The sequence below is a fragment of the Anas platyrhynchos genome, chromosome 32, assembly GCF_047663525.1.
Source record: "Anas platyrhynchos isolate ZD024472 breed Pekin duck chromosome 32, IASCAAS_PekinDuck_T2T, whole genome shotgun sequence".
NCBI classification, from domain to species: Eukaryota; Metazoa; Chordata; class Aves; order Anseriformes; family Anatidae; genus Anas; species Anas platyrhynchos.
Genome location: NC_092619.1, coordinates 3,908,007 through 3,978,277, shown reverse-complemented (window position 1 = coordinate 3,978,277; position 70,271 = coordinate 3,908,007). Strand labels below are relative to the sequence as shown.

Sequence of the window (70,271 nt, the reverse complement as noted above, 5' to 3'; positions counted from 1 at the left end):
CGCGAGCTGCTGCTCCTGTACTTTGGGCTCTTCCTGGGCATCTACCTGGCTGCCCTCCTGTGCAACGGCCTCATCCTCACCGCTGTAGCCTGTGACTATCACCTCCACACCCCCATGTACTTCTTCCTCCTCAACCTCGCCCTCCTTGACCTGAGCTGCATCTCCACCACTCTGCCCAAAGCCATGGCCAATTCTCTCTGGGACACCAGGGCCATCTCCTATCAAGCTTGTGCTGCACAGGTCTTTCTTTTTCCTTTCTTTCTCACAGCAGAGTATTCCATGCTTACTGTCATGGCCTATGACCGCTACATTGCCATCTGCAAGCCCCTGCACTACGGGAGCCTCCTGGGCAGCAGAGCTTGTGCCCAGATGGCAGCAGCTGCCTGGGCCAGTGGCTTTCTCAATGCTGTCCTGCACACGGCCAATACATTTTCCCTGCCCCTCTGCCAAGGCAATGCCCTGGACCAGTTCTTCTGTGAAGTCCCCCAGATCCTCAAGCTCTCCTGCTCAGATGCCTACCTCAGAGAAGTTGGGGCTCTTGCATTTAGTTTTTCTTTAGCATTTGGGTGTTTTGTTTTCATTGTGCTGTCCTATGTGCAGATCTTCAGGGCTGTGCTTAGGATGCCCTCTGAGCAGGGCCGGCACAAAGCCTTTTCCATGTGCCTCCCTCACCTGGCCGTGGTCTCCCTCTTTGTCAGCATGGCCTTTTTTGCCTACCTGAAGCCACCCTCCATCTCTTCCCCATCCCTGGACCTTGTGGTGTCACTTCTGTACTCGGTGGTACCTCCAGCAGTGAACCCCCTCATCTACAGCACGAGGAACCAGGAGCTCAAGGATGCAGTGAGAAAACTATTTCTATAGGTGCTTCTCAAGCATAAGTACTGATACCATAATTGTGATTCATATCACAACGTTTTTCTCATTAGCAACATTACCATAATATAACCATTAATAATAACCCTGTCAACATGTTTGAGAAACTGACGTGCCAATTTTCATATTATTTTGTGCATTATTATTTTCATAAATTTTGATATTGTTTGAAATGGTCTTATTATTTATATGTATACTTCCTCTTAATTAATTTGACTAAATCTTCTAATTTACCTATAAAACTAGGCTTCCAGTGTACATAAAGACAATAAAGAATCCATCAGAAATTCATTGATCTCATCTGCCCTCTCTTGTCATCAGCTCTGGAGCTGGTGGAGCAGCCCCAGCACACAGGAGGAGCTCAGGACCAAGAGCACAGCTGCCACACAGAGGAGCAGCCCCTCACTGCGCACTGGGCTCTGCCTCCCTGGGTTGGGGCTGCTGCTTCTCTGGAGCCATGGCCATGGCCAGCAGCAGGACATGGCCTTTTCACTGCTGCTCTCTTTTGTCTTCCACATTGTTCCTCTGTGCTCTTGCATTTCTCTTAGCCCTCAGATCTCATGTACCTTGGTGACAGTCCTGTTGTCTCTGCGGTGGCATCCCTGTGGCTGCAGGCAGCAGCAGGCAATGTGCAGCCCTGGGTCACAGCTGGCCTCCCTGCTAGCACCACAGTAACAAAAGGGGCTGCTCAGGGCAAACCCAGAAGCCTGGACACCTCTTCCAAAGCTGTTGTAAGACATACATCCAGGGAGTTACTCCCTGCTTTTCTGTTTTCTGGGATTTTTCCCAGAGTGAAGGACACAGGCTGGAAGTCCCAGTGTGGTCTGTGAGGAACCAAGGGCTGGACCAAGAGCTCCCTTTGTGGTAGCACATGCCGAAGCAGACGACAACTGGTCTTGGAATCATCTACATTGGAATGTGTCCCGGGAGTGGGGCAGATAGCCAATGCCTGCCTGGAGAGGAATTTGGATCTGCCACGTGGCAGGGGAACCCAGGGAAAATGTGCTTATTGGATAGTGATTAGAACCTCATAAAAGGAGTGACCAAGAAGAGTCTGGGAAAGGAAAAGAAAAATGTGAGGTGTCCAGGGGCTAAGGAAGACTCTGCAATTCCTGCTGAGGTGGTGAAGAGCCAGCAGGTGAAGGCCCATAAGAGTAATTGAGGACACCCTCCTTGAAGCCTCATGGGCCAGGTCTGGTACAGCACTCACCTGCCCTTTGTGCCCTTAGAGACATCCCATGGCCCTACCAAGCATGGCCCTATAGTTCTGAGCCATCAGGGGAGCTGGAAGGGGGCTCAGCAGCAGAGATCCCCATGGAGTTGGGTCTGATGACCACCTGGAGCAGAATGGGTGTGGCGGAGTCCTCCAGGGGACCCTGGGCACCACAGCCCCCTGGATCTCCAGAGCAGAATTGCCAGCTCAGCACCTACCATTTCCTGAGCCATGGCTCGTCCCAGCCTGGGGGCTTCTGGGGTGGCCCAGAGCCACCTTTGTCCCAGCAGCTGTGGTGCCTTGCAAAGGGCTGGAGCTGTGGTGGCCATGCCCAGAGCTGTACAGCAGGCTGTGGTGGGAACTGCCCTGGGGCTAGCCTAGACTGGGCTGATGGGCTGGGCTGATGGGGGGGGGCTGGGAAGAGGGCAGGGAGGTGGGGGGAGGTGGGCAGGGGCTGTACTGGGCTGGGCAGTGCCCGGTAGAGGGCACCAGCAGCATGCGGGGGGCGGTGGGAGCATGCAGGGGAGGGCTCCCGGCAGGGTTTGGTGCTGCAGAGCCAGGACTGCACAAAGGGAGACCAGAACTGCAGGGGAGAGTAGGCCGCACTGGGCCCTTGCTGGCCTGGGCAGAGCAGGAAGAGAGCCCAGGGCATTCGTCCCCTCACCATGGCCTGCCAGAACGTGCAAGGTGGTCATGGAGCGTCCAGGGCCAGGCTCTGCACTATGGCAGTGAGTCCTGCCTGCCCTCCTCCTGACACACTCTGTGCACAGACTGTAGCAGAGGAAACCCCTAGCCAGTCCCTGCATGGGGCTCTGCCTCCTGCTTTGCCCCAGCCCTCTCCAGCACCCTCCTTGCTGCTCTCTGATGCACACCAGGACTTCCCAGTGCATGCCAGCCAGCACATCTGCTGAGGGCCAGCGCAGCTGTTGCAGGGGCAGGAAGCTCAGCATGGCACATGCAGCCACCTGGGCCTGGGCCTGCCTCTCCCCTTGGCCTAGGCCCCAGCCTTGTCTCTGCTGGCAGGAGGTCTCTTGGCATGCACTTCCTGGCTTCCCCTCACCTGCGCACAGCTGCTGCCCACTCAGGCTGCTGGCACAAACATGTCCTCACAAGCAGCAGCATCCCTTGGGCTGCTTCTCCTGGCCTCCCCCACCACACTGCCTTGACTCCTTGTCTCTGCTGGGTCCCCTCATTGATACCCAAATGTGTCCCTTGGTTGTTGGCTCCATCTGTCCTGCCCCACAGGATGGTAAATATGGGGTGGGACATGTTACTGTTACATGTGGAAGTGTTTTTGTAGTCCTAATTTGTGATGGCACAAAACCACAGTTCTTTCACCAGTGATCTACATCCTTCTTCAGGTGAATTCTCAGGATCTCTATTCATCACAGGAGAAGAAATACTGATGGTCACAAGCACTTGCATTTCATTGCTTTCTCCATCATGGTGTACTCCCACATCTTCCAGGCACTTCCACCCATCTTGAATAAACAATCCTTGTTGAATGTCCCTTTTCCAGATGCCTGTCTGGACCTATGCACTTCCCATGGTTCTCCTGCTTCTTCCTCCCCTTATTCTTTGATCATTCAGACTGCTCTCACTGACCCAGTTGCTGCTTTGAGCTTCATTGAGTTCAAGCTTGCCCATCGATTAGCGGTCTGCCTAATTGTTTCTGTTGTAAGCTCCTCAGCATTTATCATTGAATTAAGATCATACGGAATAATACTAATCTTAATACCTATAATTTCTTATCAATTAGTATAAAATACTTAAACTACAGTCATCCTTTTGTGAGGATAAACCAGTGAGGTAAACCTGACTGGAGACATACAAGATGAGGAGCTTGCTTTGCTGTTTGGAAAATTGCTGCATGTTTTCTTGTTGTTTGTTTTAAAATAAGGAAAAACCCTTCTGTGCTTGTGTGCAGCCAGTTCTCTAAGGAAAGCAGGTGGGAGCTGCTGCAAAGGGGCTCTAACATCCAGCTGCAGACTTCAGTGCAGAAGTGTGGTGTAAGGAAAAGTGATGCAAGCACCAGGTGGCCAGTGAGAGAAATGTCAGGGTTGGGGTGGTGAGGAGCAAGGTTGTCCATGCACTGTCACACCTCAAGAGTCTGCTTTTCCTCCCTATGGACGTCTCCATTGGAGACGCCCTGGATTAATATCAATTGAAGAAAGATGCTCAAAACTGAAATGCAACAAAATTCACCCTTTAAAATGAGAAGAGATTTTTATTAAGTGCTTTTTGAAATCTTCCTCCTTAACTGCACCTTGAAATTCTCCAAGTAGCTGTCCAAGTCTTGAAGACTTGAATAAAACTATGGAAGACATATGGTTCCTTATGTGTTTCTGCATTTTAATGAATTCCATGGTGGATTTTGGTGCTCAGTCTGTGAATGTCAGATACTGACAGGAGAATGATGCAATTGCTTGAGAAAATAAAGTCAGAAGGAAAAGTTGAAGTGACTTGGAGAAGTAGTGGACCCCATTGAGGGCCGTTACCAAGAGATTCTCCTCAGGGACTTGTTAGAGCAGACAATTGGAGACCATGATCACAGATAGGCAAAGCACTGTGCTGAGAAAAGTCTCGTTTTGTTTTGGTCAGACAAAAGCAGAAAGCTCAAGGCCTGACCCCAGCCTGGAGGAGAGATCCTGCAACCCCATATCTCACTCAGGGCTGTTCCTAGGATCTGTGAGGTAGGGGGTGATTCCCATGATATCATGTGAAAGACAATGGTATGACACCTTACAGCATTTGAACACAGTTGAATGGAGAATACATGGTCCCAATGCCATGAGTATAACTTGTCCCCTCATAAGCCATGGCTGTGGGGACAAAGATGTCAGTGCTACTGCAGCCATCCATTTTTGCCAGAGCACTCTGCCTTCTCCTCTGCAGGCTTTCCTATTCTGTCCCACTCCACTCTAAAAGCTGAAGACAGCCACTTCTCTTCTCTACCTTGCTCTCACTCTTCTATTCCCATGATTTCACTGATGCCTCTCCATTCTTGCCAGCTGTCCCTTCAAACACAAGGGCAGGGGCTGATTCAAACTACCCGTGGGTGATCTCTGGACCCACAAAACCAGTTCCAGTGCCTCACTTCCAAGCCAAGAACTTCACCTGAATATCTAATCTAAATCTACCTTCTTTCAGGTTAAAAGCATTCCCCTTATCCTATCACTGCACACTCTGAGAAAATCTCTCTCCCCTGCTTTCCTGTTGCCCCCCCCTTAAGTAGTGGATGGATTCTATGAGGTCTCCTCAGAGCCTTCTCTTCTCCAGGCTGAACAACCCCAATTCCTCAGCTTGTTTTAATAAGTGAGGTGCTCTAGCCCCTTGATCACCTTTGCGGTCCTCATATGGACTTGCTTTAATAGCTTCATGTCATTCTTATATTGGGAGCCACAGAGCTGAATGCTGTACTCCAGGTGGGGTCTTGGGAGAGCAGAGTAGAGGGGGAGAATCACCTTACCCATTCTCCTCCCAGCCTGAATTTGTGCTTGGGATTGCCGTGGCCCAGATCCAGGACCAGATGATGGTTGGACCAGGTGATCACAGAAACATAGAATCATCTAGATTGGAAGAGACCTCCATGATCAACGAATCCAACCTCCAACCTAATACTAACAAGTCCTCCACTAAACCACATTGCTAAGTTCTACATCTAAACGTCTTTTGAAGATCTCTAGGGATAGTGACTGAACCACTTCCCTGGGCAGCCCATTCCAATGCCTAACAACCCTTTTGGTAAAGAAGTTCTTCCTAATATCCAACCTAAAACTCCCCTGGCACAACTTAAGTTCATCCCCCCTCATCCTGTCTCATCCTATCACCAGGCACGTGGGAGAATAGTCCAATCCCCACCTCGCTGCAGCCTCTATTAAGGTATTTACAGAGAGCTTATTATACTTATTAGGTTCACGTTGTCCCAAATCTCAACCTTGTCCAGGTCCTTAGGATGCCATCCTTTTCTTCTATTGTATCAACTGCAACATTCAGCTTGGTGTCATCTGCAAACTTGCTGAGGGTGTACTCGATCCCACTGTCTATATCATTGATAATCAACAGTACCAGTCCCAGCACAGACTCCCCAAGGTGCACCACTTGTCACCGGCCTCCACTGTGCTCAAGAAAGGGGATATGGTGGGTGCACACCACACGTCACCCAATGGTTTTACTTGCATGACCGTGGAGAAGACACGAGAAAATGGGATAGGAAAACTACCTTGACCCTAGAGGTATGGACATGTGAATTTCAAGGAAAAACAATGGCCAAAGACGGGCCTTCTGAGAAAATTGCTGCTCCGGTTTCCAGTAGGCAGTCCCTGAGACACAGTAACAAATACTGTGACCAGGGCTAGAGGGGCTCTGCTTCCAGCCAGGTGGAGGGAAGAGACAGTTGGGTTTATTGGACTGTGTGGATTTGATGGCCTTGAACTTCAGACACATAAGAGTGAAAGGCTCAAGTGGACACTGGTACAAAGTGTACTGTAATGCCATCAAACCACAAAGGGGCAAGTCCATTTGCATTTCTGGAGTGACAGGGTGATCCCAACTGGTAACGGTATTGGAGGTAATTGGGACTGGCCTGGAGGCTCTGTACATCCTTGGCATAGACTACTGCAGGAGAGGGTACTTCCAAGAGCCAAAAGTTTTCGGGGTGGGGGGGTTGGCATATCTGCCTTGGAGACAGAGGACATCAAACAGCTGTCTGCCTTGATCTGGTCTCTCACAGGACCCTTCTGTTGTGGATTTGCTGGGGGTCAAAGAAGAGCAGGTGCTGATGGCTACCCCAATGGTACACCTGAGGCAGTATCACACTAACTGAGACTTCCTGATTCCTATCCATGATGTGGCTCTTCAAGTGGAGAGCCAAGGGGTGAACAGCAAGACTCTCTCACCCTTTAATAGTCCCATATGGCCAGTGGACTATCGTGGCCTGAATGAAGTCATGCCACTTCTGAGTGCTGCAGTGCCAGACATGGTAGAACTTCAATATGAACTAGAGTCAAAGGCAGCCAAGCGGTATGCCACAACTGATATTACTGATGTGTTTTTCTCCAGCCCTTTGTCATCAGCATGCAGACCACAGCTTGCTTTCCCTTGAAGGGCTGTCCAGTCCACCTGGAATCGACTGCTCCAGGGGTGGAAATACAGCCCTTCCATTTGCCATGGAAGGGCTGTGCTTTATTTATTTATTTATTTATTCAGTACTTTCTTCTCTTAATCTGTCTACTTGGCAGTAGAAGATGTCACCTGTATTGGTGATATTCTACACTTCAGAGACTGATCATTCTCTGGATGGGGATGTTAGTAACAGCAGAATATAGTGACTTTTTATTCCTCACTCAATTCCTGCATTTAAGAAGCTCAGAACTTTTCAAGTTATGAAAGTTCAGTGAAATTAAAAATATTGAAATGACCTCCCTCCCTCCCCCCCCCCCCCCTTTTTTTTTAATCTGTGGTTGCCCTTTTGCCTTTCCACTCCTTTCAGCCTTTCCACATCTATGTCACACACAGAGATGTTTTTGTGCCCTGCAGGCACATACCTCTATTCAACCAAGAGCCCACTCCAGCATCCTAAGAGACCTGAAGCTGCTGCAGGTCCATGCCCCTGGGTCCAACAAGAGCAAGGCTGAGTGCGTACACCCGGCAGGCACACACACAAGCCCACACAGACAACATGTAGGCATCAATACATGGCTGGACATAGGTGAATGCAGGCATGCACACTCAGTGTTCACACAACCACAAACAGCAGAAATGGACTTATCATGATCGCCTCTCTGGCTGAGCAGGACAGAGGCCCATTAGTAGGAAATGTAAAGTGGTGGTGTCTGTGTGTGAATGTGTGCATGTGTGTGTGTGTGTACAAGGTAGTTCTCTCCAGCAGCTGTGATCAGACACTCAGCCTCCCCAGGACAAGTCCCTGGCTCCCAGTCTCTCCAGTTGAAGGCACTTGGACATATGCTGTTCAAAAATGCATCATGATTAGGGGAAAAGCTGTGCTGATGCACGGGCCATAACTTCCTTCAGGGCCAGCATCACGGCCTTGTTTCTAAGACTGTAGATGAATGGGTTTAAGAATGGGTACAGGACAGTGTTCAGCAAAGCTACAATGCTGTTGGTCTCTAAAGAAATATATCCTGAGGAGTGTGCATAGAGAGCAATGCAGCTTCCATACGCAATGGCCAAGGTGGTTAGATGGGAGGAACATGTAGCAAAAGCTTTTCTCCTCGCTGAGGCTGCTGGCATTTGTAGAATACAGAAAAAGATGTGCGTGTAAGATGCCAGAGTTAAACACAAAGAAGACAGCACAATAAACGATATGAAAAACGAGTCTATTTTCCAAAGCAGGGAGACATCAGAGCAGGACAGTTGAAATAAGGGGGTGCTGTCACAAAAAAAGTGCTGGATCTTGTTCGAACCACAGAAAGTGAGCTTGGAGAGCAGCACCAGGCGGTAACTCAAGAATGTGAAGCCCATGACCCAAACAGCAGCAACCAGCTGGATACAGAGCTGATGCTTCATGATGGCAGCATAGCGCAAAGGCTGGCAGATGGCAATGTAACGGTCAAAGGACATGACAACAAGGAGAGCTAATTCTGCACCACCCAGGGCAAAATAGAAGGAGGACTGGGCAAAGCAGCCGCCTACTGAGATTGTTCTCCTGCCAGAGCTCAGAATTACCAACAGTTTGGTGCTTGTGGAAGACGTAAACCAGATTTCCAGGAATGCCAGATTGCCAATGAAAAAGTACATGGGGGTTTGTAGGCGGTTATCCACACACACCAGGAAAATGATGGCTGCATTCCCCATCACCGTTGTCAGGTACATGAGTAGAAGGACCATGCAGAAAAATAGCTGTAGCCTTTGTTCAAGCTCTGTGAAGCCTGAGAGGATGAATTCAGAAATGACAGTTCCATTGCCTACTCCCATGCCCAATTTCCATTCATCCTGCTGAGGCAGGAACATGGCAAAACCAAGTAAAATAATTTCATGGTCTGGATGCAAGGTTATCTCCTTCCTTCTCTCTTTCCTTGCTTGCAGGCTTCCTATACAACAGAGAGAGGAGACTCTGTTGGACCTTCCTCACACTCTGACCTTTCCATTTCACATATCATGCAGAGTCAACAGGGAATTTCTTGTCTTCTTTCCAACCTTGTCCATCAGCCACAAATTATTCTTTCTCAAGAACACAGGACTAATAAGGGGTTGTTAGCGATTGCACCCTGTTCCCGGGAAGGTCCTCATTTACTCAGAACAATTGCAAACACCAGTTGTAACAATGTTTCAAAAGGAAATCTCATCTTCTGCACAAATATTTTCTATTATGTAGACGCTAAACCATGAATTCAAAGATGTATATTGAAAGTTATTCTCTCTCCTCTTCAGTACTTGCCTTTTTGGACTACCAGCAGCTGAGGATCCACTGGTTTATTTCAAGACAAAGAAATTTCAGGTCTTTCTTTTGTAGTGCTGTGATTTCTTCTTTGTCATCTTCCCTTATTTCTTTAGGAAAGAAGGAAAATGGGGACCAAGTGTAGCTTGCCTTTTTCAGTACTGTAAAGTAAGGCCAAAATTCATTATGGTCCCACCAGGTCAGTAGAAACAGATCTGTCACAATCTCATCTGACTTCATTCTGCACTGAAAAGCAAATATATCCAGAATTGCTCTTTGTTCTTACTATCAGACATTCTCAACTAAATGCCTTGCTTTTCTGAGAGGTGGAAAAATCTTGTCCTCTTCAAAAGCTTAAGGATAGTCCTTGTAGTACAAAGAGGAAGTGCCTAAAAAAAGCAAAGTGCCAAGTACTACTGCGTAGGTTTATGTTTCACTTGTCTAAAAGTCACATCCTTCAGGTTGAGCTCTTTGACTTACTCCCATCCCATCAATGCTGAGAGAGAGAAGAGCATCTGAAAGAGATCCCTCACCTTTATTTTGCATGGCAGTTCTAGGCTGGGATGACCCAGACACGAGCACTTTTTCTTGCCTTCATTGATTGTTGGGGGATCCTCAGGAGAACAAGTTCTCACAGGCACCAGGAGTGAAGTAGGTTAAACTCATTACTCAAGTCTCTGATGATTGTAGTAAATTACTCTCTTCTGTAAATCAAACTACTCCTCTAACAGGAAAACAAACAAAACTAAAACAAAAACCACAAGAGAAACTTGTTCAGCAAAGACAGACATTTTCTCCTTCACCTTTCCCTATGTGTTTAGACATAGAAAGGATCAGAACAGATGACTGCAAAAAGTGACCACCTCAAAACACAAGGGTGGGGGAGGAGATGATGGGTTTGAAGCAGTGAAGTAGTTTCTCCGTGGGCTGTGTTGTCCCCTCAGGACCTGTCCCAGGACAGAATGGGTGCACTTAGGCAGGAAAATGGGAAGCTCAGAAGTGGGGAGTGTTAAGGACTTTTAAGCATGGGGCTTGGGTTGGTCTTAGACCCCAAGTGCCCTGCCTTGCTCTTTGCCTCTACACTGGCAAAGAGGAATCTGTGCACTGGCTTCATCTGGAAAACTTGTTGAGATTAACCCATTAGCTGTAATACTTTTAGCAGAAGCTCAAGCCCAGTCACCAACAGCAATATGTTGTGGTTTAGCCCTGACGATCAGCTAAGCACTGAGGGGATCTGATCCAAGACATTTTCCCATGCAATGAGGAAAAATAAGAATGGGAGGCAGTGACGGGAAACAAGTCTGGTCAGTCACATTAATCATAAGATCACAAGAAAATAGAAAGATTTAGTTTCAAAGGCACCTTAAAGATCAACCAGTTCCAACTGCCCTGCCATAGGCAGGGGCACCTTCCACCAGACCGGGTTGCTCAAAGCCCCATTAAGCCTGGCCTTGAATACTTCCAGGGATGGGACACCTACAGCTCCTCTGGTCAACCTGTTCCAGTGCCTCACTCTCAGAGAATACAATTTCCTCTGAATATCCGATCTAAATCTACTCTCTTCTAGTTTAAAAGCTACCTCTCTTCTGAATGGAAATGCAGGATGAGGAGACCCAGTGGGCACAGTTGTTTGTGCTGGTGCTGCTAAGGACAAGAACTAATGATCCCAAATTTTCTCAGGAGCCTCACATTGAAATGTAGGTGCATGGGGTTCACGTCCAAGCCTGATATATGACCTCCTCATTCTGGTGAAGATGGTCAAGGAAGACGAACACTGTTTTGCAAGCACCCAGCAGAGAAGAGAACAGAAGCTGTCCCAGTCCATGTCTTTTCTGCCTCCTGCAGCTACTGAAATGGGGGACAGTCACCTTAAAGGCCTATGTTATATTTTCTGATCCATGCAGAATTTTCAGATAACCAAAGGCATCGGAAATGGCCCCAGAAACCAATGTCCGGGTTATCCCACCTAGTTTTATTCACAGACTCTCATCTGCATGGTATCTCTTCTCCAGCTGGACCCCTCTCTTCACATCTAATTCCTTTTCCAAGGAGCCCCCAGTAGGCTGCATCAGCTCAGTACTTTGGCAACTTGGTTATATATGTTGCACTTGGGCTATTGCCCATGGTGGGGGTTAAGAGAAGCTCCTTTCCTCTTCTTGTCTCACACCTGGCTTTCTCATCTGGAAGAAATCTCAGCTGATGAGCTACAGGCTTCAGAAAAATTATGTCTCTCTGTGAAACTCCAGAGAAATATCCTCATCAGTCAAAGTGTTCATGGAGCAAGGATCTGTGTGGGTTGTGTTTGCTGAAAGCTGAGAATCAGACCACTGTAAAATTGTGATCTCTGGTGGGCTAAAGCAGCCCTGTGTTTCAGTTCTCCTCTGTGCTGAGGAAGGATGCTGCCAGCTGGCACTGAGAAAACCAGAACCTTTGTAGGTTCTTTGTATGTTATAGGATGTTCTAAGGAAAGTAGGAGGGATTTGGGACAAGGGAACTACAAGGTGCAACTGCAGACTTGAGTGGAGAAATCTGATGTCAGGAGAAGTGATGCACGTCCTAGGGGATCAATGAGAGAAATGGTGTGAGCTGGGGAGGTGAGGAGCAAGGTTGTCAGCACAGTGTCCAACTTCTCCTACCTGTCCAGACCTCCTTAAGAGACTCTTAGGCCTTTCTGTGTCTTAAGAAGTCCCAAGGTGTAGTTGCTGCTAAGTCTATTGACTTCAGCTTCTGAGAACAGACTGATGAAATGTCATGATGAATATCATGATGACAGCCAAAGACAGAAGCCAAACACCTAAGTTCTTGAAAGCATTGATTGGTTCCAATGAGGGCCATTTCTGACAAAACTCCATGGAGTCCTTAGAGCAGGCAACCGGAGGCCATGATTACAGGTAGGCCAAGGCCCTGTGCAGGTGGCTCTGAGGCTGAGAAAGTGCTGGGTTTGTTTCATCAAGCAGAAAGGCCAAGGCCTGCTGCCAGCCCTGGGCAGAGAGCTTCTGTCTCTCACAAAGGAGCTCCGGGCACTTCCTCAGACAGTGGGATGTGGTATGCAGTGCCAAGTGAAAGACAGCTCCAGGCCTCTGTCAGGAGGTACAAAAAGGAGAGGAGCCCCAGTTGTATTGCCATGTTAGAGAACCACATCTCCTCCTAGGCCTTGGTGGAAGAGACCTGCCATAGCCAAGGACAAGACCTTGGTTTTCTTGGCTAAGCTTTGCCTTGCCAGTGCCCTTGTCCTTCTCCACTGCTGGCTATCCTATACTGTTCCACACTTGTCTCTGTTTTCCTGCAGGCTGCAAACATTCATCTGGCTTTCCCACCTGACACTCACATAGGAATTTCTGTGCATTCATTGATGTCTGTACCCTCTCCAGCTGTTCCTGAAACACAAACCCATGGACTGAGAATGGATTTCCTCCAGGATACCTCTGACACTATAACACATCCCCTCCACTAAAGTATCTTCCTTCTCATGTCCACGCCCCACCATCAAAGCTTCACTTTGAGTCAGGTTTCCTCTTCCATGCTGTTTCCCGTCAGAAAGGAAAGTTCCAACATCTCAGAAACCATCCTTCACACAGGCATCCACACTCACAGAATCACAGAATCACAGAATTTCTAGGTTGGAAGAGACCTCAAGATCATCGAGTCCAACCTCTAAGCTAACACTAACAGTCCCCACTAAACCATATCCCTAAGCTCTACATCTAAACGTCTTTTGAAGACTTCCAGGGATGGTGACTCCACCACCTCCCTGGGCAGCCCGTTCCAGTGCCTCACAACCCTTTCAGTAAAGAAATTCTTCCTAACATCTAACCTAAAACTCCCCTGGCATAACTTTAGCCCATTCCCCCTCGTCCTGTCACCAGGCACATGGGAGAACAGGCCAACCCCCACCTCTCTACAGCCTCCTTTAATGTACTTATACAGAGCAATAAGGTCACCCCTGAGCCTCCTCTTCTCTAGGCTGAACAAGCCCAGCTCCTTCAGCCGCTCCTCATAGGACTTGCTCTCCAGGCCCCTCACCAGCTTCGTCGCCCTTCTTTGGACCCGCTCAAGCACCTCGATGTCCTTCTTGTAGCGAGGGGCCCAAAACTGAACACAGTACTCGAGGTGCGGCCTCACCAGAGCCGAGTACAGGGGGACGATCACCTCCCTAGCCCTGCTGGTCACGCTGTTTCTGATACAAGCCAGGATGCCGTTGGCCTTCTTGGCCACCTGAGCACACTGCTGGCTCATATTCAGCCGACTGTCCACCATCACTCCCAGGTCCTTCTCTGCCTGGCAGCTCTCCAACCATTCCTCTCCCAGCCTGTAGTTCTGCTTGGGGTTATTGCGTCCCAGGTGCAGGACCCGGCACTTGGCCTTGTTGAACTTCATACAGTTGACCTCAGCCCATCGGTGCAGCCTATCCAGATCCTCCTGCAGAGCCTTCCTACCCTCGAGCAGATCGACACACGCACCTAGCTTGGTGTCATCTGCGAACTTACTGAGGGTGCACTCAATGCCGTCATCCAGATCATTGATGAAGATGTTAAAGAGGACCGGCCCCAGCACCGAGCCCTGGGGGACGCCACTAGTGACTGGCCTCCAACTGGACTTGGCTCCATTCACCACAACTCTTTGGGCCCGGCTATCCAGCCAGTTTCTAACCCAATGAAGCGTGCGCCAGTCCAAGCCAAGAGCAGCCAGTTTCTTGAGGAGAATGCTGTGGGAGACGGTGTCAAAAGCCTTGCTGAAGTCAAGGTAGACCACATCCACAGCCTTTCCCTCGTCCACCCAGCGTGTCACTTTGTCGTAGAAGGAGATCAGGTTCGTCAAGCAGGACCTGCCTTCCATAAACCCATGCTGGCTGGGCCTGATTGCCTGCTTGCCCTTCAAGTGCCGCATGATGACTCCCAAGAGGATCTGCTCCATGAGCTTCCCTGGTACTGAGGTCAAACTGACCGGCCTGTAGTTCCCCGGGTCTGCCCTCCGGCCCTTCTTGTAGATGGGCGTCACATTTGCTAGTCGCCAGTCATCTGGGACCTCCCCCAATAGCCAGGACTCCTGATAAATGATGGATAGGGGCTTGGCCAGCTCCTCTGCCAGTTCTCTCAGTACCCTTGGGTGGCACTCATCAACATTCCCATGGCCTGTCAGCTGACCAGACACAAGGAACCTCACCATGATCTTCCAGGCTATGTGGCCTTCCTGATGGATTTTCATCTCCTCAGATAGACACAACCAAGCCACATACCTGCTGCTCTCCGCTCATGTACTCAGGCACAAGACACTTGAAAACCCACAGCCAAGGCAGGTTCTGCATGGGCCGTTCAGGTATTTGGGCAGAGGGCATCACACAAGCACCATGCCAGCCAGGTGCCTTCTGCTGGCCTGTGAGAGACCCTGGAAGATGGGAGCCTGAAGGACCATCTGCCAGACAGGAGGCAAGGGTTGGGTTTACCTGGCAGCTACTTCAGAAAGACGGGACCTCCCAGTCCCTGGCCCAGCTATGCTCCTGCTGCTGGCCTATCAGCTCCAGAGGCAGAAGTGATTTCACAGTCCCCACCAAAGGCAAATGCTTCCTACAGGAGAGAGAGTTTCTAAGGCACAATTGAAACCCTATAGGAACATACGAACCTGGCACCCTCCTTGATGCCCAGCACCTAACAAGACAAAGGAAAAGTCCTTGTCATCCTCCAAGGCCATACATATCCAGATGGCCTTTCAATTTCTCAAGAGATTGGACAAACCTATGCGCAAGCTCTGTTAGGTACTAGGGCAGGACTGACCTTGAAATAAAGATTTACACTAGCTGCATGTCAGCAGCTCCTCAGTTCCTTATGGCATCTAAAATGACACCCTCAGAGACCAGCCATGTACCTGAAGGGGGCCTATTAGGCCATCAGGCACAAGTGCCCTGACACCCACCTGCACAGCCATGGGCCTCCTGCTGCCTCCTGACATCCTGAGGCACAGCTAACCTCAGCAGAGCATCCCCACCCATGTCCTCCTTGATCCCTATGACCTGACCAGATCCACATCAGCCTCATGGGGCCAAACCAATTTGATTACATGAGTGCAGGGATTTAGGGGTTAGGTTTTCAGGTTAGGCTCTAGGGATTAGGTCTTGCCTTGCAGTTTTAGGGATTCAGCAGAGTCTTAGAGCTTTGGTGTTCTGCTTTGGGTAACCAGTCAGTGTTTAGGGTATGGGCTAGATTTTTGGTCAGGGTTTTATTATCCGCTTTGTTCTGGGATGAGGGCAGGTATTAAAACTGGCAATATAGTGATAGGAATTAAGGGCCTGGGATTTGGATGAACAATATGTAAAGACCAATGGTAACAGCAAATGTGTTTGGAGTTTGAGTTTGAGGTATGATCTGATGTTGGAGATTAGAACAGTGGATTCCTTTCAGGCTGAGGGACGGCATTTAAGGTAGGACTAGGTTCTCAGGGTACAAATTAGAAATATTGACTAACATGAATATTTTGCAGTATCAGCACCCTTATGTGAACCATTTTTCCCTCTTCCAAATCTTTCCTTAATGTTAGCGAAGTCAATCTTCTCTTCCCCAGGTCTCCCACCTTTATTCTCCCAGCTTTCCCCTGGCCTCCCCAAATGTGTCATCCTGTTGGGGGCAGCTTTTTGATGGCCTTTAGGACCTCAGAGGTTCTGCCTCCCTGCTGTTGTCCAGCCAGGGGCTGGGACAGAAGTGACCTCACAGCCAGCATCCACAGGGCTACAAGAAGCTGTTGTGCTCAGGAGGCCTCTTTCCAACACACCCAGGAGCACTGGGTGCAGGTGATGCCCTGCACAATCCCTCAGCTACTCTACCTGCCAACCAGCTCATGCTTCAGAAGGTCATCCACACATCCAAAGTCATGTTTCTTCATGCAGCCTTTAGCAACTCCTGGGCATCCTGAAGGAAATGGTCACCTCTGTGTGGAAAAGTGAAACAAGAACAGAATATATATTTTAAGAAAATGTTGAGAACTCTGCAGAGAAGGAGTTGCTGTGAAAGTCCTGATGAGTAGCATTGGTCATATCCATACCCAGTGAACAAGGACCCAGCCCAGACTGCTCTGTGGTTCCCCCTTGTCGCTTCCAGGACGCAAACCCAGCCCAGACCCTCCTCAGCTTTCCACACCTCCATCTTCTCTCCCAAGCCCAGCCCAGCAGAGCAGCCCAGACTGTGCTGGTCCCAAAGAAGCAAATGGAGAAGTGGAGGTCAGTGGGGTGCCCACAGATAGCCAGCCTTCTTGACAGACAGAGACTCATGGAATAGCCCGAGATGGAAAGGACCCACAAGGATCATTGAGTCAAACGCATCTCCAATGTCAGGAGATGATTTGGGGTGATTCACTCAATCTAGTCTATGAAATTTCACTTCTTGAATAACTAATAATTTTCCCGACCCCTTCCCATTGCCTCATGTTACAGGACTCTAGCAGTTTCAAAAGAAAAGAAAAACGAAACAAAACAAAAATATCTTGGTCTTTAGTGAGTTTCATTATCAGCGATATGCAGAAGACAGACATTTAATTGCTTCTGAAAAACACCCAGACATAACTTTCCACACTGCATCCTTGAGTTCCTGGTTCCTCATGCTGTAGATGAGGGGGTTCACTGCTGGAGGCACCACTGAGTACAGGACTGCCAACAAAAGATTCAGGAATGAGGAGGAAATGGATGGGGGCTTCAGGTAGGAAAATGTGCCAGTGCTGATGTACAGGAAGACCATGACCAGGTGAGGGAGGCATGTGGAAAAAGCTTTGTGCCTGCCCTGCTGTGAGGGGATCCTCAGCACAGCCCTGACGATCTGTACATAGGACAGCACAATAAAAGTAAAACACCCCAGAAGTGAACATGCAGTAACCACAATAAGTCCAATTTCCTGAATGTAGGCATCTGAGCAGAATAGCTTGAGGATCTGGGGAATTTCACAGAAGAACTTGTCCAGGGCATTGCCTTGGCAGAGGGGAAGGGAAAAGGTATTGGCAGTGTGCAGCACAGCATAGAGAAAAGTACAGCCCCAGGTAGCTGCTGCCATGTTGACACAAGCTCTGCTGTCCATTATTGTCCCGTACTGCAGGGGTTTGCAGATGGCAACATAGCGGTCATAGGCCATGATGGTGAGAAGAGAAAACTCTGCTGTGACAAATGTGACAAACATAAAGACCTGGGTAGCACAATCCAAATACGGAATGGTCCTGGTGTCCCACAGGCAATTAGCCATGGCTTTGGGAACAGTGGTGGCAATAGTGCCCAGGTCGATGAGGGCGAGGTTGAGGAGGAAGAAGTACATGGGGGTGTGGAGGCGGTGGTCGCAGGCTATGGCTGTGAGGATGAGGCCGTTGCCCAGGAGGGCAGCCAGGTAGATGCCCAGTAAGTTCCCAAAGTGCAGGAGCTGCAGCTGGCGTGTGTCTGCAAATGGCAGGAGGAGGAACTCTGTGGGGAAGCTGCTGTTGGACATTTGCTGGCTTTGGGTGTAGTAGTCTGTCCATTGAGAAATTTAAAGAGGAATTTTAGATAGTGTTTTCTGAGCAAAACCTAAACCAAATTTCCCTGAAACCTTCTCAGCAAGAATCACAGTCTTTTCCTGTGAAGAATACATGCTACTGCTTGTAAAATATCTAGTTTTTATTTTTATTTTATTTTTTTCCCTAGGGATACAATAATTATCAGGTTAATCCTCTGTGTCCTTTGTGGGCTTCGGAAGTGTCAGTACTACCCTGCTGTATATAGTAAAGAATATCAGGGACTGATCCATTACAATTCTCCTTACTGTCCTTCATGGCAGCAAAACAGAAGCATAGACTCCTGACTGTGCCTTTCGTTTAGGTAGTGCAGGCGTTGGTGCTCACCATCAAGAATTTCCCCCAAAGATGGCCTGGGGGTGCTGTGGACCTGTTAGCAGCCTGCCCCAGGCAGCAGTCTCTGGGCACCAGCAGGACGCTGCCTGTCCTATCTGTTTCAGGGGGCTCCTTCCAAGTGCAGCTTCTCCCCGCAGTGCCCTGGGCAGCTCCCTGGGCAGGCTGAGTGCTGAGGCTGGCAGCCAGCAGAGACCCTGCCCTGGCTCACAGCCCCTGAGGCACAGCAGGGACCCTGCTCTGCACCACAGCCCTGGGCACCTCTGCCCGCACCCTGGCTGCGCAACCTGCAGCCAGCCCTGTGAGAAGGAATCCTTGTCTCCTGTACCTCTGACAGCTTTGGCAGGTAGTCCCTGTTCTGGAAATTGTTCTTCTATCTTAGGAACTCTTAAGTGTCCTCCAGAAAGATACCGTGTGCTGTGGGATGTGCCAGCAAATCTGCAGATGGCACCAGGAACAACAGCTGCATTGCCCTGCAACCAGAGACTTACCCTGTTCAGGGCTGTGAAGATTTCTCTTGCAGTGAGCTCTCAGCATCCCCCCTCCACATTGACTTTAACATCTCCCTCCCTTCTCTCAGCCACCCTTGTCCCCTGCAGGCAGTGCCCCCAGCCCTGCTGCACTGTGCAGAGGAGCTGCTCCTGGGCAGAGCTGTCTCTCTGCAGTGCTGCCCGCTTGCTAGGAGCTCCCCTTGGGCCCAGGAGCCCAGCCCAGCTCAGCAGCACAGGGAGCTCTTGACAAGTCCCTGGACCTCCAGGGGAAACAACTTTGAATCAAACAGATGTAATCACTGCTCTTCCTTCTGTCAGCTAGAGAGAGACACCTACTTCCAGTTATATTTTTTCTCCTAAATCAAAATAAGAGTTCATTATAGGAATCATTTTTCCTGTCTTTTTATTAGTTAGGACACCCACAAATTGACTGAGAGCTGTATTCTGTTTCTTCCAAGCACTTGTTAACTTTGAGGAGAAGGAATCTTTTTCACAGCAAATGAAATCCCTCTGTCTACACAGAGTACACAACCAATTGTTGGCCAGCAAGCTCATGGAATCATAGAATGTTTGGGGTTGGAAGGGACCTTATGGTCTAGTTCCAGTCACTCTTAAATGGGCAGAGTCACTTCCCTCTAGACCAGTTTGTTCAAGGTTTCATCCAACCAGACATTGGACTCTACCAGGAAAGAGGCATCCACCACTTCTCTGGGCAACATCTTCCAGTGTCTCACCACCCACTGCGTGAAGAGTTTCTTCTTTATATCTGATCTAAATCTACTCTTTTCTAGCTTCAAAGCACTGCCCCTTGTCCTATCATTACACTCCCTGATACAGTTTCTCCAGATATTTCTCCCATCTTTCTCTCCCTGTTCTGTTAAGAGAGAGGAGGGAGAGAGTGGCTGTGTGGTGCTTGGCTACCTCCTGGGGATAAAGCACAACACATCTGGGGCACAAACCTAACCAACAAATGATAAAGGAGGCAGTGAAGGGAGCCAGACCTGGTCAGTCACACTGACTGGTGAGAGCATGGGAGAGAGAGAAAATGCTTCTTCCAGTGAGGTTATCTGACCATGAATCTTGTCAGTTGGGAAACCAAGGGAAAACAGGGAATACTAGTAAAAGGGGATGTCCAATGATGAAAGGCTGAAGAAACTTGGGTTGTCTAGTCTGGAGAAAAGAAGGCTGAGGAGTGACCTCATTGCTTTCAGCCACTGTCTTAGGAGGGCAAGTGGAGAGGGAGATGATGACCTCTTCTCAGTGGTAACTGATCAGAGAAAGTGTGGGAATGGCACATAGATGCACCAGGGGAGGTCCAGACTGGAGAGTAGGAAAAATTTCTGTACTGTGAGGGTGATCAAACACTGGAATAGGATTCCTTGAGACCTGCTTGCAGTTCTAGGCCTGTCAATGTTCAAGAAGCATTTGGACATTGCCCTCATTGACATGCTGTAACTTTTGTTTAGCTCTGAAGAGGTCAGGTAGTTGGACTAGATGATCTTTGAAGGTCTCTTCCAACTAAACTACTTTGTTCTAGTCTAGTCTAGTCACTACACATGTGGGTAGGCCCCCTTTATGCATTGGAAGACCACAGTAATATCTCCTGGAGTCTTCTTTTCTTCAAGGTAACCCCATCTCTCTCAGCTGCTCTTCACAGGTGTATTTGGTGTGCACGGCATGCTTTTGGTAGTCAGGTGGTAGGCTGCAGGGGGTTTCTGGATGGTGAAGAACATCAGTTTGAACACTTTGGGTTAGCTCTCCTGGCTGTGTCCCATTACCATGTCCTGCACAATTCCAACCTACATGGCATGGGGTACAGTTTGAGAAACAGAAACCCTTGATGCTTTGTAGACACTCTCCATGACTGTTTCTAAACACTCAAAAACATTTACCCTCTGCACTAACACACCTTATCCCTGGAGAACCCCAGTGCAACAGCTGTCTGGAAGAGTGTTTTGTTTTCATCTTTCCTTTAACATGTGACCGAGTCTTAGAAGACGGAAGAGGCTACAAAAGTCTTTGTCTGGAAGGCAAAGTAGAGGCTAAATGAGTCTGGAAAAAAAAAAATGTCTGAGACATAAGTAAAAAGATATGCATTTATCGAGCTATTTAAACAACACTAAAAGTTTTTTTTGTTTTACTGATGGTGTGGAGAATGTTAGGAAACATTGCATTTGCCTTTGCAAGTAATACTTCTTGGAGCTAGGATGGACATTCTGCTACTCACCAGGAATGATCCAAGATGACCAAGAGTGGCCTCGCAAGGACATCAGCCAGCTCTCTCTGCTGTCATGGGTGAATCCCGTCAGGTCCCATAGATATGTGTATCCCATTTGGTCAAGTATGCCCTGACCTGATCCACTCCCACCAAGTGTACATCTTCCTTCCAGACTCTCCCCATTCTTCGTGACTAGGGATTCCTGAGGGGCAGTCTTGCCAGTACTGACTGACGTGAAAAAGGAATTCAACACTTCTTGTCTTTTCCCTGTCCTGTATCAACAGATCCTGGGCCTCATTCAGCAGTGGGTCCACATATTCCAGAACCTTTCTTTTGTCACCTGTGTACTTCTAGAAGCTCTTTTTACTGCCTTAGACATCCTTGTCCTAATTCCACTGGAGTTGGGCTTTAGTTTTCCGATATTCTTCCTTACATGCTCAGACAAGGCCTTTGTATTCCTCTCAGGGTATCTGTTCTTGTTTCCACCTTCTCTATGCTTCTTTTCTGCGCTGGAGTTTGGTGAGAAGCTTCTGGTTCATCCATGCAGGCCTCTTGCCATTTTTACTTGCCTTTGTTTTTCTTGGGTTGGACTGCCCTTGATGTTGGAGGGGGTGGTCCTGGAATATTAACTACCTTTCTTGGACTTCTCTTCAATACAGGGCCTTACTCCAAAGGACTCTTCCAAGCAGATATTGAAGAGGCCAAAGATGGCTCTCCTGAAGAGCTATGCTGCCCTCCCGCAGGATCAACTCCACCATGGTCCCTGCAGGGAACATTGTTAACTTATCCTGAGCTTACCATGAACCACAGCCCCCAGATCCCTTTTTTTCAGAGTTATGCTCCATCCACTTGTCCCTCAGTCTATATGTACATTCAGGAATACGTGGTCTGATGTACAGAATCTGGCATTAGTTCTTATTGAATTTTATATTGTAGCGACTGACCAATATTCTGATCTATCAAGATGTCTCTGTAAGGCCCCTCTACCCTCAAGGCAATTGATAGAGCTTCCTAATGTACTAGATGTAGGGCAGTCCACTCATGTGCCTAAGCTCTCAAACACCTTTTAGAAAGTACTGTCTCTAAATTACCACTTCTCCATTAATCTACTCCCAATTTTGGGGAGGAGAGGGATATGTTAAAGGGGAGGTTTATATTATTTAGCTAAATGACAAGGGACAGCTCCCAGGTATGTGACAAGGCACAAAGGGAGGCCACATTTTTAGGCATTCTGCACTGACAAAACTCTAATACCTACATTCCCAGTCTCTGAAGTCCTAATTTAAAGGATTACCGCTAGGACAGACATCTTTGTGCACCTCAAATGTCAAATGGTGTTTATATTTGAACAACTCACTGCTCTTCTCTGTCTCCTGTAATTACTGTGGGAGTTTAGCCTATATTATTTTTTACATTTTTTAGCAGAGGTGAAAGAAATCCAAAATTGTGTGGGTTTGTGGCTGATAAGGAAGGTTCTGGGCCCCATTACAGGCCTAGGACATCAAACTCAGAATGAGATGCATCAATTGACTCCCTGTGATCACTTCCCTCAGCTTGGGAAAATGTGACCCCTGCCAGTCACATTCTGGGTGTCCTGCCTAAAAGTGGAAGAAGACAAGGTGATGATGAATCTTCTCCCAGTAGGAGAAATGACACTGCTGGAAGTAAGTGTCTCTCCCCAGCTCAGAGAGGGAACATCAGGGATTGTTTCAGCCTGATTCAAAATCATTTCCCTGGAGTTCCCTCAAGTCAAGAGCTCCCTATGCTGCTAAGCTGGGCGGGGCTTCTGGGACCAAGGGGAGCTCCTGGCAAGTGGGCAGCACTGCAGAGAGACAGCTCTGCCCAGGAGCAGCTCCTCTGCACAGCGCAGCAGGGCTGGGGGCACTGCTTGCAGGGGACAAGGGTGGCTGAGAGAAGGAAGGGAGATGTTAAAGGCAGCGTGGAGGAGGTGATGCTGAGAGCTAATGTCGTCTACCTGTAAAGCTATCACTGCTCAGAGAAGATGATGGTAGTGGACACCTCCAGAGGTCCCTTCTGACTCATGGGAGAAGGGGCTGGACTGTGCAGTCACTACCCTCAACCAACTAGCAAAGCCATGCTTGATGCACCCCAGGATACGGTTGGTTCCCCTGCCTGCCAGGGCACACTACTGGCTCATATTCAGCTTGCTGTTAACCACAACCCCCAGATCTCTCTCTGTGGGGCTGCTCTCCAGTGTCTCGTCCTCCAGTCTGTAAGCATAGCCAGGGTTGCCCCATCCCAGCTACAGGACCCAGCACTTGCTCTTTTAAATCTTCATGCAGTTGGTGATTGCCCAGCTCTCCAATCTATCACTGCAAGGCTTTTCCACCTTCAATGGAGTCAACAACTCCTTCAAGTTTAGTATCATCAGCAAATTAGCTCAAAACACCTTCTAGTCCTACATCCACATTGTTTATAAAAACATTTGGGTAGACCCATGTGGAGCTAGGAGTTGGACTCAATGATCATTATGTGTCCCTTCCAACTTGGGATATTCTATGATTCTATAGTAATATTCATAGTTATGAACATAAATATACATTACTTTGGGCATATATATAGGAAAAAATAATAATCCGTGATTAATTTCTGGCAATTTCCAAATGCCTCTTGAACACTGACAGGCATGGGGCATCAATGGGGCATCAGCCAGGTATCTAGGGAGCCTGTTCCACATTTAACCACCCTCACAGTACAAAATTTTTTCCTGATGTCCCATCTGAACGTCCTCTTGCGCGGCTTTGTGCCATTCCCATACCTTCTGTAGTCAGTTACCAAGGAGAAAAGATCATCACCTCCCTCACCACTTCCCCCACTCAGGAAGATGTTGAGGACAACGAGGTCACCCCTCAGCCTTCTTTTCTCCAGACTAGACAACCCAAGTGTCTTCAGCCTCTTCTCATATCCTTTAACCAGCATTCCCCCTTTTCTATTGGTTTCCAGACCAACAAGTCCCTGATCAGATAATCTCACTGGAATAAATATTTTCTCTCTCTCCCGTGCTACCTTCAGTCAGTGTGATTGACCAGGTCTGGTTCCCTCACTGCCTCCTTTATCAATTGTCAGTCAGGTTTGTGTCCTCAGATGTTTTGTGGTTTATCCCCAGCTGTTAGCGAAGTACAACGCAGCCACTGTCTTCCTGACTCTCCTTAACAGAACCGGGGGAGAAAAATAGGAGAAAGATAGGGATAGAATCTTTATCAGGGATTGTAGCTCTAGGAAAGGGGTAATCCCTTTAAACTACAAGACAGTACATTTACATTAAATCTAAAGAAGAAAATCTTCACTGGGAGGTTGGTGAGGGAGTGGAACAGGTTGCCGAGAGAAGTGTTGGATGCCCCCTCCCTGATAGTGTCCAGGGCCAGGATGGATGGGACCTTGAGCAACACTAGTAGGATTTCTTCCTGCCCAGGGCAGGGGGGCCTGGAACTTGATGGTCTTTGAGGTCCCTTTAACCCAAAGCATTGTATGTTTCTTAGACTCTGTGGGCTGACAAATGGTTTTGTAGCATATGTAGACAGAGAGATTTGAGTTTCTGCAGAAAAGTCATGTCATCTCTTCCCCCACACACACTCCACAGCATCCCACCAATATCTACAAGTGCTTGGAAGAGGTGGTGTTCACCCTGCCTTTCACGTTGAGGGTGTCTGGTCACATAATGGGACAAGAATAGATGATTCTCCTGCCAACATCTTCTATGGAATTAGGAGCAAAGACAGCACTGGAAATAAGTCCCGATCAAAACTTTAGAGAAGTGATTGTATCCCAAAAGACTGCTTGAGTGTGATTCAAAGTTGATTTCCCTGGAGTCCCAGGGACTTGTCAAGAGCTCCCTGTGCTGATGAGCTGGGCCGGGCTCCTGGGCCCAAGGGGAGCTCCTGGCAAGCGGGCAGCGCTGCAGAGAGACAGCTCTGCCCAGGAGCAGCTCCTCTGCACTGCACAGCAGGGCTGGGGGCACTGCCTGCAGGGGACAAGGGCAGCTAAGAGAAGGGAGGGAGATGTTAAAGGCAGTGTGGAGGGGGGATGCTGAGAGCTCACTGCGGGAGAAATCTTCACAGCCCTGAACAGGGTAAGTCTCTGGCTGCAGGGCAGCACAGCTGTTGTTCCTGGTGCCATCCCCAGATTTGCTGGCAAATCCCACAGCCTATGGGATTTTTCAGGAGGACTCAGGATTCAGGAGGATTTTTTTTGGATAAGAGGAGAATGACAAGTTCCGGAGCAGGGATTACCTTCCAAAGCTGTCAGAGGGACAAAACATGAGGTTTCCTTCTTGTGGGGCCAGCTGCAAGTTGTGCAGCCAGGCGTTTAGACAGAGGTGGCCAAGGGCTGTGGTGCAGAGCAGGGTCCCTGCTGTGCCCCAGGGACTGTGTGCCGGGGCAGGGCCTCTGCTGCCTGCTAGGCTCAGCACTCAGCCTGCCTGGGGATCTGCCCAGGACACTGCGGGGAGAAGCTGTGGGAGGAAGGACACCACCCAGAAGGGCAGGGGGGAGTCTTTCTGCTTCCCAGAGCCTGCTACCTGGGGCAGGTACCTGTCTCAGAGACCACCACCAGTCCCTGGTGGTCTTTATCATGTACCTACAGGGCAGTACTGACCCTTCCAGAGAGCGAAGTTGACTAACCTGGTCTCTTAGGCATTCTTAGGCAACCAGATCAAAAGCTCCAAGCAGAAGCATGTATTCTTCCCTGGAAAAGGCAGTGTGTCTTGTTGAGGATGTTTCAATGAGATATGGCTTAGGTTTTGCTCAGAAAACACTATCTAACTTGCCTCTTTAAATTCCTCCATAAATAGGCTGCTATGCCCAGAAGCAGCAAATGTCCAACAACAGCTTCCCCACAGAGTTCCTCCTCCTGCCATTTGCAGACACACGTGAGCTGCAGCTCCTGCACTTTGGGCTCTTCCTGGGCATCTACCTGGCTGCCCTCCTGGGCAACGGACTCATCCTCACAGCCGTAGCCTGCGACCACCACCTCCACACCCCCATGTACTTCTTTCTCCTCAACCTCATCCTCCTCGACCTGGGATCCATCTCCACCACTGTTCCCAAAGCCATGGCCAATTCCCTGTGGGACACCAGGACCATCTCCTACTCGGAATGTGCTATACAAGTTTTATTCTTTTTCTTTTTCATCTCAGCAGAGTTTTCTCTTCTCATCATCATGGCCTATGACCGCTACATTGCCATCTGCAAACCCCTGCACTACGGGACGATAATGGACAGCAGAACTTGTGTCAACATGGCAGCATTTGCCTGGGGCAGTGGCTTTCTCTATGCTGTGCTGCACACTGCCAATACCTTTTCCCTCCCCCTCTGCCAAGGCAATGCTGTGGACCAGTTCTTCTGTGAAATTCCCCAGATCCTCAAGCTCTCCTGCTCAGATGCCTACCTCAGAGAAGTTGGGCTTATTGTGCCTAGTGTGTGTTTAGCCTTTGGGTGTTTTGTTTTCCTTGTGCTTTCTTACATGCAGATCTTCAGGGCCATGCTGAGGATCCCCTCACAGCAGGGCCGGCACAAAGCTTTTTCCACATGTCTCCCTCACCTGGCTGTGGTCTCCCTGTTCATCAGCACTGCCTTTTTTGCCTACCTGAAACCCCCCTCTATGTCCTTCTCCTCCCTTAATCTTGTGCTGGCAGTTCTGTACTCAGTCGTGCCTCCAGCAGTGAACCCACTCATCTACAGCATGAGGAATCAGAAGTTGAAGGAAGCCATGTGGAAAGTGATGAATGGAGTTTTTTCAGAAGGAATAAACTGCCTGTGTTCTTAATGTTATCTGTATACAGACCCAGAAATCGTTTTATTTGTTTCTATTTTTTTTTTCTTTTTTACTTTGCTTTACTTCTCATAGTGTTCCCCACAAAGAAATATCATTGGTCATACCTTCCTACACTGTATGTACCTGTCTCACGTGACTCCAAGGCTTTGTATAAATGGTGGGTCAGGCTTTCTGTGTATTTTAATAAAAGAAAGGACCATGCATTGACTTACTTGCCTGATACCCTTCCTTGTAGACCTGTGGTGGAGCTTCAGGGGCACATGGCAGAGGTGGAGGGGAGAAGAATCCTGCCACAGCAGCACTGCCAGGGTGTACCTGTGATTGTTCCCTATTCTTGGATAGCACCACAGAGACAGTGAATTCACCTGCCTCTGTAAACAAGAGGCGAGAGGGAAGATGGCAGGCAGGCGTCTTTCTGGAGGGAAGTAGGAGCTGTCAGGAGAGCCCAAGCGCTTGGCAGTGACAGTTTGTGCCCAGGAGTCAGTAGCACATGGAACCCATAGAGCTCATATTCTTATATTCTCCATATGAGAGTGCACAAGATGTGGGCGTTGAGAGATGATTACCAGTGAGCAGAAATTCCATAAGATATTCCCTAGGAGTATACTGTGGGACAGACAGTGACTCAAGGTCACCTTCCTTTTAATGGCAATGTGCCCTGGGAATGCACTTGAATGAAACAAATCTAGACATGAAGACTTTCTCACCTACCACAGAGAGTTTTGAACACTTCCCTAACATGTGCACTCAGTACTTGATAATTTTTTTGCATATTGAGGTGGTCATTTCCTTCAGGATGCCCTGAAGGAGCTGAAGAACTCCCAGGGAAATGTGAGGCCAGACATGTGGCAGGTGTTCTGAAGCATGAGCTGCTCGGCCCACAGGGTACCTGAGGGATTGTGCAGGGCATCCCCTACACCGGCTATTCCTGGATGGGCTGGAAAGAAGCCTGCTGAGCACAACAGCTCCTTGTAGCCCTGTGGATGCTGGCTGTGAGGTAACTTCTGTCCCAGAAGCTGGCTGGACAACAGCAGGAAGGCAGAGCCTCTGAGGTCATAAAGGCCTTCAGAAAGCTGCCCCCAACAGGGTGACTCCTTTGGGGAGGCCAGGGGAAAGCTGAGAGAATAAAGGTGGGAGATTTGGGGGAGAGAAGAGGGACTTGGCTAACAGAAAGGAAAGATCTGGAAGAGGTGAGAGGGGTTCAGGCAAGGCTGTGCTGCTGCAAGACTTACTAGGAAAACATCCATGTCAAGCCCTGGCAGTATTTTGAAGCAGTAACTGTAAGCCCTACTTACCCCTACATCTAAATGCTATCCCTCTCTCTGCAAGGAATCCACTACTCTTACCCCAACCTCAAACCTCACCTGGCATGGGTTAGCCAAGTCCCAAATCCATAAGGATCCATAAGGCCTTACCATACACTCTTAGCTCAGTTCTCATGCTATTCCTCAGCCTTTCATCCCTGTCATTGAATTCCAGCCTTAACATGATTCCTCAACAGAGCCCTGCAGAAAATCCCAACGTAACATAACATAGTCTCTACACTAGACACAGACTAGAATCCAAAGAAGTAAACAGGCCTCCCTCTAACACGCTGCCCAACCACTAACCCTGGAAGGCAAGATCTAATCCCTAAACCCTAACCTGAACACCTAATCCCCATATCCTGCATTCTTTTGGTTTAGTCACTTAACTGAAGCAGTTTGGCCTCATTAAGCTGAGAGAAACAACCCTGCAGACACCAGGGTCAATGAAGAAATAGGGTGTGGAAGTGCTCCAGGTGGTAGAGCAGAAGTTCCCCTGCAGCCCATGGTGCACCATGTTGGAGCAGATCTCCACATGGCAACTGATGGAAGACCCCATGTGGGAGCATTTGGATGTGGCCTGAAGGAGCATGCAGTCCAGGGAGAGGCCCTGCAGGAGAAGACTCCAGGTCAGAACTGTGGAGAGGAGCCCAGCTCTAGGCAGCCCCTTGTGATGGGGCCTTTCTTCTGAGGACTAACTTGTATCGACCCTTTGATAGATGTTGCACAGGCAAGGACAGGACTCAGGAAGGCATCGCCCTTCAGGAAGGAACTTCCTTTGTGATTCCCTTGAAGTGTGGAACTCCTGGCTGTGTCACAGCTTGAGCCACTGAACTGTGCAGGCAGACCAAAGTCCCACTGTGACAGAAGCAACCTCGTGCTTCCCCTGAAGCCACTCCCATCCCAGTCTTCCTGAACTACCATTGACACCGCAGACCGTAGTGGGTTTACATGGCAAGGTTTTGGTAGCAGGGGGCCATAGGGGTGGTTTCTGTGAGAAAGATCTAGAAACTGCCCCATGTTTGGGAAGGGCCCCATTGTTTTCCAGATCTGAGCCAATAAGCGATGTTGTTTTGCGCCTCTGTGAGAGCATATTTAAGACAGGGAAAAAAACGCTGCGCCACACAGCAGCCGGGAGAGTCAAGGGAGTGAGAAACAGCCTTGCAGGTGCCAAGGTCAGTGTAGAAGGAGGGGGAGAGGTGCTCCAGGCGCCGGAGCAGAAGTCCCCTGCGGCCTGTGGTAAGGACCATGGTGAAGCAGGATGTCCCCCTGCAGCCCATGGAGTACCACGGTGGAGCAGGGTTCCACGCTGCAGCCCGTGGAGGAGACCACGGTGGAGCAGGTGGCCCTGCACCGATGGAGGCTGCCGCCTGTGGAAGACCCCTGCCGGAGCAGATTCCGGGCCGGACCTGTAGCCCGTGGAGAGGAGCCCACGCAGGAGCAGGTGATCTGGCAGGAGCTGCTGCCCGTAGGGGAGCCAGGTTGGAGCAGTTTTCTCCTGAGGGATGAACCCCGTGCTACGGACCCATATCTGGAGCAGTTCTGGAAGAGCTGCTGCCTGTGGGAAGCCCACTCCGGATCAGTTCGTTAAGGACTGCATCCCGTGGGTGGGACCCCACAGCACAGGGGACGAGAGTGACCGAGAAGGAGCGGCAGAGAAGAAGTGCTGTAGACTGACCATAACCCCCATTCCCCCATTCCCCTGCGCCGCTCGGGGGGAGGAGGTGGAAGAGGGTGGATGGGGGGGGAGGTGCTTTTGGTTTCTTTCCTTTGTTTCTCACTTCTTTAGCTTGTTAGTAATGAGCAATAAATCTTACTATCTGTCTTCTTATGCTGAGTCTGGTTTGCCCATTACACTAATTATTGCGTGATTTTCTCGTCCTTATCTCAATCCTTGAGCCCTTTTCACATATTTTCTCCCCATTCCTCTTTGAGGAGGGGGAGTGAGAGAGCGGCTGTGGTGGAGCTCAGCTGCCCACTCGAGCAGAACCACAACACAGACTCAAGCAAACAGAGATAAAAGGGAGTGTGAGAATGCCAGTGCTGTACAAACTCAACGACAATGATACATGATATAGCAAGTAACTGGAATACGACCTGAGCACCAGCTCATCACAAGCACCAGATTCATGCTTAGTTGATTTGAAAGGACTGAGAACAGGGCATTAGAAAAAGCATAAAAGAAGGAGCTACATCTTAGTATGCACTCAGCCTCACCAGAAGTAGCCCTGCAGAATGACAACCCATCTGGCTGCTCATGGCTTGGACAAGTGTACAGTTTGCTGGTTGAAGAACTTTCTAAATGGCCATGCTCAAAGAGTGAGGGAGTGAAGGGAGTTCAGTCCAGTTGGTGTCAGTTGTCCAGATGTCCAGTTTAGTCATCAGTGACATTCCCCAGGGCTTGGGATTGATTCTAGTTTTATTTAATATTTAGATCTACGACCCAAATGAGAGGATCAGGTACACCCTCAGTAATTTGCAGATGACAAGAAGTTAGGTGGGACAGTTGGTCTGCTTGAGGGTAGGAAAGCTTTGCAGAGGGATGTGGAAAGGCTAGATTGATGGACTGAGTCCAATCACATGACATTCAACAATGCTTCTGCACTTGGATCATAACAACCCCATGCAGTAGCATAGGCTTGGGGAAGAGTGGCTGGAAAGCTGTCCAGAAGAAAAGCACCTGGGGATGTTGGTCAACAGCCAGCTGAACATGAGCAGCCACCGCCCATCATGGACAGGGACACTGACATCTTCCAATAGATCATCTGTGCTTATGAGGTCACTGTCAGCTGAAGATCTGATAGGCCACGAGCAGGCCCATGGCAGGTGAATGTTCCTGCGATGCCAGTGGTGCCTGGGTAGCTGACAGGCCGAGAGCAAACAGCGTGTGCTAGATGCTGGGAGGACCCTGGTGCCTGAGAAGCCAGTAGGCCAGGAATAAGCACATGGCTTGTGTGGGTCTTTGGGAGCTTATGATGTCATGTCAGCGATAGCACCCCATGCTTGATTTCTCCTGAAATCCACCAGAAACCCCAGGCACCTGTCTACTGGTGCATCACACTACTTCATTGGGAACAGAAACCAAACAGGTGTCTATGTGGTGCTCAGGTCAGTGGTGCCTGTGGAGCTGACAGACCAGCAGCAGGCCCACAGTTCTCGTAAGAGCTTGTGAGGGCACCGGTGCCTGAGAAGATGACAGGCAGGAAGGAGACCCATGCCTGGGGAATGTACTTGTGATGCCACTCTTGGCTGAGTAGCCGACAGGGCAGGAGCAGGTGCAGGCCAGGAGAAGGCCCATGGCAGGTGAATATGCTATGGCATCACCTGGAGCTGTGTTGGGCAGAATCATGAGATAGCCTGAGTTGGAAAGAATCAAGGATCAGTGAGTCCAACTCCAGCCACCAGACAACAAAATAGAATATATATGTATCTAAAAAACTATACAAACGGTAAATATATATTAAAAATATTAAAATATATAATGTATATATTTATGAAAAATAAACTTTTATGTATGTATAATACATGTAAAATTAATGTAATGAAAAATAAAATAAAATAAAATAAAATAAAATAAAATAAAATAAAATAAAATAAAATAAAATAAAATAAAATAAAATAAAATAAAATAAAATAAATAATTAATATAATATACTGCATAATATAACATAATACTGTATAATATACTGGAATACTTTATGTAATATAAATATATATCAAATAAAAATATAATATAATCTATAATATAATATCAGTAATTATATATTATATAATATGAACTATATAATAATACATTCAATATATAAGAATAATATTTAATCTAATGAAATATATAAAAATATAATATAATAATGTATAAGTAATATATATATATTGTATATATTCATAAAAATGTGTGTTCTATTAAAAATATAAAATGTATATATATATGTGTGTATTTATATTTATATATATATATATATATAATAAACTATATGTCTGAGAGCATTGTCCAACACTTCTTGGACTCTGCCAGGCTTGGAGCTGTGAGGAGGCTGGGAGGCACCGCAGGGCCATGCCTGGGCACGGGGCCAGGAGGAAACCACCGTCTTCCTGCCCGGGCGCCATGTCACGTGGGCTGCGGTTTGTGCACCTGCAGTGGCAGGCAGGCTCCAGCTCCCGACCCGCCGCGGGGAATAACGGCCCCTGGGTGACACGCTGAGAGCCAGGGAGACGCCTGAGGCTCTGGGCTGCAGCTCTGCTGCCAGGGCAGACCCTGGACCAGCTCTGGCTGCTGCCGGGACCCCACAGGAGGCTCCCTGGGGAGGGACGGGACAGCCAGCACCCCCATCATGGGGCTCTGGCCCTGCCCAAGGGCCTTTCCCAGCTGCTGCTGCCAGCACAGCAGGGGCTGTAGCAGGGGCAGGGGCTGGTCCCTTCCCAGCCTGACACAGCCCTGCTGCAGGACCAGACCCATGGATCCCATGGCGCAGGGACGGCCGGACAATCACACCTTGGGCTCTTGGATGCTACAGCTCAGGAGATGCTCCGTGCTCCCACAGCAGGCTGCAAGGGGTGTCAGAGCCATCTGCCCCCACACCCAGCCCTACCCCACGATGATGTTCCACCGCAGTGACGTGAGACCCGCAGCGGAGCCGTCCCTCATATATGGTCATGAAGAGCGCTGGAGAAGTTCATTGGAGAGCTGGGCTGCGTCGGAGGGGAGATAAGTGCCGATAACGTCTAAAAAGGTGCCTGCTGCTTCGATTGGCTCCTCCTGCAGCTGGGACAGCATCTGCACAGATATATTGCCCTCCCATCATTGCCATTGCCCCGTGGGTCCCCAGGAGCTCCAGCAGCAGGTCCGTGCTGTCAGGACAGGAGCCTCAGGATGGGGACAGAGGGACTCCTGCCCCCTTGGGTGCTGTGGCTGTTCCTCTGGGTGCATCCATGCAAAGGTAAGTGCCAGCTCCCTTGTTCCACAGCCTGGAGCCAGCAGGCACCAGCGGGGTCTTTTGGATGCCTCTGAGAGTGGGGTTGCTTTGCAGGCACCACTGAAATGAGAGGCAGAAATTATGGACAGGGACAGATTGCCACTGGGGTAGGAAGAGGGGGTTATGAGGGTTCTGGGGCAGCAAATAGCCCTGGAGCACCGGTGCTGGGCACCTCCAACCCAGTACAGCCCATGGGGAGAGGAAGGACCATACCACCACCGTGGGGACAGGGCTCCCACTCTGGGGCCTGTGATTCTGCTTGAGCAAAAGACCCACAGTGTGGGGCTCGAAGCTCTCCTGACCCTTCCTGTGTTGGTGTTTGAAGGGGCTTCGGAGGTGAGGCTGGCGGATGGTGGCAGTCGCTGTGCTGGGAGAGTGGAGGTGAAACTTCATGACGAGTGGGGGACCGTGTGTAGCAATTCATGGGACAAGGATGATGCTGAAGTGGTTTGCAGGGAGCTGGGCTGCGGGGTTGCTCTTGGAGCTCCCCATAATGGACACTTTGGGGCAGGATTTGGCCGCATTTGGCTGGCAAGTGTTTTCTGTTCTGGCAACGAGTCTGCCCTATCTGACTGCACTGCTATAGGACACGGTGAAACCTACTGTTCTCACAGTTTGGATGCTGGAGTGATATGTTCAGGTAAGAGTTAAGCCTATACACCACATTTTGGGACTGGGACAGGGGAAATCAGTAACAGCTCAAGGGGCGGGTCACTGCTGAGCTTAGTCTGTCACTGCAGTTGTCCCATGTCCCTGGGAAAAGCCCAGTGGGAGCGAAGCCCAGGTGATCAAACCCATCCTTCCCCTAGAGCTGGAGCAGCCAACCCTGGATGTGTTCCTGGTGCTGAGAGAGGAAAGATACTACACTTCCCCACTGTGCTGCCTGGTTCCCATCTTTCTCCTCCATTCACCCAGGCCCTGTCTGGCAGGCTGGTCCCTATGCCAGGGGAATCCAGAGCAGCTCCCCCAGCCACCAGCAGCCTCAGGGAAGCGCGTGCAATGGCCCAGGACTTTTGGGTTGTACCCCCAGCAGACAAGAGAACGTCAGCCAAAGCAGAAAGGCTGCTCAGAGGGCAGGAACACTGAGCTTGAGCAGAGGAGCAGAGTGGCAAGTGACACCTTGTTCCTGTCCCAGGGTCACCCAACGAAAGCCATACCCTGGAGACACGGCCCCTCCAGGCAGTATTGAACCACTGCTGAGCCTCTCCTGCCTGCCCTGTGCACCAGGGGCTGTGCCAGCATCTCCTGGCTCTCCTTGGTGCATACCCTCATACAGGGAGCTTGTGTCAAGCCAGGGCTGCTCTCTGCCTGCTCTCCTGCTCTCTTCCCAGCTGGTGGCTGAGGACTGACATTCCTGGCACCACACTGAGGACCCCCTTTGTCTGCTCCCCAGATGTGCCCGATTTAACAGCAGTTCCCCAAGAGCACCAGCAGCCCCTGGGAACAGGGGGCTTTTCTGACAGCTCCAAGGATTTCTTTTAACTGGCCTTAGCCTGGCAGGGCAGAGCAGACTGCAGCAGCCCCCAGTGCCTGAGCCCATTTCCCTGGGCCCACGTGCTGTGCATGTTTCAGTGCAGGCAGCCCAGGGGCTGGGCTGAATTCTGAGGAGCAGCAGAGGGGCCCTAACCCCTTAGTGCCATCAGCACGCCCTGAGAGCTGCTGGGCTGGCCATGGGGCTCTGCATGTGGCTGCCTTAGGGATGAGGTGGGAGGTGTGTACAGAATTGCCAGAGGGCTCTGGGAACTCACAGGTCTCCTTGGTTGCTCCAGGATTTGTCCGGCTGGTCGGAGGGGACAGCCCCTGCTCAGGAATTCTGGAGGTCTACGACAGGGACCAGTGGAAAGCTGTCTGTCACTCCCACTTTGATGCCAAAGCTGCCGAGGTGGTGTGCAGGGAGCTGCAGTGTGGCACAGCCCTGTCTGTCCATGGGGCAGCTCAGCTGGGAGAAGGGGCCAGTCCTGTCTGGGACAGAGAGCTGCAGTGTGTGGGGAATGAATCCGTCCTCTCCTTCTGCCCCACGGAGACTCCCAAGGACAAGGACTGTACCCAAAGCAATGGCATTCATGTCACCTGCACGCGTAAGGACTTGGGGTGGGATGATGGCCAACGGGGTTGTGGTGGGGGAAGGAGAGTAGGGTGGGCACTGGGCTGTGGTGGGTGGGGGACAGGTGGGGTGAGATGGTGGTCTGCAGCCCTAAAATGAGAGTGCTGCAGGAGGAGAAAGGCACGCTGTCCCTTTGGCCTCTCCTGCAGCTCCTGTGGGAACAAGAGCACAAATGTGGCCTCTCTCACCCTCTGTCCCCAGAGTACACGGGGCACAGGCTGGTGAACGGCAGCACAGCGTGTGAGGGCAGGGTGGAGGTGGAGGTGCTGGGGACGTGGGGAACCCTCTGTGCCTCCCGCTGGGACCTCTCGGACGCCCACGTTCTGTGTCGGCACCTCGGCTGTGGCTTTGCTGAGTCCATTCCTGGAGGAGGGCATTTTGGGAGAGGAACCGGCCCCGTCTGGAGAGACTCGTTCCACTGTGACGGGACTGAAGCCCACCTGGGGCAGTGCCCAGTGACTACCCTGGGGGCCTCGTCGTGCTCCCAGGGGAATGCTGCTTCTGTCATTTGCTCAGGTGAGTGCTGGGCAGTGCTGCAAAGTCCATTTGCCCCTGGTGTGTGACACGGCCACCCACAGCTTTGCACCCCACGGCAGCACCAGGCTGAGTTTCTACTCTCACCAGGCCCGGCTCACCACATGTCTGTACGGTTGGTGGGTGGAGAGAGCCAGTGCGATGGGCGCCTGGAGGTCTTCCAGCACGGGACGTGGGGCAGAGTCCTGGATGAGCAGTGGGACATGCAGGAGGCCAGCGTGGTGTGCCGGCAGCTGCAGTGCGGAGAGGCAGAGGCAGCCTTCACCCCCATGAGGGCCAAGCGAGGGCGAGGACCTGTGGGGCTGCGTGGGGTGCAGTGTGCAGGGCACGAGGCTGACCTGAGCCTCTGCAACACCTCCCTGCCCAAGAGCACACCGGCAGCAGGGATCATGGAGGACGTGGGGGCCGTGTGCCGGGGTGAGTGGTGCTGCATGTCCCCCATCTGTGGGGCTGGGAGGGCAGCCAGCCCCTGACAGCCGGGGTTCTCCCCACTGCAGGGAGCCAGCGAGTCCGGCTGGCGGAAGGGGCCGGGCGCTGTGCCGGGAGAGTGGAGATCTACTACCAGGGGCGCTGGGGCACCGTCTGCGATGATGCCTGGGACCTGGCCGACGCCGCCGTCGTTTGCCGCCAACTGGGCTGCGGAGGGGCCCTGGAGGCAGCCGGCTCTGCTCGGTTTGGGGAGGGCTCTGAGCAGATCTGGCTGGATGGCGTCAACTGCTCTGGGGCCGAAGCTGCTCTCTGGGACTGCCCTGCCGAGGCCTGGGGGCAGCACGACTGTGGGCACAAGGAGGATGCGGGAGTCATCTGTTCAGGTCTGTGCTGGGATTGGGGCTGGGAGCTGGGGCCAGTGAGGCTGGGGTGAGGATAGAGCAAGGTAGGGCTAAGGCCCTCAGTGGCTGACATCCAAGGACGTCCCTGGGGCCTTTCCTCCTTCCAGAGTTCATGGCCCTGAGGCTGGAGAACAGCGACGGCTGCTCCGGGCGCCTGCAGGTTTTCTACAACGGGACGTGGGGCAGCGTTTGCTCCAACTCCATGACCACTGAGACGGTGTCACTGGTGTGCAAGGAGCTGGGCTGCGGGAATGAAGGGGACAGGGAAATATTCTTAAATTATGCCAAGCTGTCTGGCACCGCATGGCTGGATCACGTGGAGTGTGGGAAGAGCAACAGCTCCTTCTGGCAGTGTCCCTCTGATCCCTGGAATCCGCAGTCATGTGATGACCTCCGAGAAGAGACCCACATCACCTGCAATGGTAAATCTGAGCCATCAAGGCACCAGGTCCTGTTCCCCACTGGGCATGGTGAAATGCAGAGAAGGAACCCCGAGGTTCCAACTTTCTGCATTAGACCCTGTTGCTGCTGGTGGTACAAAGGTGACTTCAGCTCACAGAGCAACCCATGTTCACAAGCAGCTGCCAGCAGCTCTTTGGGGGATGCAGAGGCAACTCCAGGCAAGGTCTCAGAGGAGACAATGCAGGGCTTTCAGGAGTCCCCCCTCCTGGGACAGCCTCCTGCTGCTCTATGAACCAGGGACCCTGTGGGGCCAAGCACTTGGGTACCCCCTGCAGTGCCGTGTGTGTCCCCTGAGTGAACAGGGTGCTGCTGCTGCCCTGACCCAGGCAGCATGGGGACGAGTGAGCAGAGGTCAGCTCTGCTGTCTTCTGCACAACTCCTAGAGCATCCCTTTTCAGCCCAACTTCTCTTTCTTTTGGGACATGGACAGAAAGGACACAGGTGGCTGCATGCCCCAACTCCACCAGCTGCACAGGTAGGGAGCTGCCCCTGCACGTGCCCTCCTAAACCTGGCAGGGCTGTCCCAGCTGTCCCGGTACCATGGGAGGTCTCTGCCTCCCCAGACAGGGAGAAGATCCGCACCGTGGGAGGCAAGGACGGCTGCTCGGGCAGAGTGGAGATCTGGCACCGCGGCACCTGGGGGACGCTGTGTGACAATGCCTGGGACATGCGGGACGCCGAGGTGGCGTGCAGGCAGCTGGGCTGTGGCCCCGCAGTCTATGCCCTGGGCCAGGCTGCTGCTGGAGAGGGGACGGGCCCCATGTGGCTGATGGAGTGCAGAGGGACGGAGCTGTCTCTGCAGGACTGCTGGGCCCAGCCAGGGGACAGCGGTGCCTGCCAGCATAAGGCAGATGCGGCTGTGCATTGCTCAGGTGAGCAGTGGGGCTGGGAGACATGGCTGGGGGCTTGGCAAGGAGCTGGCTTGGGTGTATGTCTTGCTGCATCATGGCATGGCCCCAGTTTTTGCCCAAGCAAGGGTTTCCCTGCAGAGTGGGGGGCTGGTGGTGGGTGGGGAACAGCCTCTGTGAGGCTGGATGTGCCAGCACATCCCCTGGGCTTCCTGCACTGTCCTGTGAGCAGCCCAGAACAGTGGTGCTGGGCCCTGTCCCTGCCACCCTGCCCAGCCCCACAGGAGGGAAAATTCAGGTGGCACATGCTGGGGTCATTTGCCAGAGAGGCTGCCTGGTGCCACAGCCCCAGCCTCTCAGCCCAGCTCTCCTTCTGCTCCCCTACAGCCGCACCTAGGACAGCAACTCCCCCCCCACAAGCAGGTAAGTTGTCCTTCCCCTGGGGCTGGGGCTGTCCATTCTCACGCTGTGACCCACAGCCAGGGGAAGGGGCTCCTTGCTGGGCTGTGAGACTCCCAGGAAATCAAGGGAGCTGGGAGAAGTCTGTGATGTACCCAGCAGGGTGGGAGCTGCCCCATCACCCACCCCTGTCCACCCCAACCCCTGCTGCCTTGTGTGGTAAGAAGTGGCATGTCCTGCCCCCAGCCTCTCCCTTGTCTGATGCTGCCCCTGCCATGTTCCTGCCCATGCAGATCCCCCACGGGGCCGTCCGACCACCAGCAGTGAGAGACTCTCGGTGCCTGTCGTCGTCTGCATCATCCTGGGGGCCCTCCTCTGCCTGCTCCTGGCCCTCCTGGCTGGGCAGGTGCGAAGTGCCAGGGCTCGGCACAGAGGTGGGTCCTTCCCCAGTGGTCCTGGGGGGAGATGCCTCCTGACAGGACTGGGGGTGCTGAGGGTGTTGGAGATGGGTACAGGCAGAGCTGTGTGCTGCCTCCTGCCCCATGTGCTGCCCCACTGACTGACAGACCATGGGGCACCAACATCAAGGGGTGGAGAGAGCCCAGAGCCTGAGGCATCAGTTCTGGGGTGAAAAGAGAAATGTGAGAGCCGGGCTGGGTGAGAAGGGGAGGATGCACTGCTGGCAGTGCTCTGGGCAGCACTGGCAGGAGGAGCATGGGGCAGCGGAGTCCATCACTGTGGTGTCAGACGCCCCACAATAGGGCACAGGCTGTACTATTGATGTGTGGGGCAGAGATGGAGCAACTCCATGCGAAGGGGAAATGAGGGAATTGGTGCAGGGTCTGCACTGGGACGTGACCCAAGGACCAAAGGGGCACAAGGGCTGTCTCCAAATGTGAGGCTGATGCTGCCCCAGACCATCTCCATGGGAATGCTGCCCTCCCTGGGGATGTGGCTGCAGTGCCAACACAACACAGTGGGGCTGTGCTGTGGGGACAGCCCTGTGCTGGCCCCGATAAAGGGGCTGGGGGAACCCAGTGGGGTCCTGTCCCTCTCTGCCCATTCCCAGACCAGCCCTGCCTCTGTCCCCAGGCTCCGGGAGAGCTGGGGAGCCCTTCCCTGAGGCCGTGTATGAGGAGATCGCTTACAGCCTGGCGTGGGAGAAGCAGCCGAGGTTCAGTCTCTCAGGTGGGTGCAGGTAACCTGCAGGGGCACATCTGCTGTGTCCATTCTCCCTGTCTCAGACCAGGGCTGTGCCCTGCAGCTCCTGCCCATGGTCCCTGAAATGGTTGGACCATGGGGTCTGTGGGAGAGCATCCAGGTGTTGGCCCCCACAGAGGAGCTTCCTCCACACCAGCTCTGCCCATCCCAGAGGGGACAGCCCCTCTCTGCTTCTCCCTGAACCAAGAACTAAGTGAAGGGCATTCCCAGGGCAGCTATTGGAGTACTTCTGAGAATTGTCTCTTTCCAAGGAACTGGTCTCCTCCCCATGCACCCCCAGCTCTGTGGGTGCCCATCCCCAGCAGTGCTGACCACCAGTCAGGGCAGCAGGGCTCATCCCACAGCACCCACTGCAGCTCTCTGCAGCCTCCTTTTCAGAGGGGTCCCTGACCCAGCTGCAGCCCTACCCCAGGCACATGAGGAGGAGGCTGATCTGGGGCCACACCAAGAGGTCGGGGAGGGGAGAGAAGAAAGGTCTCCATTTCTCCTCCCTGCAGACAGACCAGACAGACAGCAGTGGCCACCGAGTGTTATCATCAGACCTGGTTGCATAAAGGCTCTGCTGTGACCCTGACACCAGCAGCATGTCAGCCCTGTGTCCCCACACACCCTCCCATCCTCTGCTCTGCAGGACATCTCTTCTCATTGCCACCACTTTCCCTCTCCTTTCAGATGTCCCTGTCCTGCCCGGAGGTTACCCAGCAGATGGCTATGATGATGCTGGGGAGGTTTCTGACCCTGGGGAGGATCCTGTCCCTGGGCAGGGGGACTGGGAAGTGCCCAGGACACCAGAGGAAGGAGATGGGCTGAGGCATGCAGCCACAGGTGAGAGGGCAATGCAGCACTGCCACTTCCTAGGTGCCAACCCCAGGCCTAGGAGAATCCATGCCATATTGAAAGCTTGACCATCCATGGAGAACCTGTCCTGGGAGATTTTGTGGGGGCTGGGAGAATGGGCCGAATGTCTCAGGCTGGTGAGGACGAGGAAGGTGATAAACAGCCCCGAGGGGTACCCCATAGGCCCAACCACAGAAGCCTGCCTTGATGCTTACAGGGGGAAGCCTGCACTCCCGGAGAAGTGCTGTGGTCCGTGGAGCTGATGGAGACACTTCGTCACCTTTCCTGGGGACCACGGGCTATGACGATGTTGAAGAGGTGTCTCAGGCATATCCCCATGAGGACACCGAGGGTGTGACACCACAGACCCATGCACAAGAGTTCCAGAGCTCCAGGCCAGCAGAGCCCAGCTCTGCTGAGCAGCTGGGTGCAGCCGGGAGGGAGGAGAGCTCAGTGCCACTGGGAGAGCCGTGAGTGCCAGGGAATGGTCTCCATTTTCCAGCAGTCAGCAGACACACATGGGTATTTCCCCTCTTGGTATTCCCCTGATTTTATGCTGTGTGTTGGTATTTCCTCATATTAAAACCATCTTCCAGTCTTCCCTGCCCAGGTGTCAGGGTGTGTCCCTGAGGCGGATGGAGGGGAGAAGAGCTCAAAGATGCAGCAGTTGGGAAGGGGCACATCTTAGAGCCAGCAGGATCGGGGTCTGGCTTTGGGGCTGACAGAGCCCCTGGTCCCTGGTCACTATTCCTACTGACAGAGACATTTCTGTCCTGCCAGCCACAGGCAGTTTCCAGACAAAGTGGATCTCTGGGAAGCCCCATGAGACACTCCCTTGCAGTGCCCACCTTCTGCTGCCTTGGGCCCCCATGGAGCCTAAGGATGCCTGCCCAGCACCCATGGGCAGAGATACTTCAGTTGCAAGAGGTGAACGTGGAGACGTCTTGGACACTTGGGCAGGACTTGGCACCAGCTCCTGCTGGTGTGTCCCCACAGCCCTCCAGCTCTTCCCCAGCAGGCTCCTCTGCTGCAGGCTGGGAGGTGCTTTTGGTAGTGGGAGGTGGGCTGGAACACCTATTGGAGCATCTATTTAATCCCTTTGGGTCATCTCTCCTGGCTGTGTATAGTCTTCTCTGGGTGAAGAACTGTCTGGAGGGCCATGTTCAGCGGGTTGTGGTTAATGGAGTTAACCCCAGTTGGCGTCTGTTACAAGTGGCATCGCCCAGGGGTTGGTACTGAGGCCTATCTTGTTTAATACTTTTATTGATGACCTAGATGAGGGGTTGAATGTACCCTCAGTAAGTTTGCAGACGATACCATGTTGGGAGGTAATGTTGATCTGCCTGAGGCTAAGGTGGTCCTTCAGAGGGAGCGGGGTAGGCTGGGCTGAGGCTAATGGGATGGGGTTTAACAAGGCTAAGCACCGGATCCTGCATTTTGGCCACAACAACCCCATGCAATGCTATAGGCTTGGGACAGAGTGGCTAGAAGACTGTGAAGAGGAAAGGGACATGGAAGTGATGATCGATGTTTGGCTGAACATGAGCCAGCAGCGTGCCCAGGTGGAAAGAAGGCCAATGGTATCTTGGCCTGTGTTAGAAATAGTGTAGCCAGCGGGAGCAGTGAGGTGATCAGTCCCCTGTACTCAGCTCTGGTGAAGCCACACCTGGAGAACTGTGTTAAGTTTTGGGCCCCTCACTACAAGAAAGACATCGATGTGCTGGAGCGTGTCCAGAGAAGGTCAACAAAACTGGTGAGGGGTCTGGAGCATAAGTCGTATGATGAGAAGCTGAGGGAGCTGGGGTTGTTTAGTCTGCAGAAGAGGAGACTCAGGGGAAACCTCATTGCAATCTACAACTTTCTGAAGTGAGGCTGTGATGAGGAGGGCTTGGGCCTCTTCTCTAGGATAACTGAGGCCAACTGGATCACTTTTCCATTTCCTCATTTTGGGCAGAAGACCCACCCAAATATCTCCTTCCCCCTGCTTAGGGAAGGGTTTCAGCTGAGTCAAACCAGGCATCTCATACTTTGTTTGCAGTTCAGAGGCTAGAAAGGGGCTTAGCTGCCTGTCCCATGCCTCACAGAAGCCCACAGGAGCTGGGATTCTTTTTGCCTCAGTTCAGGTGGGCACAAACCAGGCAGCATGTAAGCTGCTTGTCTCATTGCAATTGGATTACTTTGAATGTAGACAGAGGCAGGAGGGAGCAGTTCAGAGGCAGACACAAAGTGATATTGGAGTTGGCAGAGTGACATCTGAGTGACATTTGAAGTGCCAGTTTAGGTTGGATATTAGGAATCATAGAATCATAGAATATCCTGAGTTGGAAGGGACCCTTAAGGATCATCAAGTCCAACTCTTGACACCGCACAGGTCTACCCAAAAGTTAAGACCATGTGACTAAGTGCACAGTCCAATCTTTTCTTAAATTCAGACAGGCTCGGTGCAGTGACCACTTCCCTGGGGAGCCTGTTCCAGTGTGCAACCACTCTCTCTGTGAAGAACCCCCTCCTGATGTCAAGCCTAAATTTCCCCTGCCTCAGCTTAACCCCGTTCCCGCGGGTCCTGTCGCTGGTGTTAATGGAGAAAAGGTCTCCTGCCTCTCGACACCCCCTTACGAGGAAGTTGTAGACTGCGATGAGGTCTCCCCTCAGCCTCCTCTTCTCCAGGCTGAACAGGCCCAGTGCCCTCAGCCGTTCCTCGTACGTCTTCCCCTCCAGGCCTTTCACCATCTTCGTAGCCCTCCTCTGGACTCTCTCCAACAGTTTCATGTCCTTTTTATACTGTGGTGCCCAGAACTGCACACAGTACTCGAGGTGAGGCTGCACCAGCGCAGAGTAGAGCGGGACAATCACCTCCCTCGACCTACTAGCGATGCCGTGCTTGATGCACCCCGGGACACGGTTGGCCCTCCTGGCTGCCAGGGCACACTGCTGGCTCATATTCAACTTGCTGTCTACCACGACCCCCAGATCCCTCTCTTCTAGGCTGCTCTCCAGCGTCTCATCCAACTTTACCAAAAGGGTTGTTAGGCATTGGGATGGGCTGCCCAGGGAAGTGGTTGAGTCACCATTCGTGGAGGTCTTTTAAGGTCGTTCAGAGGTAGAGCTTAGTGATATGGTTTAGTGGAGGACTTGTCAGTGTTAGGTCAGAGGTAGGACTCGTTGATCTTGGAGGTCTCTTCCAACCTAAATGATTCTGTGATTCTGTGATCATCTGGTCCAACCATCATCTGGTCCCGAACCTGGGTCAGGGCAATCCCAAGCACAAAGACAGGCTGGGAGGAGAATGGGTGAGGTGATTCTCCCCGTCTACTCTGCTCTCCCAAGACCCCACCTGGAGTTCTGCGTTCATCTCTGGGTCTCCCAGTATAAGACTGACATGAAGCTATTAGAGCGAGTCCATACGAGGACCGCAAAGATGATCAAGGGGCTAGAGCACCTCTCCTATTAAAACAGGCTGAGGAATTGGGGTTGTTCAGCCTGGAGAAGAGAAGGTTCTGAGGAGACCATCCACTACATAAAGTGGGCCAACAGAAAAGATGGGGAGAGATTTGTTCTCAGAGTGTGAAGTTTTAGGACAAGGGGAATGCTTTTAAACTGAAAGAGGGTAGATTTAGATTACATGTTCATATGAAGTTCTTGACTTGGAGTTGGAACTGGTGTTGTGGGTCCAGAGATCACCCACAGGGATTTTGGATCAGCCCATACCCTTGTGTTTGAAGGAACAACTGGCAAGAGTGAAGAGGCATCAGTGAAATCATGGGAATAGCAGAGTGAGAGCAAGGTGGGGAAGAGAAGTGGCTGTCTGCAGATTTCAGAGAGGAGTAGGACAGCATAGGAAAGCCTGCAGAGGAGAAGGCAGACGGCTCTGACAAAAATGAAAGGCTTCAGCAGCACTGACATTTTTTTTCCCGCAGCCATGGCTTATGAGGAGACAAGTTATACTCATGGCATTGGGACCATGTATTCTCCATTCAACTGTGTGCAAATGCTGGGAGGTGTCATACTATTGTCCTTCACATGATATTATGGGAATCACCCCCTACCCCACAGACTCCAGAAAGAGCCCTGAGTGAGATATGAGGGTGCAGGATTTCTCCTCCAGTCTGAGGTAAGGCCTTGACCTGTCTGCTTTTGTCTGACCAAAACAAACCAAGACTTTTCTCAGCACAGTGCTTTGCCAATCTGGAATCATGGCCTCCAATTATTTGCCCTAACAAGTCCCTGAGGAGAATCTCTTGGTAACGGCCCTCAGTGGGGCCCATTAATACTCCAAATCACTTCAACTTTTCCTTCTGACTTTACTTGCTCAAGCAATTGCATCATTCTCCTCTCATTACCTCAGGTTCACAGACTGAGCACCAAAATCCACCAAGGAACTCATTACAATCCAGAAACACCTAAGGAACCATATGTCTTCCATAGTTTTATTCAAGTCTTCAAGACTTGGACAGCTAATTGGAGAGCTTTCATCGTGTAGTTAAGGAGGAAGATTTCAAAAAGCACCTAAATCGGGTGCCACTACCATTTCGAAGCCACTTGCCGAGGTGATTGGCTCCGAGGCAGAAATGTTCTGCAGCGGAACGTGGGATCAGACAGGCAGGGCTAATTATTCCGGCATCGAGCCCACTTGAGGGAACTGTCAGGACCCGGCAGCCCTCACGAGGGAGGTGAAAGAGGCGAGAACAAGGCATAGGCGGAGCCAGCAGCGCCCCCTCCCTAGATGTTCAGAAGCTGCCCCTAGGGAGTGCAAGTGACCAGGGCGTGGCACGTCAGAAGGGAGTGGCGCGGCAGTCAGTGCGGCAGTTCGTGTGGCAGGCAGGGTGAGCAGGGAGGGCAGAGTGTTCCCCCCCACCCATAGGAACACCTCCTCCAACGGCAGTCTACCACTAGCTAGGCTGCAATAGTTTCCACCAGGCACCATGATCTCTCTAGGAAGTCTGTACACATCCAGACTTACTACCCGCTCAAAAATGGAGCAGTTCAGGTCTCTGGATGCAGGGAGTGTCTAAGCCTTTTGCTACCATCTGACCTGATCTGCCTGGTGGCAGAACTCAAGGAGGAGGTGGAGAGGTTGAGGGATATCAGGGAGTGTGGGCAGGAGATAGACTTGTGGAGCAATGCCCTGCAAGGCCTGAAGAACAGGTAGTGGGGTTAGACACTCCAAATGGAGGTGAACCCCCTGCCCTGTTGCTGTTGGGCAGAGGGAGGACTTGAAGAGGAATGGAGACAGGTCCCTGCTCGACATCACAGGTGATGCCCCCCACTATGGGCCCCACCTTCCCAGGTGCCCTTATGCAACAGGTTTGAGGCCCTGGAGCCTGAGAGACCAGTAGGTGAGGAAGAGGTAGAAAGTCTACCCATGAGGATGCCTAAGGCGAGGAGGTCGACTCCACACCTCAGGACTGCCTCCACCAAGAAAGAAAGAAGGGTGATTGTTGTGGGTGATTCCCTTCTCAGGGGAACAGAGGACCCTATTTTTCGGCCTGACCCTACCCGTAGGGAAGTCTTCTGCCTCCCAGGGGCCAGGGTCAGGGACATTACCAGAAAACTTCCCAACTTGGTTCACCCCTCTGACTATTATCCTCTTTTGATAGTCCAGGCTGGCAGTGATGACATTGAAGAAAGAAGCGTGAAGACCATCAAACGGGACTTTAGGGGGCTGAGACGATTAGTGGATGGAGCGGGTGTACAGGTGGTGTTTTCGTCTATCCCTACAGTGGCAGGGAGGGATACAGAGAGGACAGGGAAAGCCCACCTGATAAACACGTGGCTCAGAGGCTGGTGCCAACACAGAAATTTTGGTGTTTTTTTGAACATGGGGCGCTTTACTTGGCACCCAGCCTAATGGCTGCAGACAGGTCCCTATCTTTTAGGGGAAAATGGATCCTGGGCCAGGAGCTGGTGAGGCTCATTGAGAGGGCTTTAAACTAGGTAAGAAGGGGGATGGGGCTTAAACAAGGCTTGTTGGAGCTGTGCCAGGGGAAACAATGGCAAGGCTGGGAGAGAAGGCAATGGCCCAAATGAAGTGCATCTACACTAATGCATGCAGCATGGGTAACAAACAGAAGGAGCTGGAAGCCATCGTGCGGCAGGCAGGCTATGACTTGGTTGCCATCATGGAAATGTGATGGAACCACTCTCATGACTGGAGTGCTGCAATGTCTGGCTATAGGCTCTTCAGAAGGGAGAGGCAGCATGGAAGGGGTGGTGGTATGGCTCTCTATATCAGAGAGAGTTTTGATGTTGTGAAACTTGAGGCTGGGAATGATAAGGTTGAGTCCCTATGGGTTAGGATCAGTGGGAAGGCCAACAGGGGAAGCATCCTGGTCGGGGTCTGTTATAGACCGCCAAACCAGGATGAGGAGACTGATGAAGAGTCTACAGGCAGCTGGCAGAATTTGCAAAATCGACAGTGCTTGTTCTTGTGGGGGACTTCAACTTCCCAGATATATCCTGGAAGTGCAATACAGCCCAGAGAAAGCAGTCTAGGAGGTTTCTGGAGAGCGTGGAAGATAGCTTCCTGATGCAGCTGGTTAGGGAGCCTACCAGGGGTGGTGCCCCGCTAGACTTTCTCTTCACAAACAGAGAAGAACTGGTGGGAGATGTGGTGTTTGGAAACTCTCTTGGGCAGAGTGACCATGAGATGGTAGAGTTCTTCATTCTCAAAAGAGCCAGGAAGGGGACCAGTAAAACTGCTGTATTGGACTTCCAGAGGGCTGACCTTGAGCTGTTCAGGACACTGGTTGTCAGAGTCCCTTGGGAGGCAGTTCTGAAGGTCAGAGGAGTCCAGGAAGGCTGGGTGCTCTTCAAGAAGGAAATCTTAATGGCACAGGAGTGGTCTGTCCCCGTGTGCCCAAAGAAGAGCCAGCATGGAAGAAGACCAGCCTGGCTCAACAGAGAATTGTGGCTTGATTTTAGGAGAAAAAAAGGTTTATAATGTTGGGGATTATATAAAGGGAATGGGGAGCAGAATGTGGTCCTCACTATCCATGAGAAAGTGGTTGGTGACCTGCTATTGTACTTGGATGTACACGAGTCGATGGGGCCAGATGGGATTCACCTGGGGATACTTAGAGAACTGGCAGAGGTGCTGGCCAAGCCACTTTCCATCATTTATCAACAGTCCTGGCTATCGGGGGAGGTCCCAGTCAACTTGCGGCTAGCAAATGTGACGCCCATCTACAAGAAGGGCCGAAGGGTCGACCCGGGGAATTATAGGCCTGTCAGTTTGAGACTTTTGTTGCTCTCTCTCATACTGAGGCACAAGAGACTTGACAATCCACAGCCAAGGCTGATACTGCATGGGCCTTTCAGGTACTTGGGCAGAGGGCATCACACAAGAACCTTGCCAGACAGGTGCCTTCTGATGGCCTGTGAGAGACGCCGGTAGATGTGAGCCTAAAAGCCCACCTGCCAGCCAGGAGGCAAGGGTTGTTGACCTGGCAGCTACTTCAGAAAGATGGGACCTCCCAGTCCCTTGCCCAGCCATGCTCCTGCTGCTGGCCTCTCAACTCCAGAGACAGAAGCGAGCTCACAGTCACCACCAAAACCAATTGCTTCCCGCTGTTTCTGAAACAGCGTTCAGAAAAAGTTCCTGAAAGTTCCTGTTCCTGAAAAGGATTCAGAGTTTCTAAGGCACAATTGACACCCTCTAAGAACATCCACTCTCTTTGAGGCCCAGCACCTAGCAAGATAAAAGCAAGGTCATTGTCATCCTCCAAGGCCATACATATCCAGATGGCCTTTCAGCTTCTCTGATGGACAGGAGACAATGTGAAAGCTCTGTTAGGTACTAGGGCAGGACTGACCTTGAAATAAGTATTTATGCTATCTGCATGTCAGTGGCTCCTCAGTTTCTCATGACAGCTAAAACGACACCCTCATAGACCAGCCATGTGCCTGAAGGTGGCACATCAGGCCCTCAGGCAGAAGTGCCCTGACAGCCACCTGCACAGCCATGGGCCTCCTGCTGCCTCCTGAGATCCTGAGGCACAGCTGACCTTAGCAGAGCATCCCCACCTATATACTCCATGCATTTTATGACCTTAACAAGATCCATGTCACCTCACCCGCCTCCTCCAAGGTCTTTCTCTTAGCCAGGCATCTCTTCTCTGCCCCAGTTCTACCTGCCTTATTCTTCTCCCAACTTTCCCCTGACTTCCCCAAATGTGTCACCCTGTTGGGGGCAGCTTTCTGAAGGCCTTTATGACCTCAGAGGCTCTGCCTCCCTGCTGTGGGCCGGACAGGTTCTGGGACAGAATTGACCTCACAACCAGCATCCACAGTGTTACAAGGAGCTGTTGTGCTCAGGAGGCCTCTTCCGAGCCCACCCAGGAGCAGTGTGTGCAGGGGATGCCCTGCACAATCTCTCAGGTACTGTGCAGGCCAACCAGCTCATGCTTCAGAAGGCCTGCCACACATCTAGACTCACATTTCCATATGCAGCCTTTAGAGAACAAGGGCCCAGCCCAGTCCCTGCTCTGCAGCTCCTCCCTGTCTCTCCCAGGAGGCCAGCCCAGCCCAGACCTTCCCTAGCTCTCCACAGCTCCCTCTCCTCTCCCCAGGCTAACCCAGCCCAGCCCAGAAGAGCAGCCCAGGCTGGGCTGGCCCCAAGGCAGCAAATGCAGAAGCAGTGGGCAGTGTCAGTGTCTCCGCTGCTGCCATCTGCAGGAGATCCCATACCCTTCCAAGGTGAAACCGTTTAAAAAATAAAATAGAGAAAATTTACATGAAATCTAAAGCAGGAAACCTTCACTCTGAGATTAGTGAGGCACTGGAAAAGGTTCTTCGGAGAAGTAATACCCCGCTCAATAATAGCGTTCAAGGCCAGGAGGATGGGACCCGTAGCAACCTGGTCTTGTGGAAGGTACCTCTGACCATGGCAGCAGGGCTGGAACAAGATGGTGTTTAAGGTCCCCTCCAAATCATGCCATTCTATACTTCTATGACACTGAAGACCCCAAACTGGTTGTGTAGCTTGTGTAGAGAGAAGGATTTCAATTTCTGTGAAAAATTTTCCCCCCCCTGAATAACAAGTGCTTGGAAGGGATGGGATGCTGCCTGCCTGTCACTTTGTGGGTATCCGGTCTCAAAATAGGACAAGAAAAGATAATTCTCAAGTCAAACTCTTCTCTTGAATTAGGAAAATGAGGGCACTGGAAGTGTCCATCCTCAGGTGACAGAAGGAAAAGCAGTGATTACATCAGTACGATTCAAAGTCAATTCCCCTGGTGGGGGTATGATTCAAAGGTGATTCCCCTGGTGGCCCAGGGACTTGTCAAGAGCTCCCTGTGCTGATGAGGTGGGCCGGGCTCATGGGTCCAAGGGGAGCTCCTGGCAAGCGGACAGCATTGCAGAGAGACAGCTCTGCCCAGGAGCAGCTCCTCTGCACAGCACAGCAGGGCTGGGAGCGCTGCCTGCAGGGGACAAGGGCAGTGAGAGAAGGGAGGGAGATGTTAAAGGCAGAGTGGAGGGGGGATGCTGAGAGCTCACTGCAGGAGAAATCTTCAGAGCCCTGAACAGGGTAAGTGTCTGGCTGCAGGGCAGCACAGCTGTTGTTCCTGGTGCCATCTCCAGATTTGCTGGCAAATCCTGTAGCTTATGGGAGCTTTCAGAAGAACTCTCAGAGTTTGGATAAGAGGAGAGCAACAAGCTCTGGAACAGTGATTATCTGCCATAAATAACTGAAGGACAGGACATGATGGTTCTTTCTCACAGGGCTGGCCACAGGTACAGGCAGGGTGCAGGCAGGGGTGTCCAGGGCTGTGGTGCAGAGCAGGGTTCCTGCTGTGCCCCAGGGGCTGTGTGCTGGGGCAGGGCCTCTGCTACCTGCCAGGATCAGCACTCAGCCTGCCTGGAGAGCTGCCCAGGGTGTTGCAGAGAGAAGCTGTGGGTGGAAGGACCCCCTGGCAGGGCAGGGCAGGGTCCTGCGGGTGCCCAGAGGCTGATGCCTGGGGCAGGCAGCTCACATCTCCTCAGCACCCACAGGGTATCTCTGGTGATGATTTTAAACAAGGTAGACCAACTCGTGCACTACCTGCAGGGAAAGTACTTCTGAAAGGCTGTGCTTTCACTTTCCTGCCCTAAAGAGCAGTCAGGGAAATGCTAATGGACTCATCAGGTTGTGTCAGTGAGGCTGTTAGAGCATTACACTCAAAGAGATCTTTAGGTCTGTGTGGAACCTCACAGTTTTCCTCTAACTCTTTAACCTACATACTGCATTGTTTCCTGATGGATTGCTGGATGTCCTGCTCAGCACCTAAAATACAGAGACACCTCTGGCCACGGGGCATCTGAGATCCATCCCCACTGGTTTTCAGCAGACGCAGTAGGGCAGTACTGACTCTGGATGAGCCCACAGAAAATCGATCTGGTCCCTCTGCACTCTTAGGAAGCAAAACTGAGATCTTGAGGCAGGAGCACATCTTCCTCAAAGGCAAGTAGCAGTTTCTCTTCCTGGGGAGGTTTCAGAAAACAATATATATGTTATACAATATAATATTCTTATATTCTTACAAAATATAAGAGTATATAGGTTTAGGTTTCCTCAGAGAAATCTCTCTAACTTGTTCCGTGTTTTTCCACCATTGACAGCCTACCATTCCCTGAGGCAGCAAATGTCCAACAGCAGTTTCTCTAATGAGTTCCTCCTCCTGGCATTCGCAGACACACGTGAGCTGCAGCTCCTGCACTTCGGGCTCTTCCTGGGCATCTACCTGGCTGCCCTCCTGGGAATGGCCTCATCCTCACTGCCATAGCCTGTGACAACCGTCTCCACACTCCCATGTGCTTCTTCCTCCTCAACCTCGCCTTCCTAGACCTGGGCACTATTACTACCACTGTTCCCAAAGCCATGGCCAACTCCCTCTGGGATACCAGGGCCGTCTCCTACTTGGGATGTGCTGCTCAGTTTTTTTTATTTTTATTTTTCATCTCAGCAGAGTTTTCTCTCCTTACCATCATGGCCTATGACCGCTACATTGCCATCTGCAAACCCCTGCACTACGGGACAATAATGGACAGCAGAACTTGTGTCAACATGGCAGCAGCTGCCTGGGGCAGTACTTTTCTCTACGCTGTGCTGCACACCGCCAATAGCTTTTCCCTCCCCCTCTGCCAAGGCAGTGCCCTGGACCAGTTCTTCTGTGAAATTTCCCAGATCCTCAAGCTCTCCTGCTCAGATGCCTACCAAAGAGAAGTTGGGCTTCTTGTGGTTAGTGCTTATTTAGTGTCTGGGTGCTTTGTTTTCCTTGTGCTGTCCTATGTGCAGATCTTCAGGGTCGTGCTGAAGATCCCAACACATCAGGGCATGTACAAAGCCTTTTCCAAGTGCCTCCCTCACCTGGCTGCGGTCTCCTTGTTTCTCAGCACTGCCTTTTTTGCCTACCTGAAACCCCCCTCCTGGTTCTCCTCATCCGTGAACCTTTTGCTGGCTGTTCTATACTCAGTAATGCCCCCAGCAGTGAACCCCCTCATCTACAGTATGAGGAACAAGGAGCTCGAGGATGCAGTGTGGAAACTATTTTGGGGGATGTTTTTCAGTACTAATAAAGACCCCTTCAATCTCCACTAATGAATCCCAGTACTTCCCATTCTAGGCTTGTGTTTTTGGTGTTCTCATTATATTTTCCCATTGTCAATTTGACTACTTGTGCTTCTTGTGTTCCTACATAAATATTTGGATTCCCCCTCTGCTATGAATGAATAAACCAGTTCTTGTCCCATATGGAAGCCATATAAATATGTATCTAACACTGTGAGTGAGTCTGTGAAGACTCTCTCATAGCATCTCTCAAATAAAATATAATTACCCCAGTGAAATGCCTCAAGCCTGGGCTTTCCTTTCCAAACCAGTGTCAAGATTAGGCCCAAAGAATTTATTTCTCTCCACAAGGGTCTGTTCCTACTTAGGTTCAGGAGAGAATGTCTAATTGTTGCATTCTGACTCAGGGTACAAGGGGCTGGACTGTGAAATTAGTGTGCGTGACAATCCAGTGTTCTGAGGCCTTGCTGATGTTTACAATCCTTGCTCCTCAAGGTTACCTGGTGAGTGATCTACCTGTAAAGCTATCACTGCTCAGAGAAGATGATGGTAGTTAACACCTCCAGAGGTCCCTTCTGACTCAGGGAAGAAAGGGCTAGGCTGTGGAGTTAGAGTGCATGACAATGCTGTGTTTTGAGGCCTCACTGCTGATTGTAATCCCTGCTCCTCAAGGTTCCACAGTGAGTGCTGTCATTCTCAAAATGAGTCTCTACCCTTGGGAACCTGGAGTACAGCTGATGCAATGATACTACAAGAAAGTTCTGAGAGGCATTGCAAAACATTCTAGAATGACTGAATCACAAATTGGTTGGAGTTGGAAAAAGTCTTTCCCCATATTACTTGTTCCCTTTAAGTACTGGAAAGCAAGAAGTTTCCCCCCAGAGTCTGCTCTTCTCTAGGCTCAACAAACCCGACTGGCTCAGCCTGCCTTCACAGGAGAGGTGTTCCACTCCACTGATTATTGCTGTGGCTCTGCTCTGGTCCCACTCACTAAGTCCTATGTCCAAAATCTTATGTGTCTGTTGTGCTGGTGGGGTCTCACATGAGCAGAGAAGAGAGGAAGAATCACCTCCCTCAACCTGCTGGTCACTCTGCTTTAGATGCAGCCCAGGATACTGTAGGCTTTTGGGGTTGCAAGTGGACATTCCTGACTCATGTTGAGCTTCTCTTCAACCAGAACCCTCAGGTCCTTCTCATCAGGGATACTCCTCAACAGGGCAGTGGTTTTCTCAAAGCCATGGTGCACACTGCCTGTACATTGTCCATTCCCCTTTGCCAAGGCAATGCCCTGGACCAGTTCTTCATTAGAAGGAATGGCCTCAGGTTGCTCCAGGGAGGTTTAGTTTGGAAATTAGAAAACATTTATTCTCAGAAAGAGTAGTCAGGCATTGAAATGGGTTGCCTAGGAAAGCAGTAGTGTCACCGTCCCTGGGGGGTTTTTAAACAGAGGTTGGACCTGTCACTTAGGGACATGATTTAGTGGGTGACATTGGTAGTAGTGGTTGGACCAGATGACCTTGGAGGTCTCTCCCACCCTAATGATTCTATGATTCTATTTTGCCCAGTTGCTGTATGAGTTTCAGGGAGTTAGAAACTTGCCCAATCTCCCAGAACTGTCATGAACTCCTTTACAGTATTTATCTTTCTATGGTCTGTTTTTCTAAGACTTTTCTTGTGCAGATAGCCCTAACGGAAAGTAGATCCCCTTAGATGCAGCATGGTCATTGCAGGCATTTCTTCTGCACTATGGGCCTGTGTCTTGGTTGTGGAGAAACTTTCCCAAGAGGTCCACCAACTCAAAGAGCATATACCTTCCTCCCTCTATGTGTATGAACCAGTACCTCAGCTTTTAGGAGTAAACATGCCTCTGCTCAAGAAAGGGGATATGGTAGGTCCACACAACATACCACTCCGTAGTTTTACCCACAATTGCTGCTCCAATTTCCATGAATATTCTGACCAGGACTAGAGGTGCTCTGCCTCCAGTCAGGTGGAGGGACAACTGAGGTTATTGGACAGTGTGGGTTCGATGGCCTGACACATCAGATCCACAGAAGTATGAGGCTCAAGTGGAAACCAGTGCAAGGTGTACTGCAATGTCATCCAGCTATAAATGGGCAGAACTCATTTTTATCTCTGGAGTGACGGAGGAATCCTGACAGTTAACTGTGTTGGAGGCTGAAGTGCAGCCTCTTTAAGACAGTGAGATTAAACAGCTGTTTGCCTTGCCCAGTCTTTAGGAGGACCCTTCTGTTGTAGGGTTGCTGAGGGTCAAGGAGCAGCAGATGTTGATCACTACCCCAGTGGTGCACAAGGAGCAATATTGCACTAACTGAGACTCCCTGATTCACATTCATGAGCTGATTTATTGACTGGAGAGACAAGAAGTGATCAGCAAGACTTGCTCACCCTTTAATGGTCCCATATTGTCAGTGTGAATGGTTGACGAAAAGTGGAGATTAACAGTGGACTATTATGGCCTGAATGAAATCATGCCACTGCTGAGTGCTGCAGCGTTGGACGTGGTAGAACTCCAATATGAACTAGAATCAAAGCCAGACAAGAGTTATGCCACGACTGATATCACGAATGTGTTTTTCTCAATCCCTTTAGCAGCAGAGTGCAGTCCACAATGACACAGGACATGGGTGAATGCAGGCAGGTACACTCAGCATTCACACAACCACAAACAGCAGCAGCATTATCCTGATTGCCTCTCTGGCTGAGCAAGATGGAGGCCCATTATTTGGAAACACAAAGTTATTGTGTGCACAAATGCATGTTCATGTGCATGTGTGCAAGGTAGAACCCTCCAGCAGCTGGGATCAGATACTCAGCCTGTCCAGGACAAGTTCCTGACTCCCAGTCTGCCCAGCTGAAGACGGTTGGACATATGAGCCCCTGTGGGTGCAGCCCCACTGTAGCTGCTGCCACACACCACCCCAATCTCACACACACTCACAATGACACAGGCACACACACATTAAGTCCACACACTCCCATCTCTCCTGTTGCTGACTACAATAACACATGGGCCCTCTGATGCCCTGGTTATAGTCCAGCTGCTGCATTTACCCCTATGTATGATCATCAGGTGACCTACAGCCCTTGGCAGCAATCCCATTACTCCAAATGCTGATGTGGAGAGCTGCTGCCAGTGACACATCTGGATGGGTTTCTGCCTGGACAGTGGGGTGACAGCCCTCCCAAGGCAGTCCTGGAAGGAGCTGGGACAAGATCTTGGTTCCATAGGAGCCAGTGACTTGGGTTCCCACCTGCCATTGTGCTTTGTGCTCTTCTGGGCTCATGGAGATGGGCTTTTGTTGAGCTGAGGACTCTCCTGTGATGGGCCTGGAAGCAGCCAGGGCAGGGCATGAACCGAATTATTCATCCTGTCATCATTTCCTTGGGCCTTTATTTTGTTTGCAGATGTGCTTCTTATCACACAGCCTAATACAATCCAGCAAGAACATAATCCTCTGGAGGCATCTGCATGTGGAGGTCACATATGTATGATTGTGGTATTACATAAGATACGACGGCAGAGAACTCAAATTGCTCTTCAGAAATGAATCACGGTTAGGGGAAAAGCTGTGCTGTTGCACGGGTCATGGCTTCCTTCAGGGCCAGCATCACAGCCTTGTTTCTAAGACTGTAGATGAATGGGTTTAAGAATGGGTACAGGACAGTGTTCAGCAAAGCTACAATGTTGTTGGTCTCCAAAGAAACATGTCCTGAGGAGGGTGCGTAGAGAGCAATGCAGCTTCCATAGACAACGGCCAAGGTGGTGAGATGGGAAGAGCACGTAGCAAAAGCTTTTCTCCTTGCAGAGGCTGCTGGCATTTGTAGGATACAGAAGAAGATGCTTGTGTAAGATGCCAGAGTTAGACACAAGGAAGACAGCACAATAAACAATATGAAAACAGATTCAGTTTTCCAAAGCAGGGTGACATCAGAGCTAGACAGTTGGAATAAGGGGGTGTTGTCACAAAAAAAATGCTGGATCTTGTTTGAACCACAGAAAGTGAGCTTGGAGAGCAGCACCAGGTGGTAAATCAAGAATGTGAAGCCCATGACCCAAACAGCAGCAACCAGCTGGACGCAGAGCTGATGCTTCATGATGGCAGCATAGCGCAAAGGCTGGCAGATGGCAAGGTAACGGTCAAAGGACATGACAACAAGGAGAGAAAACTCTACAGCACCCAGGGCAAAATAGAAGGAGGACTGGGCAAAGCATCTGCCTACTGAGATTGTTCTCCTGCCAGAGCTCAGAATTACCAACAGTTTGGTGCTTGTGGAGGATGTAAACCAGATTTCCAGGAATGCCAGATTGCCAATGAAAAAGTACATGGGGGTTTGCAGGCGGTTATCCACACACACCAGGAAAATGATGGCTGCATTCCCCATCACCGTTGTCAGGTACATGAGTAGAAGGACCAGGCAGAGAAATAGCCGTAGCCTTTGATCAAGCCCTGAGAAGCCCATGAGGATGAATTCAGAAATGACAGTTCCATTGCCTGTTCCCATACCCAAGTTCCATTCATCCTGCTGACGTAGGAACATGGCAAAAACAAGTCCAATAATTTCATGGTCTGGACAGAAAGCTATCTCCTTCCTTCTCTCTTGCCTTGCTTGCAGACTTCCTATACAACACACACACACAGATTCTTTTGCACATTCCTCACACCCTGACTTTTCTGTTTCACATATCATGCAGAATCCTCAGAGAATTTCTTGTCTTCTTTCCACCTTTGTCCATCAGCTACAAATGATTCTCGCTACAAAAATACAGGGCTAAGAACGGATTGTTACTCTGTTCTACTCTATTCCTGTGAAATTCCACTCAGAAGAATTGCAAGCATCCATCATACCAGTGTTTCCAAAGGGAATTTCATGTCCTGCATAAATGCTTTCTATTATGTAAAAGCTAAATCATCAGTTCAAATATGTACATTGGAATTTATTATCTCTCCTCTTCAGTATACACCCTTTTTGGACTAGCAACCACTGGGGATCCCTTGCTTGATTTCAAATTAAGCAAATTTCAAGTACCTCTTTTGTAACGCCCTGCTTTCTTCTACATCATCTTCCTCTGTTTCTTTAGGAAAGATGGAATACAAGTAGCAAGTGTAGCTTGCTTTTTTCAGTACTCTAAATTGAAGTCAAAATTCATTATGGTCCCACCAGGTCAGTGGAAACAGATCTGTCACAGAGTCGCATCCGACCTCATTCTGTGTGGAAATGCAGTTGTTTCCAAATAGTTGCTATTCTCTCGTACAATCAAATGGCCTCACCTAACTGCCTTACTTTTCTGAGAGGTGGAACAAATTTTGTCATCTTTGAAAGCTTAAGGACAGTCCTTGAAGTAGAAAGAGGAAGCACCTAGAAAAAACAAAGTGCCAAGTATTACCATGCAGGTGTATATTTCAGTTGTCTAAAAGTTATATCATTCAGGTTGAGCAATTTAACTTACTCCTATCCTGTCAATGCTGAGAGAGAGAAGAGCATCTGAAAGAGATTCCTCACCTTTATCTTGTATTACAGTTCTAGGCTGTGATGACCCAGCCACGAGCACTTTCTTTTGTCTCCATTGACTGTTGGGGGAGCCTCGGGAGAACAAGTTCTCACAGGCACCAGGAGTGAAATAGGTGAAACTCATTACTGAAGTCTCAGGTGTCTGATGATTTTGGTAAATTATTCTCTTCTGTAAATCAAACTACTCTTCTAAGAGAAAATAAATAAATAAATAAATAAAGAGAGAGAGAGAGAGAGAGAGAGAAACTTGTTTAATAAAACAGATATTTTCTCCTTCACCTTTCCCTATGTTTTTAGACAGAAAGGATCAGAGAAATGACTGCAAAAAGAGAACACCTCAAAATGCAAGGGTGGAAGAACAGAAGACAGGTTGAAGGCAGAAAAGTAGTTTCTCAGTGGGCTGTATTGTCCCCTCAGGACCTTTCCCAGGGTAGAATGGGTGCACTTAGGCAGTAAAATGGGAAGATCAGAAGTGGGGAGTACAACCATGTTTATGTGGACATTTCAGCCTGGGATTTGGGCTGGTCTTAGACTCCAAATGCCCTGCTGAGGCACTGTGCACTGTGCACTGGCTTCCTCTGGAAAACTTGTTCAGATTAATCCATTGGCTGTAATTGTTTTAGCTGAAGATTGGCCCAGTCACCAACAGCAATATGTTGTGGTTTAGACCTGACAGGCAGCTAAGAACTGAGGGGATCTGGTCAAGGACCTTTTCCCCTACAACGAGGGTAAATAATCATAGGAGGCAGTGATGGGAAACAAGTCTGGTCAGTCACATTAATCATAAGATCACAAAAACATAGGAAGATTTGGTTTCAAAGCTACCTAAAACATCACCTAGTTCCAACTGCCCTGCCATAGGCCAGAACACCTTGTACCAGACCAGGTTGCTCAAACCCCATTAAACCTGGCCTTCATGAATTCCAGGAATGGGGCACACACAGATTTTCTGGTCAACCAGTTATAGTACCTCACCGCCCTCAGAGAAATCAATTTCTTCTGAATATCTAGTCTAATACTACCCTCTTTTAGTTTAAAAGCTACCTCTGTCTTGAATGGAAATGCAGGACAGGGAGACCCACTGGGCACAGTTGTTTGTGCTGCTGCTGCTAAGGACAAGAGATATGCATCCCAGTCTGCCTCAGGAGCCTCACACTGGAGCACAGGCTTCACATCCAAGCCTGATACATGAACTCCTCATTCAGGTGGAGCTAGTCAAGGAAGAGGAACACTTTTTTGTAAGCACCCAGGAAAGAAGTGCACAGCATCTGTCCCAGTCCATGTATTTTCTACCTCCTGCAGCTACTGAAATGGGTGACAGTCACCTTAAAAGCCTATGTCATGCTTTTCCGATCCATGCAGAATTTTCAGATAACCAAAGGTATCAGAACTGACCCCAGAAACCAATGTTTGGGTTATCCCATCTATTTTTATTCACAGGCTCTCATCTGTATGGTATCTCTCCTCCAGCTGGACCCCTTCCTTCACATCTAATTCCTTTGCTCCCAGTGGGCTGCATCATCTCAGTACTTTGGCAACTTGGTTGTCCATGTTGCACCTGGGCTATTGCTCATGGTGGGGGTTAAGAGAATTTCTTTTCCTCTTCAGGTCTCACACCTGGCTTTCTCATCTGGAAGAAATCTCAGCTGATGAGCTACAGACTTCAGAAAAATTTTGTCTCTGCGAAACTCCAGAGAAATACCCTCATCAATTAAAGTGTTCATCGAGCAAGGATCTGTGTGGGTTGTGTTTGTTGAAAGTTGAGAAGCAGACAGTCCTGGAATTGTGATCATTGGTGGGCTAAAGCAGCCCTGTGTTTCAGTTCTCCTCTGTGCTGAGGAAGGATGCTGCCAGCTGACACTGAGCAAACCAGAACCTTGGTAAGGAAGCCTCTGAGACATGCTTCTGAATGGGCCTTTCAGGTACTTGGGCAGAGGGCATCACACAAGCACCAGGTGCCTTCTGCTGGTCTGTGAGAGACACTGCGAGATGTGAGCCTAAAAGTCCATCTGGCAGCCCAGAGGTGAGGGTTGACCTGGCAGCTACTTCAGAAACATAGGACCTCCCAGTCCCTTGCCCAGCCATGCTCCTGATGCTGGCCTCTCAACTCCAGAGGCAGAAGCGAGCTCACAGTCCCCACCAAAACCAATTGCTTCCTGCTGGAGTCAGAGTTTCTAAGGCATAATCGACACCCTATAAAAACATCCAAACCCAGCAGCCTCCTTGACACCTGGCACCTAGCAAGATAAAGGCAAGGTCGTTTTCGTCTTCCAAGGCCATGCACCTCCTGATGGCCTTTCAGCTTCTCTGATGGACAGAAGACCCCTGTGTGAAAGCTCTGTTAGGTACTAGGTCAGGACTGACCTTGAAATAAATATTTACACTAGCTTCATGTCAGCGTCTCCTCAGTTACTTATGACAGCTAAAATGATAAAAGTATACACCAGCCATGTTGCTGAAGGTCGCACATGATATCCTCAGTCAGAAGTGCCCTGACATCCACCTGCACAGCCATGGGCCTCCTGCTGCCACTAGAGATCCCTAGGCACAGCTGACATGAGCAGTTCATCCCCACCAGTCTCTGGTTAGGGTTTTATTATGTGCTTTGTTATGGGACAAGGGTTGGTGTTAAGGCTGGCAATTTAATGCTAGCGATTAAGGGCTAGGGATGAGTGCGATCAATTGGATAAGACTAATGGTAACAGGTGATGTGTTTGGGGGTTTAAGATAAAGGTAGGATTTGAAGTTTGGGATTAGAGCAGTGGATTCTTTCCATGGTGAAGCATAGTAATTAGGGTAGCACTAGGTTTTAATGTTCCTGGTTAGAAATATTATGAGGGCATAACATTAATATTTTCCCGGTGAGTATTGCAGAACCATCAGCCTTACCTGAACCATTTGCCACTTCTTCAAAATCTTTCCTTTCCATTAGCTAAGCTAATCTTCTCTCCCACAAATCTCCTCACTTTATTCTCCCAGATTTCCCTTGACCTCCCTAAATGTGTCACCCTGTTGGGGGCAGCTTTCTGATGGCCTTTTATGACCTCAGAGGCTCTTCCTTCCTGCTGTTGGCCAGCCAGGTTCTGGGACAGAAGTGACCTCACAGCTAGCATCCACAGGGCTACAAGGAGCTATTGTACTCAGGAAGCCTCTTCCCAGCCCACCCAGGAACACTCAGTGCAGGGGATGCCCTGTACAATCCCTCAGGTACTCTGCCTGCCAACCAGCTCATGCTTCAGAAGGCCTCCCACATGCCCAGACTCACGTTTCCCGATGCTGCCTTTAGCAAGTCCAGGTCATACTGAAAGAAATGACCACCTCTTTGTGGAAAAGTGAATTAAGAACTGTATGTATAGTTTAGGATAAAGTCGAGAACTCTTCAGTGAAGGAGTTGGTGTGAAAGTCATAGAATCATCGAATCATAGAATGGCCATGTGTTGAAAAGGACCTTAGAGATCATCTAGGTCCAGCACTGCTGCTCTGGGCAGGGTTGGCAACCACCAGAGCAGGCTGCCCAGAGCCGCATCCAGCCTGGCCTTGAATGCCTCCAGGGATGGGGCATCCACAACCTTCCTGGGCAACCTGTTCCAGTACCTCACCACCCTCTGAGTGAAAAACTTTCTCTTACTTTCTAACCTAAATCACCCCTGCCTTAGTTTAAGTCCTTCCCCCTTGTCCTATCACTATCAACACATGTAAACAGGCATTTCCCCTCCTGTTTATATGCACCCTTTATGTACTGGAAGGCTGCAATGAGGTCTCCCCAGAGCTTTCTCTTCTCCAAGCTAAACAAGCCCAGTTCCCTCAACTTTCTGCATAGGAGAGGTACTCCAGCACTCTGATCATCTTTGTGGCCCTCCTCTGGACGCCTTCCAAGAGCTCCACATCCTCCTTGTGCTGGGGGTCCCAGGCCTGCACACAGGATTCCAGGTGGGGTCTGACAAGAGTAGATTAGAGGGGGACAATCACCTCCCTCTCCCTGCTGGACTCCTCCTTTTTTTTTAATGCAGACCAGGACATAGTTGGCCTTCCGGGCTGCAAGCACGCACTTCTGGCTCATGTCCATCGTCTCATGCATCAGGACCTTCAAGTCTTTCTATGCAGGTCTGCTCTCAACTTCTTCTTCTCCGAGTTGATATGAATACCTGGGATTGCCCCAGCCCAAGTGCAACACCTTGCACTTGGCCTTGTGTCCTGGTTTCAGTTAGCACAGAATTAATTTTCTTCCTAGTAGCTGGTGGAATGCTGTGTTTTGGCTTAGGATGAGAAGAGTTCTGATAACACCCCGATGCTTTAATTGTTGCAGAGCAGTGCTTATACTAAGCCAAGGACATCTCAGCCTTTGCTCTGTCCTGCCAACGGGCAGGCTGGGGTTGCAGTAAGAGCTGGGAGGGGACAGAGCCAGGACAGGTGACCCAAACTAGCCAAAGGGGTATTCCATACCATCTGACGTCATGCTAAACAATAGATAGGGGTGGCTAGCTGGGGGGAGGGGGCCGGACTGCTCGGGGTTAGGCTGGGCATCGGTCAGCGGGTGGTGAGCAATTGCATTGTGCATCACTTGTTTGTACATACTATTATTACTTTCGTATTATCACCATTGTATCATTATTATTATTATTATTTTGTTATTATTATTTTCCTGTCTTATTAAACTGTCTTTATCTCAACTCACGGGCTTCACTTTCCATTTCTCTTCCCCGTCCCAGAGAGGGAGGGGGGAGGGTGAGCGAACGGCTGCGTGGTGTTTAGCTGCCGGCCGGGTTAAACCACGACAGTCCTTTTGGCGCCCAACGTGGGGCACGAAAGGTTGAGATAACGACAGATCTGATCAGAGTGTGTTAAACTAAAATTGGTGTAAGGATTAGACCTGCTTAATAGTCACTTGTCATGATGCTGATTGCTTTAATCTCAACTCTGCTGCGCCTGTTTTCCAAATTGAGTATTATAGTACATTATTTTCCGTATTTGCTCTCTGTAGTATTGTTTATCCTCTCTGGGCCCTGGTTTCAGATCATTATGGTACTGAGTGTTATAGCAATGGCTTATGAGACGATAAGATATCTGGTCATGACTCTAACTTGGTATTTATACTCAGTAACATCGTGGACTCTGTACTTTGGAAACAGTATCTTGGGAACTATTAGCAATTATACCTATTGTTTTTCTCCGTTAGAGAGTCAATCTGTGGAGGGGAAAGGGGAAGATACTTTTTCTTACTTGATTACTCTCCCTTTCTCCTTCACCACCCCTGTATCCTCCTGGATCACTCTGCCTTCCTCCTTCACCACCCTCTTATCCCCTGAGCTTGTCAAAATAGCTCTCCAAGATATTGAATATTATTGGGATACTCAGAATACCATAGTCTTGTTGTTCTGCCTCATGAATGCACTTCAGATTCTGCTTAAAGTTAAACAACTACTTATGAAGCTCATCCGGAGATCTGCCCGGAGGCAGGATAGTTGTGGGTGGCAGGGAGTATGGGTGGATATGGGCAGGCATCTAGAGCAGTTGGCACCCCCAGTGTGTTGGAAATTCACCCCTGAACAATGGCAAAATCCTCAAAAACTGGCAGAATGCTTGAAAAAAAGGTGTCATGATTCTGGCAGTTCCAAAGTAACACAAATCATTGTAACGTGCTGGGGCCTGGCTCATGCCTATCGAGCTGCCATTGATACTGCTATCAACTTAGTGACAGACCCTGCGGCCACTCCAAGCCCTGTGACAGATCCAACGGTCACTGTGACCCCTACGGTGGACTCGGCAGCCGCTCCAGATCCAGTTCCTGCAGCCGCTCCAGTTCCAGCTCCTGCAGCCACTCCAGATCCGGTTCCTGCAGCCGCTCCAGTCCCAGCTCCTGCAGCCGCTCCAGTTCCAGTTCCTGCAGCTGCTCCAGTTCCAGCTCCTGCAGCCGCTCAAGCTCCAGCTCCTGCAGCCGCTCCAGTTCCAGCTCCTGCCGCTACTCCAGTCCCAGCTCCTGCAACTGCTCCAGTCCCAGCTCCTGCAGCCGCTCCAGTTCCAGTTCCTGCAGCTGCTCCAGTTCCAGCTCCTGCAGCCGCTCAAGCTCCAGCTCCTGCAGCCGCTCCAGTTCCAGCTCCTGCCGCTACTCCAGTCCCAGCTCCTGCAACTGCTCCAGTCCCAGCTCCTGCAGCCACTCCAGCTCCAGCTCCTGAAGCCGCTCCAGCTCCAGCTCCTACTGCTGCTCCAGTCCCAGCTCCTGCAACTGCTCCAGCTCCAGCTCCAGCTCCTGTAGCCGCTACAGCTCCAGTTCCTGCAACCGCTCCAGCTTCTGCAGCCGCTTCAGCTCCTGTGGCCGTGTCAGAGAAACAATCTGTAGCAGTGCAAGTTGACCCTGCAGAGGGTATTCCAACCCCTGTAACGGGGTCAGAGAAACGAGCTGTAGCAGTGCAAGTTGACCCTGCAGAGGGTATTCCAACCCCTGTGGCAGACCCTGTAACAAAGTCAGAGAAACGAGCAGTAGCAGTGCAAGCTGCCCCTGCAGAGGGTATTCCAACCCCTGTGGCAGACCCTGTAACAAAGTCAGAGAAACGAGCAGTAGCAGTGCAAGCTGCCCCTGTAGAGAAGGTGAAAAAATGGTATAGAGATTCAGGTCGTTTAGAACGCAGAGAGTCTTCTGCCAATCCAGGTAAGGCTTCTGCCAAAACTAGGTATAGAGATGACGAAGATGACGACGACGCTGGGCCATCAAGGATTCAGGAGGAGGAAGATGAGGATGCCGAAAAAGCAACAGTAACTACCCGAAGCCTAAACGAACGTGAGCTACGAGATGTGCGAAAAGATTTTGGTCGCTGTATAGGTGAGCAGCTTGTCACCTGGCTGCTCCGGTGCTGGGACTCTGGAGCCAATTGTGTGGAATTAGACAGCAGGGAAGCCAAACGGCTGGGATCCCTTGCTCGAGACGCCGGCATTGACAAAGCAATTGCAGATGGAGCACAATCCACCAGCCTCTGGAGGCGTCTCCTCTCAGCTGTGAGGGAAAGGTATCCCTTCAAGGAAGAACTTTTATGTTTACCAGGCAAGTGGACCACTATGGAGAAGGGAATCCAGTACCTGAGGGAATTAGCCGTACGGGAAGTGATTTATGAGGATCCAGACCAGAGACAAACATCCAAAGATCCAGATGAAGTCAGGTGTACACGACCCATGTGGCGGAAGTTTGTACGGAGTGCACCATCATCATATGCCAGCTCATTGGCAATAATGGCCTGGAAAGAGGATGAGGAACCCACAGTGGATGAAGCGGCTAAACAACTCCGGCAGTACGAAGAAAGTCTCTCCTCTTCCTTACAGGCCTGCGTCTCAGCTGTGGAGAAACTTTCTGAAGAGGTCCACCAACTTAAAGAGAATCTATCTTCCTCCCCACCTGACCCAACCAGTGTCCAACGACCGAAAGAGAACACCTGGGAGAAAACACTTTCTGAAAAGTTTCACCAACTTGAAGAGAGATTATTCTCCTCTGTACCTGTACAAAGCAGTGTCTCAGCTGTCAGGGGTAGGCGTTCACCCACACAAGGAAGACGATATGGTGGGTACTCACCCTGTGCCACCCTGTGGTTTTACTTATGAGACCATGGAGAGGACATGAGAAAATGGGATGGAAAATCTACCGCGACCCTAGAGGCACGGGTACGTGAGTTGCAAAAGAAAACAATCAGGAAAAAGGGATTCTCCGAAAAGTTTGCTGCTCCAACTTCCAGCAGACAGTCCTTCAAACACAGAAACGAGGAAGATTCTGACCAGGATTAGGGGGGCCCTGCCTCCAGCCAGGGGGAGGAAAGGGACAATCGAGTTTATTGGACTGTGTGGATTCGATGGCCTGGCACATCACGCGCACAGAAGTATAAGGCTTTAGTAGACACCGGTGCACAATGTACTATAATGCCATCGAGCTATAAAGGACCAGAGCCCATCTATATTTGTGGAGTGACAGGGGGATCTCAGCAGTTGACTGTATTGGAGGCTGAAGTGAGTTTGACTGGGAATGAGTGGGAAAAGCACCGCATTGTGACTGGCCCGGATGCTCCATGTATCCTTGGCATAGACTATCTTAGAAGAGGATATTGCAAGGACCCAAAAGGGTTCCGGTGGGCTTTTGGTATAGCTGCCTTAGAGACAGAGGGCATTAAACAATTATCTACCTTGCCTGGTCTCTCAGAGGACCCCTCTGTTGTGGGGTTGCTGAGGGTCAAAGAACAGCAAGTGCCAATCGCTACCACAACTGTGCACCGGCGGCAATATCGCATTAACCGAGACTCCCTGATTCCCATCCATAAGCTAATTCGTCAATTGGAGAGCCAAGGAGTGATCAGCAAGACTCATTCACCTTTCAATAGTCCCATATGGCCAGTGCGAAAGTCTAATGGCGAGTGGAGACTAACAGTGGACTATCGCGGCCTGAACGAAGTCACGCCACCACAGAGTGCTGCAGTGCCGGACATGCTGGAACTTCAGTATGAACTTGAATCGAAGGCAGCCAAGTGGTACGCCACAATTGATATCGCTGATGCATTTTTCTCCATCCCTCTACCAGCAGAGTGCAGGCCACAATTTGCCTTCACTTGGAGGGGAGTCCAATATACTTGGAATCGGCTGCCCCAGGGGTGGAAACACAGCCCTACCATTTGCCATGGGCTGATCCAATCTGCACTAGAGCAGGGGGAAGCTCCTGAACACCTGCAGTACATCGATGACATTATTGTGTGGGGTGACACAGCAGAGGAAGTTTTCGAGAAAGGGAAGAAAATAGTCCAAATCCTTCTGAAAGCCGGTTTTGCCATAAAACAAAATAAAGTCAAAGGACCTGCACAAGAGATCCAGTTTTTAGGAATAAAATGGCAAGATGGACGTCGTCAAATCCCAATGGATGTGATCAACAAAATAACAGCTATGTCTCCACCAACTAACAAAAAAGAAACACAGACTTTCCTAGGTGTTGTGGGCTTTTGGAGAATGCACATCCCAAATTACAGTCTGATTGTAAACCCACTCTACCAAGTAACCCGTAAGAAGAATGAGTTTGAATGGGGCCCTGAGCAACGACAAGCCTTTGAACAAATCAAGCAGGAAATAGTCCATGCAGTAGCCCTTGGGCCAGTTTGAACAGGACCAGATGTAAAGAATGTGCTCTACACTGCAGCCGGGGAGAACGGCCCCACCTGGAGCCTCTGGCAGAAAGAACCTGGGGAAACTCGAGGTCGGCCTCTGGGGTTTTGGAGTCGGGGATACAGAGGACCTGAGGCCCGCTATACTCCAACTGAAAAGGAGATATTGGCAGCATATAAAGGAGTTCAATCTTCTTCGGAGGTGATCGGTACTGAAGCGCAGCTCCTCCTAGCACCCCGATTGCCGGTACTAGGCTGGATGTTCAAGGGAAGGGTCCCCTCTACGCATCATGCAACTGGTGCTACATGGAGCAAGTGGGTTACACTGACTACTCAGCGGGCTCGAATAGGAAACCCCAGTCGCCCAGGAATATTGGAAGTGATCATGGACTGGCCAGAAGGCAAATACTTTGGGGTATCATCAGAGGAGGAGGTGGGTCGTGCTGAAGAAGCCCCACTGTACAACCAGTTGCCAGAGAATGAAAAGAAATATGTCCTGTTCACTGATGGGTCCTGTCGTATTGTGGGGAAGCATCGGAGATGGAAGGCTGCTGTATGGAGTCCTACGCGACGAGTTGCGGAAGCTGCTGAGGGAGAAGGTGAATCGAGTCAGTTTGCAGAAGTGAAAGCCATTCAGCTGGCTTTAGACATTGCTGAACGAGAGAAATGGCCAGTTCTCTATCTCTACACCGATTCATGGATGGTAGCAAATGCCCTGTGGGGATGGTTACAGCAATGGAAGCAAAACAACTGGCAGCGTAGGGGCAAACCCATGTGGGCTGCTGCATTGTGGCAAGATATTGCTGCTCGGGTAGAGAACCTGGCTGTGAAAGTACGCCACGTAGATGCTCATGTGCCCAAGAATCGGGCTACTGAAGAACATCAAAACAACCAGCAGGTGGATCAGGCTGCTAAGATTGAAGTAGCTCAGGTGGACCTGGATTGGCAACATAAAGGTGAATTATTTATAGCCCGATGGGCCCATGACACCTCAGGCCATCAAGGTAGAGACGCAACATACAGATGGGCTCGTGATCGAGGGGTGGACTTGACCATGGACGCTATAGCACAGGTTATTCATGACTGTGAAACATGTGCTGCAATCAAGCAAGCCAAACGGTCAAAGCCTCTTTGATATGGAGGACGATGGCTGAAATATAAATATGGAGAGGCCTGGCAGATTGATTACATCACACTCCCTCAAACTCGCAATGGCAAGCGCCACGTACTTACAATGGTGGAAGCAACCACCGGATGGCTGGAAACATATCCTGTGCCTCATGCTACCGCCCGCAACACCATCCTGGGCCTTGAAAAGCAAGTCCTATGGCGATATGGCACCCCAGAAAGAATAGAATCAGACAATGGGACTCACTTCCGAAACAACCTTATAGACACTTGGGCCAAAGAACATGGTATTGAATGGGTGTATCACATCCCCTATCATGCACCAGCCTCTGGGAAAGTTGAACGATACAATGGCCTGTTAAAGACTACCTTGAAAGCAATGGGCGCTGGGACGTTCAAAAACTGGGATACGCATTTGGCAAAGGCCACCTGGTTAGTCAATACTAGGGGATCTACCAACCGAGCTGGACCTGCCCAATCAAACCTGTTACGTACTGTAGATGGGGATAAAGTTCCTGTAGTGCATGTAAAAAATATGCTGGGTAAAACAGTCTGGGCTACTCCTGCCTCAGGAAAAGGCAAACCTATTCGTGGAATTGTTTTCGCTCAGGGACCTGGATACACTTGGTGGGTGATGCAAAAGAACAGAGAGGTCCGGTGTGTACCTCAAGGAGATTTAATACTGGGTGAGAATAGCCCATGAACTGAATTGTACCATGTTAAATAGTATATTATACTGTATGTTATCACTACCATGATTACTATAGGTGACTAATTAGAATGTATGGAAAAGAGTGTAACCTGAGCATGACATAAATGGTATGGAATAAGGGGTGGATAGATGTCCTGGTTTCAGTTAGAACAGAATTAATTTTCTTCCTAGTAGCTGGTGGAATGCTGTGTTTTGGCTTAGGATGAGAAGAGTGCTGATAACACCCCAATGCTTTAATTGTTGCAGAGCAGTGCTTATACTAAGCCAAGGACATCTCAGCCTTTGCTCTGTCCTGCCAACGGGCAGGCTGGGGTTGCAGTAAGAGCTGGGAGGGGACAGAGCCAGGACAGGTGACCCAAACTAGCCAAAGGGGTATTCCATACCATCTGACGTCATGCTAAACAATAGATAGGGGTGGCTAGCTGGGGGGAGGGGGCCGGACTGCTCGGGGTTAGGCTGGGCATCGGTCAGCGGGTGGTGAGCAATTGCATTGTGCATCACTTGTTTGTACATACTATTATTACTTTCGTATTATCACCATTGTATCATTATTATTATTATTGTTATTATTATTTTTATTATTATTATTTTCCTGTCTTATTAAACTGTCTTTATCTCAACTCACGGGCTTCACTTTCCATTTCTCTCCCCCGTCCCAGAGAGGGAGGGGGGAGGGTGAGCGAACGGCTGCGTGGTGTTTAGCTGCCAGCCGGGTTAAATCACGACAAATATCCTGAGTAGGAAGGGACCCTTAAGGATCATCAAGTCCAACTCTTGACACCGCACAGGTCTACCCAAAAGTTCAGACCATGTGACTAAGTGCACAGTCCAATCTCTTCTTAAATTCAGACAGGCTCGGTGCAGTGACCACTTCCCTGGGGAGCCTGTTCCAGTGTGCAACCACTCTCTCTGTGAAGAACCCCCTCCTGATGTCAACCCTAAACTTCCCCTGCCTCAGCTTAACCCCGTTCCCGCGGGTCCTGTCGCTGGTGTTAATGGAGAAAAGGTCTCCTGCCTCTCGACACCCCCTTACGAGGAAGTTGTAGACTGCGATGAGGTCTCCCCTCAGCCTCCTCTTCTCCAGGCTGAACAGGCCCAGTGCCCTCAGCCGTTCCTCGTACGTCTTCCCCTCCAGGCCTTTCACCATCTTTGTAGCCCTCCTCTGGACACTCTCCAACAGTTTCATGTCCTTTTTATACTGTGGTGCCCAGAACTGCACACAGTACTCGAGGTGAGGCCACACCAGCGCAGAGTAGAGCACGACAATCACCTCCCTCGACCTACTAGCGATGCCGTGCTTGATGCACCCCAGGACACGGTTGGCCCTCCTGGCTGCCAGGGCACACTGCTGGCTCATATTCAACTTGCTGTCTACCACGACCCCCAGATCCCTCTCTTCTAGGCTGCTCTCCAGCGTCTCATCGCCCAGTCTGTCCGTGCAGCCAGGGTTTCCCCGTCCCAGGTGCAGGACCCGGCACTTGCTCTTATTGAACTTCATGCGGTTGGTGATCGCCCAGCTCTCCAACCTATCCAGATCCCTCTGCAAGGCCTTTCCACCCTCAACAGAGTCCACAACTCCTCCAAGTTTGGTGTCATCAGCAAACTTGCTCAAAATACCTTCTATTCCTACATCCAGATCATTTATAAAAATATTGAAAAGTACCGGCCCTAAAATGGAGCCTTGAGGGACCCCATTGGTGACCGCCCGCCAGCCTGACGCAGCCCCATTCACCATAACCCTTTGGGCCCTGCCCGTTAGCCAATTGCTCACCCATCGTATGATGTTTTTATTTAGCTGTATGCTGGACATTTTGTCCAGTAGGATCCTATGGGAAACCGTGTCAAAAGCCTTGCTGAAGTCCAAAAAAATCACATCAGCT

The 70,271-nt window shown here is 50.5% G+C and overlaps 3 protein-coding genes across 4 annotated transcripts; 1 reads left to right on the top strand and 2 right to left on the bottom strand.

Annotated features, from left to right (window-relative positions):
* Positions 1-8,074: 8,074 nt before the first annotated feature.
* LOC113841986 (olfactory receptor 6E1-like) lies at positions 8,075-9,058 on the bottom strand. The gene has a single exon (XM_027448665.3). It carries the CDS (start codon positions 9,056-9,058, stop codon positions 8,075-8,077), a length of 984 nt encoding a protein of 327 aa, XP_027304466.3.
* A 24,179-nt stretch (positions 9,059-33,237) lies between these two features.
* Positions 33,238-54,530, top strand: LOC113841932 (antigen WC1.1-like). Its single transcript, XM_072030368.1, has 15 exons — positions 33,238-33,754; positions 34,884-35,192; positions 35,420-35,734; positions 35,843-36,169; positions 36,250-36,564; positions 36,690-37,030; positions 37,486-37,519; positions 37,608-37,916; positions 38,280-38,315; positions 38,585-38,725; positions 39,384-39,479; positions 40,185-40,337; positions 40,567-40,744; positions 53,605-53,782; positions 54,348-54,530. The coding sequence occupies exons 1-15, from the start codon at positions 33,238-33,240 to the stop codon at positions 54,528-54,530; spliced, it is 3,432 nt and encodes a 1,143-aa protein (XP_071886469.1).
* An 81-nt stretch (positions 54,531-54,611) lies between these two features.
* On the bottom strand, positions 54,612-57,562 carry LOC140000492 (olfactory receptor 6E1-like). 2 transcript variants are annotated; one of them, XM_072030386.1, is made up of 2 exons: positions 57,368-57,562; positions 54,612-57,276 (listed from the first exon to the last, which is right to left on the bottom strand). In XM_072030386.1, the coding sequence occupies exon 2, from the start codon at positions 56,605-56,607 to the stop codon at positions 55,474-55,476; it is 1,134 nt and encodes a 377-aa protein (XP_071886487.1). In that variant the 5' UTR covers positions 56,608-57,276; positions 57,368-57,562; the 3' UTR covers positions 54,612-55,473. The 2 variants fall into 2 exon arrangements, with proteins under 2 accessions (XP_071886487.1, XP_071886486.1); XM_072030385.1 differs by having other exon boundaries at positions 57,421-57,562.
* Between the last annotated feature and the right edge of the window lie 12,709 nt (positions 57,563-70,271).

Coding starts and splice junctions, on each gene's coding strand:
- LOC113841986 (XM_027448665.3), bottom strand. CDS start 9,058: ATGTTCCTGCCTCAGCAGGATGAATGGAAATTGGGCATGGGAGTAGGC.
- LOC113841932 (XM_072030368.1), top strand. CDS start 33,238: ATGAGGGTTCTGGGGCAGCAAATAGCCCTGGAGCACCGGTGCTGGGCA. Junction 35,193..35,419: donor CATTCATGTCACCTGCACGC/GTAAGGACTTGG, acceptor CTCTGTCCCCAG/AGTACACGGGGCACAGGCTG. Junction 38,316..38,584: donor AACTCCCCCCCCACAAGCAG/GTAAGTTGTCCT, acceptor CTGCCCATGCAG/ATCCCCCACGGGGCCGTCCG.
- LOC140000492 (XM_072030386.1), bottom strand. CDS start 56,607: ATGATATGTGAAACAGAAAAGTCAGGGTGTGAGGAATGTGCAAAAGAA.